The 60,948-nt window shown below is 38.2% G+C and overlaps 3 protein-coding genes and 1 non-coding gene across 6 annotated transcripts; all 4 read right to left on the minus strand.

The window, feature by feature from the left end:
• Window positions 1-10,114: 10,114 nt before the first annotated feature.
• On the minus strand, window positions 10,115-24,858 carry ccdc142 (coiled-coil domain containing 142). Of its 3 annotated transcripts, XM_051658805.1 has the most exons (14): window positions 24,543-24,858; window positions 24,325-24,448; window positions 23,456-23,539; window positions 23,157-23,215; window positions 22,857-22,920; window positions 21,044-22,567; window positions 19,859-19,945; window positions 19,008-19,169; window positions 18,514-18,665; window positions 18,289-18,408; window positions 16,285-16,399; window positions 15,973-16,150; window positions 15,067-15,278; window positions 10,115-10,697 (listed from the first exon to the last, which is right to left on the minus strand). In XM_051658805.1, the coding sequence occupies exons 2-14, from the start codon at window positions 24,344-24,346 to the stop codon at window positions 10,447-10,449; spliced, it is 3,030 nt and encodes a 1,009-aa protein (XP_051514765.1). In that variant the 5' UTR covers window positions 24,347-24,448; window positions 24,543-24,858; the 3' UTR covers window positions 10,115-10,446. The 3 variants fall into 3 exon arrangements, with proteins under 3 accessions (XP_051514765.1, XP_051514766.1, XP_051514767.1); XM_051658806.1 differs by lacking the exon at window positions 24,325-24,448; XM_051658807.1 differs by lacking the exons at window positions 23,456-23,539; window positions 24,325-24,448.
• Window positions 24,859-25,719: 861 nt separating this feature from the next.
• LOC127418222 (histone RNA hairpin-binding protein-like) lies at window positions 25,720-30,396 on the minus strand. The gene is made up of 8 exons (XM_051658681.1): window positions 30,048-30,396; window positions 29,012-29,137; window positions 28,564-28,668; window positions 28,358-28,420; window positions 27,451-27,600; window positions 26,857-27,006; window positions 26,654-26,771; window positions 25,720-26,485 (listed from the first exon to the last, which is right to left on the minus strand). The coding sequence occupies exons 1-8, from the start codon at window positions 30,101-30,103 to the stop codon at window positions 26,426-26,428; spliced, it is 828 nt and encodes a 275-aa protein (XP_051514641.1). The 5' UTR covers window positions 30,104-30,396; the 3' UTR covers window positions 25,720-26,425.
• A 2,448-nt stretch (window positions 30,397-32,844) lies between these two features.
• LOC127418484 (small nucleolar RNA SNORA74) lies at window positions 32,845-33,043 on the minus strand. Its single transcript, XR_007893494.1, has one exon. It is a non-coding gene; the product is annotated as a small nucleolar RNA SNORA74 (small nucleolar RNA).
• An 8,356-nt stretch (window positions 33,044-41,399) lies between these two features.
• On the minus strand, window positions 41,400-60,197 carry fhdc2 (FH2 domain containing 2). Its single transcript, XM_051658117.1, has 12 exons — window positions 60,070-60,197; window positions 55,004-55,496; window positions 53,937-53,998; window positions 48,901-49,003; window positions 47,168-47,253; window positions 46,842-46,942; window positions 46,531-46,601; window positions 46,259-46,366; window positions 45,899-45,969; window positions 45,462-45,579; window positions 45,222-45,386; window positions 41,400-44,496 (listed from the first exon to the last, which is right to left on the minus strand). Exons 2-12 carry the CDS (start codon window positions 55,325-55,327, stop codon window positions 42,919-42,921), a joined length of 2,787 nt encoding a protein of 928 aa, XP_051514077.1. The 5' UTR covers window positions 55,328-55,496; window positions 60,070-60,197; the 3' UTR covers window positions 41,400-42,918.
• Window positions 60,198-60,948: the final 751 nt, after the last annotated feature.

Raw genomic sequence — 60,948 nt, forward strand, 5'->3', positions numbered from 1 at the left:
GAATATTCCTTTAAATTTTACCAAATGTGGGTCACATGGTATGAAGCTATTTTATTAATTTTTTTTGTCCAACAAAACAAAGATCTAAAGTACAAATAATGTAACAAGAAACGTACCTTTATTTCTTCACATACAAACACGGGTGGGACTATCTGTCCAACCAATGGAAGATGGGGCCATTTTTTTAGGACATATTTGCAATTCCATTTGGTGACACTAGTGACGCAGAAATCACACACTTCGCCTTTAGGTCAAACACCTTATACTCTTCAATACAAATACGACCTACTGTACGTCAGAACAAGAACCATTTCCTTTGCTTTGTTAGGAGAAATGCATACTTACAAAAAAAGAAACAAATCGCCTCTTCTAGCAGCTTTGGTTGTTTTAAGGGAAGCCCGATGCAGCGATGACTACATTCATCTGAGCCCAGGGCAAATAATCCTGACAAGTTTATAAAGTGCTAAGGTGAAGAGGTTATTCACTTAGTGCACTGGTCGGCTGTAATTTTAAACAACTAGCCCCCGGATTTCTGCCTGCTTTTTCTCCAACCTTCAAGGGCCTCCCTAAGCGAAAGTTTTCAGCAGGACATTACACACTAGAGCAGGCAGCAGATTGTGTGAGATTACGACAACATCCTGGAGCAGCATTGCCTCTGTAATATCTCCATGTTTGCAGTCATGGCCTGTCACCCCAGCTGACCAGTGGGGACGCCCGGTGGGCCACGGCCGTTCCTCAATCAACTTCAAGTGTTATTAAATAGTGACCCCCATGAAGAAAAGTACAATGTAATGATGGCTTAAACAAACACAATTTATCATCCTCCTCACACTGACATAACTGTACCCTACCAAAGCCAGCCAAGCAGGCACAGTTCACTCGGCTGGATGGCCAGGCTCTGACCCCAAAAGAGGCTCCCATAATCCTCTGTCCACAAAGAGCCACAATCAGCTCAACTAAGGGAATGTCTATTTTCTCAAACAGACACAAGCATTCATAGTGATTTTGTTTTTATTTATTTATTCATTATTTGAGTTATTTCAGAGTATATTATAAGAAATGTGAGGGTTAAATTATTTCCAGGCACATGAGCTTTTTTTGTTTGTTTTCCAGTAAAAATGTCTTTTTTATCAATTTACTTAAAGCTGCACTACGGAAGATGTTTTGTTTAAAAATAAACAAAAGGACATTATTAACTGAGTACATAAAACAATGTCCTTACTTTACTCCAATTCACTACGGTAAGCCTACAATAATGGTTTGTATTTTAAGCTGTCAGGTCGGATTTGGTGTGAAATCACAGGCTTATGCCGTTCATCCTTGCGTCATTACGTCATGTCGGTAAACACAGAAAAGTCACACGGTTCAGGACAGCAAAGCTGCAGTCTGGATGGATGTATGCCTGTTAACTATTTGGCAAAGTTGTTTACTTGCTATGATGCTTGGATACACTTTCTGGTAGGGTTGTTGCAGCTAAAATTAATCATAATTTTGAAACTAATGTATAAAATCATGAACACTCACATGAGATGAAGACTCCAGTCACATCAGTAACCTTATAAAAGCTGTTTTATTCTACATGGGGGAGGGGTGCCCTCATGGGGGCTGCCATTTTAGAGTCACATGACCAGCTGAATACTACTTGCTTAATCTCAGTAACTGTCTTGTTATTGGACACTTTCACTCTTGGATTAAATTAATCATGGCTGATTGTGAGTAGTGAATTTTTAATCCCGTCCGAATGTGAATGTCTTTGATTGCTGATACTGAATTTTCACAATGCTTCTTCTCATGTATTTTGACCTACAGGAACTACCGTTAAGATTGTACTTATGCGTACCAATCTCCTACCTGCCTTTCAATATGGATGTAGATTTTTTTGCCATCTAATGCAAAAAATAAGAAAATAAAATCAACAAGAAGAGCCACATCGTGGAAACTGCTAAGACTGCCCGCTGTAATATCATTTTCAGGTAAAATACCTAAATTAGACCTTAATTTATCAGCTCATTTACATAATGTTATAATTCTATAATTCACAGAAAAGTCTTGTTTTTTTCAGTGGGTTTATTATAAGCAGACACTTATAAAAAAAATAAAAAAACGAATGTGAAGATTAATTTAATAATTGTAATTAAATGTTGTTTAGAAATCAAATCCCATCCGAATAGGGCTTTAGAGGGAAAATGGAACCTCCGAAACACACTCTTTACTGATTATGCAAACACAATTACTTCCTGATGTCAAGCGGGACAAAAACCTGGGTCTCCCATGAGGCTGGAGCAACATGCTTCCGGTTGCACCACAGGAGAAGGTACAGGAGGTGCTTGTCAGTACCCCATGTGATCGTGTTGCAAGATGTCTGATGCTAGATAAACTATTGCTTGATGCATTTGTATTCATTTTGTAAAATGTTTAATTTGGCAGATGCTTCAAAAGCAACTTACAGTGCTTTCAAATGTTATATTTTATTATTATGAACGTTGCATGGCACTCGAACCCAAAACCTTAGCAGCGTTAGAGTTGTCACGATTCCATAATCATATCTTACGATACTATACCAGCTAAAGTATCACGATACCACACGATAGTGTGTTAATTCTTAACACAGTTTGTCATAGTGGTTCTTAGAAACTAGTCATTCCACTTGTTGCTCTGGAAGTGGTGAAAATAACTGGTGGATGAACTAGGAGAAGGCTCAAATGGACTAACTTGTTACCGCATCAAAACAGCGAGTTCAAACGGCAACGCTTGAAACTTTTATTCCATTATTTTGTGATTATTGGAATGTTGGTAACATAAAAATAAAGACTATTTTGAGCAGCTGTTTCATTATTATAACCGCTTCATCCCCTCTCATTACAACCACTTCAGCTTCTCTCTCTCCTTTTAAAGTGCAGCACGAATGCAGATTACACATTGGTTTGATCGCACGCTTCAGGGACGTGATCAAACCATGACCAAACCAATCTGGACTACGTTTCCCAAAAGCATCACAAGCTTAAGTTGATCGTAGAGACCATTGGCGTCAATGCTTACAATGCTTTTAGGAAACGCAGCCCTGGTCATAAGTGCAAAGTTACCGCCACCATGCATTTGTAATTGGAAAAAAAATAAACAAGTGCAACGTTACATTTTTCAGAGAAAGGGTAAATCTGTAAATGAAGCTAAGATAAAGCATTTAGGTTAAATGAAGTGGCACTAACCGATGTGTATTCTGTAGAAGCAGTGGGATGTGTCCGAAGGTGTTTAATAAGGTTGCTGGTGTTTCCTCTTTTGGCTTGAAATCTTTTTAGGCATTCACGGCATATGGGTTTTCCCGGTTTCATCAGGCAAACCCTGAAGTTCTGTGAATTGTGTTTTTTTTTAAAAAGCTTCTCAATGTCCAAAGTTTTATTTAAATCCATATTATCCATTAGGAGACACGACCGCCAAATTAAGACGCTGGGATTCAGACGTGTGTGTGTATGAAACATGGTAAAACTACACATTTTTCTTTTTTTCTCCCCAATTTGTAATGCCCAATTCCCAATGTGCTCTAAGTCCTCATGGTGGCATAGTGACTCGCCTCAATCCGGGTGGTGGAGGACGAATCTCAGTTGCCTCCAAGTCTGAGACCGTCAATCCACGAATCTTATCATGTGGCTTGTTGAGCGTGTTACCGCGGAGATGTAGCACGTGTGGAGGCCCACGCTATTCTCCACGGCATCCACGCACAACTCACCACACGCCCCACCAAGAGTGAGAACCACATTATAGTGACCACGAGGAGGTTAACCCAACGTGACTCTACCCACCCTAGCAACTGGGCCAATTTGGTTGCTTAGGAGACCTGGCTGGGGTCACTCAGCACTCCCTGGATTCGAAATCACGACTCCAGGGGTGGTAGTCAGCATTAGTGCTTGCTGAGCTACCCAGGCCCCTGGGAAAACCACACATTGAAAAATAAACAATACCATATAAGGGGCAAATTCTAAACAGCATTTTGCAATCTTAAAGGGCACTGCATTAAGGGGACATCACTCGAAAAGGCTAAATTTGTAATGTTATTGCAGACATAGGTCTGATTAAAATGAAGGTTTTAGCTAAAATAACATTTACAAACTGCACATACAACATAACTTACAGTACTACTGTATTAACGGTACTACTGTTTAAAAAATATTGTGGTATTGCCAGTATTTTGAAGCTTTAGTATCACGATACTACCGTAGCACCGGTATACTGTACAAACCTAATCAGCACCATGCTCTACCAGTTGAGCTACAGAAACTCTATACTACACTACAAAATGTAGAGGAAATATCATAGCCAAAAACGACCATCCTGGCTTCTAGACAGCCTAAGGTTTGCATAGTCCCTACATGCGATGAAGCGAACATTTGGCAAACACGCACACAATTGTTTGACTACAACTCCTCTGCTAATAATACAAACTTTGCTACTTCCACAGTGTAGCTGAAGTTTTATAACTTTACAGCCAAAATCATTGCAGGTTATAAAAAGTTTGCTTTATCAGTTAACCAATAAACACATTGTATTGGTCAGACCCATCAAACAGGTCATTCGGGAAATGATGTGCCAAGTGGATCTTTATGACTGTATTTTCCAATGTAGTATATGCTGCGGGTCAATGCTAAGCCTGAAGTTGCCTGACACTTCATTCATGGTGCTATGATTTTTTATAAACACTATTGACTTGGCCTTTATTGATTGAAGTGAATGTATCACACAAATCATTTTGCACATAATCAATAAAGAAATCTTGTGGAAAATGTATATTAAAAGACCTTTGTTTGCCTAACTGACTTTCAAACAGGGTCTATAGAAGGCTTTGCTGATTAATTGAATTAGTTTAAATTTGGGCATGGCAAGCCCATTAAACAATGCATTCTTAAATCATACACTGCCATTCATGATTGAAATGAGATTTTCAACGCAATGAGAGAGCTGTTAAATAAATCAGATATGCATTTTACACAGTAAAATAAAGGGAGCATAAGTCTTGTGAAGCAATGTCTTTCAATCTTACTGATGGGCATATGCCTGCAAGTAGGGCCAAACGTTTCTCTCGTTTAAACATTTGAAGTTTCAGACAAAAATAAAGCACACAAAATGGATCAGTGCTGGGAAAAACATAGAACTATAAAATATTTCTTTTTTTCGGTAAAATGTTTAATATTCATGCAGCTATGCGCGCTAATTTGTGCATTGGAAAAGCATGTACAAAAATATGTATACAATTAAATTAATGCAAATTATTTTAAGAAACTCTGAAATATTAAAGGTGAAGTGTGTAATTTTTTTGACATTCCAACCAATAGCAAACAGGGTGAGTTTTGGGAAGCCTGTTTGAAAACCAAGGTTATAGTGAGGCACTTACAATGGAAGTGAATGGGGCCAGTCAATAAAAGCTCAAATATACACTGTTTCAAAAGTATAGCCACAAATTATATATAAAACATTATACAATTTAACATGATTTTAGTGTGATAAAATCAGGAATCTATCTGCGTTACAGTAGGGTTTATCTGTGTAACATCGTCATGACAACGAAGTTGTAAGATTGTATATAACTTTACACAGATAAGGTTAGTAAGTGATTTTATTACACTAATGTCATGTTAACATATATATGTTTGTGTCTTGTTGCTATACTTTTGAAACAGTGTGCATTATTATGTTTATGGACTGGCCCCCTTCACTTCCATTGTAAGTACCTTATGATTTTTTCTCTTTTTTTTTTTTACTAAACGAAGTACTCTTCTAAATTATTTTCTGTAGTAATCAACATTACGCCACTAATGCTATCAATTGAGCTTAACTTATATTCAACCGGGAACATTCCTTTAAAAGCACTTGGTCAAAACTTTCTGTGAGAACAATTATTTGCTTTAATCTAGTAATTAGTGTAGAGTGGTCAAAATTGGCCGAGTGATCTTTCATTCAGTCATTTAAAAGGAAAAGTCTCGCTTCAGCGGCATGAAGGACTGTTGAAGGGGGCCACTTTTATTTTTTTTTATAACTATCAGTTGATCATTGCTGTTTAATTATGTTGGGTGGATTTTGGAGTAGATAACATGCTGTTATCTCTTGGTGAGAAGGCTAGAAAGGATATCAAAAAGATAAATCCCATGCCAGCACACACGGCTATACTGTTCAAATATTGTAATGTTCTTTTGTCTTTCAATATATTTAATCTTATGCCAAATTAACGCAGAAGAACAGACAAAAAGTGTAGAGAATGAGCTATTTGATATATTTTCATGTATCTAATCATTACAACAACATTTACACTTTAAACAGATAAAGCCAATGATGAAATTAATTACGAGAGAGAGAAAGAGCGAGAGTGAGAGAGATGGGTAGAGTAGAGGCTCATGGCAATAATAATAGCCCAGAGGGATTAAAAGATCACATGAGTCAAGAGGTGTGTTAAACGCCATAAAATGCAGAAATGATTAGGCTAGATAGACCTCGTGCAGCTCAAACCGCGTAACTGAGGAGCGTTCCCAGCATACTAGGCAAACACGTGCACTCTAGCTATAATATGGTTTTCAGTGCAGGGGTCAGTCCTGTTATGCAATACATTTTGAAGTATGTAAATTAAAAATAAATGTTTGTGTTGTGATTTAAGGAAATAATTATATTAAGAGACATAACAGACTTTCATAAATATTCTCTGGTCAAGCTCAGGGATTTTGTTTATTAATAATAGCTTGAATATTTACAAAATGGCAAGAAAATAGGCAAGATGGAATCTAACAGGATGGAAATAAAAAATGCTACTGGATGCCTAAAAGTATGGAATTAATGAGCTAAAGTCAGTTTGGGAGTTTGCTTACATGGAGTCAAATTTTATTAACTATCTTTTGAAATGTTAATTACAAAAAAACAATTTCTGTCATTTTTTCAAACAAGATGGAATGTTTTTTTTTTTTTAGACAAACCAACTAATAACACAAAATGTCACAGAATTCATAGAATCCATTGCTTAAACTGACTAACGTGTGTGCTGTTGTTTTTTTCCCAAAATTATGTCACTTCCTGGAGGATGATGTCATTAAAGAAAAGCCTTTTCTTTTTAAAGGGATATTAGGAAGACTAACAGATGGAAAGTGAAATTGAGGGCAGAGGAAAAACCTATAAATTGAATACCAATTAAAACAATATTACCAAAGAAAAACTTGTTTTGCTTGAAAAGGGTGGAAAATAAAGAATCACCTGGAATATTTCTCAATAAATTGCCAGTTTTTGTTTGAAAGCATTTGAAGTTTTCTTGATAAATTGCCTGTTTATTTTTTGTAATTTGCGAATAGTGCAAATATTTCAAATTCACCCATATTTTTATTTTATTGCGATATTATGATAAAAGAACACTAACTAATATGATTTCCATCTTTAAAACGTCTCAGTTTAAAATTTTATCCAACATATTAAGGCATATATAATGGGGACATGAAAATGTATAGTAGGACTGCTGAAAACAAAGCAAGAATACGGGATGCATGAACAATACATGAAAAATATACATTTAATGCAATTAAAATGAAAATACACTGATCAGCCACAACATAAAAAAGCACCTGCCTAATATTGTGTAGGTCCCCCTCGTGCTGCCAAAACAACACCAACCCGCATCTCAGAATAGCATTCTGAGTGGACAGAGTGGTTATCTGAGTTACCGTAGACTTTGTCAGTTTGAACCAGTCTGGCCATTCTCTGTTGACCTCTCTCATCAACAAGGCATCTCCGTCCACAGAACTGACCCTCACTGGATGTTTTTTGTTTTTGGCACCATTCGGAGTAAATTCTAGAGACTGTTGTGTGTGAAAATCCCAGGAGATCAGCAGTTACAGAAATACTCAAACCAGCCCATCTGGAACCAACAATCATCCATGCGATTATCTAATCAACCAATCGTGTGGCAGCAGTGCATAAAATCATCCAGATATGGGTCAGCAGCTTCTGTTCATGTTCACATCAACCATTATAATGAAGAAAATTTTTATCTCAGCGATTTGGACCGTGGCATGATTGTTGGTGCCAGATGGGCTGGTTTGAGTATTTCTGTAACTGCTGATCATCATCTCATCAACAAGGAAACACCTTGTTGATGAGAGAGGTCAACAGAGAATGGCCAGACTGGTTCGAACTGACAAAGTCTACGGTAACTCAGATAACTGCTCTGTACAATTGTGGTGAGAAGAATAGCAGAATGCTATTCTGAGATGCGGGTTGGTGCTGTTTTGGCAGCACGAGGGGGACCTACACAATATTAGGCAGGTGCTTTTAATGTTGTTGCTGATCAGTGTATACTCTGTTCTTATAATATCAGAACAGACAGAAAATTATAACGCATTCTATGACTCACCTGTAAAATTTTGCAGCCAGGACATCATCCATTGCAGAGTATTAGATTCGCAGTCCTTCTTTACAAATCAGCAGAAAATCGACTAATCTGTAAAAGAACATTCGTTTGTTAATGTACAAGTTTAAAACAGACAAAATAGCCTAAATGTCACCTTTCAAAAGATGCAACTGTAAACATGTTCACTGCAAACTACCGGAGCAAACTGCGAGAGAGACCAAGAGGAGTGAAAACACATGGGAAATCGGATGCTCCATTAGAAGCAGATTTATTCAATTAAGCTGGCTCACCTCTTAATTAAAGGAACTAATTATGCTATCGAAAGACTTCTTGGCTGGTGGCTTCAAAAGTGGGTTGGCTGGCACACAAACCCCCCCCCCCAAGGTGATGACCTTGTGATAACCCATGTGTTCATCAGTCAAATTACTGTCCCCAGTAATGGTAATGCCAAAGCACTGGAACACTGAGGCCAACTAATCTGTATTCAAATGACATGCCACCAGACAGTAAGGTGTGCTCTGTGGCCATAACTCAGCCGAGGTGCGGGCCGGGAAGGGGGCACATAACAATGGCCACGGGCCCCTTCCTGCCAATCACACATTATCATACATTTCCCAGGTGTGCGACGGGCCTTCTGGGGAGCAAATGATATTGGAAAAATTCATCATACGTCTCCCTCGCAGACTTAATGGTCAATTTAAATTAATTAATTGTGAGGGGCTGGGACTGGTCAGTCTGTACTGCACTCCTGCACTGAGGTAAAGCCACCCAGAGTAAGTTTGGAAGTAGGTGGCATGTAGATGTTGTACTTTGAGTACAATATTATGCTTTATATGTGTCTGGACTGGTGTTTCAAAGAGAAAAATAGTTATTTCAGTTGTATAAAGGGCTTGAGTTTGGGTTCAACACTTTAAAATAACTTTCATTATTAGTACTTACAAATATTATGACACTATGTAATGCTTAACAGATCACAGGTTATGTACATTCAGATAGAAATGTCATGCAACTAAATGAAATATAATTTATATGCATTCTTTTTTGAATGCACATGAACTACTGAGATGTTAAGCATTATAAAATGTTTGTCAATGACATATAAGGCCTAATGAATCTGAAAATTATAATGAAGTGTTGATGCATATCATATTTTCAAGTTAACACATTACTGTGAATCCTTTACACCAGAGACAGATTCACTTGGTGCATTTATCTTAAGATAATATCTTCATAGGGCTCAAGCAAAGAGTTAGTGAGTGAAGAGAAACCGAACTGAAAAAAATAAAACATATAAAATGACATATTCTCCATGAACATTTCTTTAACTAATTAGCATAAACAGTAAACTTACAGCGTTGTATACAGCTTTAATAGGTCTCGATATTCCACAGTGGGTTTTTAGTTTTATTTTATCAATAAACAGCAAATATCAACACTCAAAAAGTCCATAACAAAGTGTGCTTAAGTGTCAATCATGTTCATGGTATTTTGTCGCCACCCTTCGGTCATAAGCGGTATTGCACTCATCGTTTAAGAACAATAGACCCACATAGAAACTGATAGACCTCTATGCTAAAACGCTGGCAGACTGAACATATATATATATATATATATATATATATATATATATATATATATATATATATATATATATATATATATATATATATATATATATATATTGTTAAACTAGAATAGAATAATTAAGTACTATATGAATTAGCAATTTATTTATTTATTTTTTAAATGTGTATATCTAAAACATTTTGTTATTTTCAGTGTTTATTCAAAAAGGCATTAACAATGACACAATTGTGTATCTTGATGATACATTGCTTTTCACAGAAAATACAATTGCTACAACTGTAAAATCAGCACAGAGCTTCACATACTAGGTTACTTTATTACTGGCAAGAATGTCTGGCAAGAAATTTGCACTGTTTGTTGGCCAATTATGGTGACCATCCCGTTCTTATAAACAAACTAAACAACACAGCTGATATGAATGTAAAATCAAGGTAGTCTTTGTGAAAGTCAACAAGTAAAGACAGATATATCCTCTCTGGTCATTCTGATTAGGGTTCCGATTTTGTGAAACACTGCAGAACTGGGAGCTTCCAGCGGGATCCGCTGTGTATTCTCAGATCCAGCCATTCCTGCTGAGCTACAGCCAGGTAAGACTCAGGTGCGGTGGAGGTGAGCAGTTCAGGGGCCATGGAGCTCTCGGCTTGGGTCAGGGCCTGATGGCATGCTGCCTGTATGTCCATACTCTCCAGGTTATTTAGACTGCCTGCAGCCTGATCCATCACCTGAGAACCGTTTGGACCTAAGAGAACACAACACAGTGTCGACTCAGCACAATTACACACTACTACCTTTGATTACAAAGTGGATTGCTCCTGTAGTTTCTGATCACCCTGTCTGGTATATATTTCTACTAGCATAATTGCAATTAACTTTGCAAACATTTTGTTGCTACAGTTTTATTGTGAATGCCACAGTAGTTATATTAGCCATGTAACAAGTGACAAAGTACCAACTTTCACGATGCAGTGGTGCACTGTTTTTAATACTGTAAGACTTCACAATGTTTAGATTTCAAATGCTTGAAGCAGGCCGGATGTGCTCTGATGGAGAGCCAATTAGTTTAAACAGTCCAAGAACCACATTGTTCCTCCTTGAAATGCCTTTTTGATGCACTTTGTTAGTATACTTTCTATTACATTCAGGCTCAGAAATTTCTGTTGAGTTGTACTTGCAATGCATACTGAATCTGATAGATGACAAACCAAGTGGTGCATTACTGCCACCTAATGGTGTGGAGTTACAAACTAATTGATGACAGAAATAAAAGTTGGTGGATTTTATAACTTGGAAGTCTAGTAATTGATTGTGTAGATTTGGTACACACCAGATTAGAAGGTTTACAATGTTCTGAAAGATGCTAGCTTGGTTCCACTAGTGAGCCTGCCACCTACCTAGACAGTATTTTAAAGGGATACTTCACCCAAAAATGCCAGTTCTCTCATCATTTACTCTCCATCATGCCATTTCAGATGTGTATGACTTTCTTTCTTCTGCTGAACACAAACAAAGATTTTTAGAAGTATATCTCAGCTCTGTAGGCCCATTTCAATGCAACTGAATTGGTCAGAACTTTGAAGGTCTAAAAAAGCACATAAAGGCAGCATAAAAGGAATCCATAAGACCCCAGTAGTTAAATCCATGTCTTCAGAAGTGATATGGTAGGTATTGGTGAGAAACAGATCAATATTTCAGTCCTTTTTTACAATAAATCTCCACTTGTACATTCACATTCTTATTCTTTGGTTTTTGCTGATTGCATTCTTCGTGCATATCACCACCTACTGGGCAGGGAGGAGAATTTATATTAAAAAGGGACTTAAATATTACTCCGTTTCTCACCCAAGCCAATCATATCGCTTATGAAGACATGGATTAAACCACTGGAGAAGTAGTTTATTTTATATAGCGCCTTTCCCAAGCTCAAGGTCGCTTTACAATTAGCATATTTCATTGATACAATTAGATTGATACAAACACACACACACACACACACACACACTCACACACACACACACAAAATATATCAAGACATCAACATCAAGTATCTGTTACATCTGAGATGGTAAGCCAAAATGAGTAGAAAAAATATATGTTTTTAGTTGAGACTTGAAAGCAGTTAAAGAGGAGATATTGTGAAGATTGAGAGGTAGTAAGTTCCACAGTTTGGGAGCAACAACACAGAATGACCTACCGCCCACTGTGGCCAGTTTAAATCTAGGAAATGACAAAAGACCAAGTTCAGAGACACTGAGAGACCAAGGTGGGAGATATGGGTGAAGCAAATCAGACAAATAAATTGGGGCAAGACCAGTTAAAGCCTTAAATGTTAGGAGTATTTTGTATTTAATGCGAGATGCAACAGACAGCCAGTGGAGATCAAGCAGAAGAGGTGTAATGTGATCAGAACGCTTAGTGAAGGTGAAGAATCTTGCTGCAGCATTTTGAACATATAGTAGCCTAGCAATGCTTTTATTTTTTTAATTTTTTGGTTAAGCCAACATTGCAATAATCCATGCGTGATGTGATCAATGCATGTACTAGGGTTTCAGCATCAGCCAAGGTGAGAGAAGATCGGAGGCGTGTAATATTCCATAGATTGAAAAATGCATTTTAAATGACAATTGGAATATGAGAATGTAAAGAAAGAGTTGAGTCAAATAGGGCACCAAGATTACAGACAGTGTGGAAGGGCTTGACATGAACCCCATCAACCCCATGTCGATGCAGAGGTCCAAATTTTTACTTGAGCATTAGTTCCAATTAACAGTATTTACATTTTATTTGTATTTAGTTTGAGGAAATTCATGAACATCCATTGTTTAATGTCACTAATACATGCAGTGGGTGAAGCAGTAGGAGAAGGTGAGTCAGAGCTGGCGGTAAGGTAAATTTGAATGTCATCAGCGTAGCAGTGAAAGTTAAGGCCATTTTTACAGATGATGTGATCAAGTGGGAGTATATAGATAATGAACAGTAATGGTCCAAGGACTGAACCCTGTGGGACACCTTGTGTGAGGGAAGCAGTGGTAGATTTATACTTCTGTATAGTAATGAAATATTTTCTATCAGTGAGGTAAGAAGTAAGCCAAGTGATAGCTGAACCAGTGATGACAATTTCAGACGAGAGATAAGGATATCATGACAAACAGTGTCAAAGGCTGAGCTTAGATCAAGAAGAAATAAAATATCTGTAGACCCAGAATCCACAGACAGGAGGATGTCATTCACCACTCAGAGAAGAGCCATCTCAGTGCTGTGTGATGTGCGGAAACCAGACTGGTAAGGTTCATAAAGATTATTAGAATTAAGTAAAAATGCAGTTGAGTGGCTACTATAAGATTTTAAGATAAGAATGGCAGATTTGATATTCGCTTGTAATTATTTACATTTAAAGGGTCAAGACCAAGTTTCTTAAGAACTGGTGTGACAGCAGCTGTTTTCAACTCTACTGGGACTGTGGCAGAGGCTAGGCTACAGTTTATCAAATGCGAAATAGTATGAGATATGAGATATCCGAAACACACATTTTTAGAAGAGAGGTGGGAGCAGGGTCAAGTTGACAGGATGTAGAATTAGATTTCACAATTAGATCACTAAGAGCAGAAGGACTGGATGGAATAAAAGTGGACAGAAAGCAATTAGAGTGGGGTGGCACTGACCCAGTGTGAAGAGTATGTGAGGTATCAGTTGTGAAAGACAAATAAATAGATTTTAATTTGTCTGTGAAAAACTGAAGAAAGCCATTCACAAGCTCATCAGAGCCAGAGACAGCATGTTCAGGAGGCTTAATGAGTTTGCTTACAGTTTTAAAGAGTGCCTTAGGTCTGCATATAGAGTTATTCATTAAAGAAGACAGATATGATGAGCGTGCGGCAGTTAGAGCAGACCGATAGTTAAGCAGGTGTTCTGAGTAAGCCAAAGAGTGGACAGTATGTCCAGTTTTCCAGTACAATCTTTCATGTCAACGACCTGCAATTTTAATAGCCCTGAGCTCAGGAGTGAACCAGGGTGCAGCACGAGTTGAGGGAACCAGCCTGGTCTTGACAAGGGCATGTTTCTCAAGTGCTTTAGAAATAACATCATTATAGATAGAGCAGACCTCTGATGGACACTGAGATAATAAAGAGTCTGATAGAGGGGAGGCACATTTCAGAAACAGAGAAAGATATGGAGATTAATTTTATGCTTCCTTTTTGTTTTGGGAGCTTCAAAGTTTTAGCAACCATTCACTTGCATTGTGAGGACCTACAGAGCTGAGATATTCTTCTAAAAATCTTTGTTTGTGTTCTGCAGAAGAAAGATAGTCATACACATCTGGTATGACATGAGGGTGAGTAAATGATGAGAGAATTTTCTTTTTAGGGGGGAACTATTTCTTTAAGGCATCATAGATGCCTTTGCAACCCAAAGGCTAAGGCAGCTGCCTAATCAGTTAATGGTTTAACCAACAGCGTTTCTGTATGCATGTACGTCTTGAGGAGAGTGGTCTAAAGACGGTCTTAAAGGCACCATAGTTTCATCTCACCTCCATACATGGCCTCCAAAGGCAGAATTTTCCACCTTTCGGACACAAGTTATGCTGCCCTTCAAGACACATTGTTTTGTCCAAATTCTAAGGCAGCATCACATGTAACATTCCTAGAGAAGACAATCTCACAATGGATCGAGTCAAGATCCAAGGAAAAATTCTTCCAAGGTTGTGGATGAGTTGAGAGAAATGTTCATTATAAATATATTTCAATAGTGAACATTTTCAATAAAAAGTAGTTCAATCTAATTTAAAAGTGTCTATTTATCCAGTATTTGTGTATGCTACGTATTTATCGTTTTGTTTAGTTGAGTATTGTGTCATTAGCTTAGCTTGACGATGCTAATGTCAAACTCTATTGTAATCAATTGTGAGTCGAGTTTCAAATGCGCTTTTTGTGTGGAAAGCAAAGTTGCTACCTATGAAGATCGTTCCAAAGCAGTTGCTTATGAGGTTCCATGTAGTTTTGAATGTTGACCTAGAATGCAGAAGCCTATTTAGCAAATAGACAGCAAGGCAGCTCACTAGGGTTTCAAACAGAGCTACTGTAGTCTCATTACTTGCTACATAAAGTACTCACAGCAGTGTCTAAAGGGCTCCCAGCCACGGGAGGGCAGGTATGGTTTGGCCATAGGCTGCTGCAGCAGACACACTATAGCATTATCCACCTGATGAAAGACACGCAGTGACAACAGCTTCTGATGCAGCTCCTCTGACAGACTGTACTCCTCTGAACGAATGAGATCTCGAATCAGATCAAAGTCCTGCTTCAGCTGCAGAGCTCCCTGAATACTGGTGTAAATGAAGAATTCAAGTAAATAAACAGTGAACACGAGATCATAACAGAATGGCTGCATCCAAAAGCTAAGGCAGCTGCCTTGATGCCTCACTGCCCAGTTAGTCAATGATTTAAGAGGCATTGTTCTGTGTATGAAGGCACTTCGAAAGGACACTAGTTTCAGTCTACGTCCATATTAATCTGGATAAATTTGAAAATGGTGTTTTCGTTTCGAAATGCTCTCCGTCCACACTGTCATTTTCAAACATTTTCCAGAAGTTGCACGTCCACATTGAAACATCTGAAAACACTTAAATCCATTTATTGCGCATGCAAAAAAAATATAATAATAATAATTTAAGAAGCGTGGTCATGGCCAGGTCTAAGTGGGGGCTAGGAGGGGCAGAAACATCTGACGCCCCTGCCCTGACTGACAGCGAATCAATCAAGGGCACTCCGCCCTCCGGACTGATGACAAAACAATCAACGTTTTAATCAACGACCAAATTGCATTTGATTTTGGGATTTCAAAGGCAGTGAAGGATGCATCTATGCCACCTTCAAAAACTGACCAGACGAAGCCATCTCAGTAATCATAATGTGACGCAAAGTAGATTCAGACGTTCCTTGACGCCTTCCTCCATATACAGCCTGTGAAGGCAGCTTTGGGACACATGAACCAGTATGATAAGTCTAATATAAACCCACCTAAACTTGATTTTCTGTTTGAGGATGTGCTCCATCCAGGCCTCCATGAAGGCAGTCATGGCCTCAGTTAGCGCAGGGATACGAGCATCATCAGGCAGAGGCTGCACACTGTTCAGCACCTGACCAATCACACTCTGGGCTGCACATGCTGCATAATCACTAGGGCTACTGGGCAACTCTGAGAAAAAAATAAATAAATAGATGCACAATTTCACCAAGCAAAAGTTCGGAACAGGATTTAAAAGGACAACAAGCACAGACACAATCATATTTATAGATGTATCATTGCATTTTCATTACTTGTGTCTGTACCTGTTTTGTAATTGATCCTCCAGTGCTTGGCTGATGGCATGGTTTGTTCAAAGATCTCCACAGACATTCTCTTACAGTCCAAAGAAAACATCCTCAAGACGAGATCAGAGAATGCCTACAGTATCAGACAGACACAGTAAGTCAAACTACATACTATCTGCATGAAGATACAGCATTTTGGAAAAAGGGGTCCTTATCATGCATTTTCATTATTTTATATTTTCCTTGATTTGCACTTATAATGTTAGGGGAGATTTAGCACTAAAACTAGGGCAGGGTATATAAAAATAACGTGTTAAAAAATGTATGCAATTATTCATGTCCACGGACCGTAAAAAGGAATATTTCCACCATCGGAGCAATTCAAGCTTGAAGTACCACCTGTTTTCAGCAGGGGGCAGTAAGCGAAACTCCAGTTGTTTAGGCAATGTGCAGCTATACAGAAAACAAACCACACTCAGGCTTGCTTGACACTAGCAACAGCATAAGGTCAGAATGCTTTCTTGCATTCAAAGTACACAGCTGAAAGGAGTGCAATTCCGAAGGTAGGGAGATGTGTTTTTCTAAGTTTCAAACTACGTTTAACCTCGACACAGCAACCTAAAAACGCTGTTTATGATGCGACGCACCCAAAGTGAGAAGCTCCAAAAGTGTCCATCTGACACATATGTACATAACAAGCCTTAGAAATTATTTAAATATAAGTATTTATAATTATTTAATAATTATACTGTACTGTATATTGAATTATTGTTATAGTGTCTTAGATAATATTTCTATATGTGATTAACTGCGATTAATTAATTGCCATAACGTGATTAATATGATTTAAAATTTTAATCGATTGACAGCCCTAGAAAATATTAACTTAAAAAACGAAAATCAAACACAAGGCCCAAACTATGACGTTCAATTGCTATTTATTTAACAGATATAATAATCAACAAAACCAAAACTGAAGTAAACTTAAAAGCAAAAGATTTTAAGAATCGATTTTGGGACTTTTTAAATGAAGATTGTGAAATCTATATTTTTAAACAGCCATAACCAAAACAGTCAAAATTAAGTTTATTATGACTTTTTCCACCTCTCTGATCTTTAGAAATAAAAGTGTTGTTTTGTTGCTACTGTGCCTTTAAGACTGCTATGTAAACATTGGTCATGTGAGCATGTTTTCTCATATATTCATCTGTCTGACGTCAGCAAGTTGCTGAAAGTTTCACTTCAATAAATGCTCTTTTTGGACTTTCAGTTCTGAAATACAACATGTTTTCATAGTACATCAAACCCTTATTTTAGAAAATCAAGGAAAATTCAGTCACATGATATGACCCATTTAAAGGAATATTCTGGGTTCAAAACAAGTTAAGCTCAATCGAGAGCATTTGTAGCATAATATTGATTACTACAAAAAATTACTTTGACTCGTCCCTCCTTTTCTTTAAAAAAAAAGCAAAAATCTGGGTTCCAGTGCGGCAATGGAAGTGAATGGGGGCCAATCCGCAAATGTTAAAATACTCACTGTTTCAAAAGTATAGCCACAAGACATAAACAATATGCATTTAAACATGATTTTAGTGTGATAAAATCAATTACAAACCTTTTCCGTGTAAAGTTATAGCCAATTTTGCAACTTTGTTGCCATGACGGTGTAATGTCAACAAACCCTAAACCCCTAAAATGACGATTTAAACAACTTTACAGCTCAAATAATTCATGAGTTTTAACAGTAGAATTAATATAATTGCTTTAATAAAATTGTAAGTTTCACATTTCTGCCTTTAAACCCTTCAAACAATTGGCCCCATTCACTTCCATTGTAAGTGCCTCACTGTAACCCAAATTTTTGCTTTTTTTGAAGAAAAGGAGGGACGAGTCGAAATTAGTTTTTTGTGGTAATCAACATTATGCCACAAATGTTGTTGATTGAGCGTAACTTGAACCTGGAATATTCCTTTAAGGAAGGTTCAGCCAAAAATGTCTAACAATAACAGAATGTCTCACTTGTAGATCCATGACTGCCTGAGAGAGTGATGCTGTCTGATGAATTATCAGAGGATGAACTGAATCTCTGCTGACAGCTCCAGTCAGCTGGACCAGGCTCTCCACTGAGTCCTTGAGATCCTTCCAACAGAGAAAAACAAGAATGAGAAAATACATATCCTCCATTCGTGTATCTGCATGGACGTGAGTATACAAAAATGCATTACAGTATAAAGTCCAACGTACCTTAAGATCTCCTTGTGTGACCAACAGGAACTTGCTGAGGGACCAGGAGGCCAGAAATTGGTAAGCTTTACTCATGACCCAGAAGGTTGAGGACTGAACAGTAGCAACAGACCTACACAACAATCCCAGAAGGCTATTGGATCCACCGTCACCTGGAAAGAGACCAAGCACATTACAATAAAAGGAATAGTTCAACCAAAATGATTTGCAAATGCACATACTCAAACTTGGCATCTTTTTGGTGTCAATGACTCCAAATGGCATTAGTTCTCACATGTCTCACAACTGAAAGCGACATGCCAAGTTTAAATATGTGAAATACATTTGAAATTTCAAAGCTACACTGTAGGGGAAGATTTTCAGTGAATAACGACTTAAAATTCAGTATGTTACACAAGACCTTATTCACCTTGAGAACCTTGAATAGTATCCTAACTTTTTTCACCCAAAAGGCGATAAAAATGAAAACAGTGTCCAGATCAGAGGTTGAGTACCTGACTCCATGTCTGGGTGTTGTAGAAACTGAAGAACAGTATGGAGAGGAGGGAAAAGCTGCAGGATGTGATCCATAGTTACAGTTCTCACTGCAGATCTTTCCTGCTTAACTGCAGGAACACACTTCTCTTTCAAGCCTGAGCCCAGTGACAAACACATCACTGAAATACAACAGGATACAATCCAAATCAATTTCATTTCAATCCATCAGTGTTATAAACAATGCAGGACTTAACAATACGGGTGTCCCACTGGACTGGGGCCAATGTGAGAGAGTTTTGGGCCAGTTGATGGAACTGCCACTTACACTAAATCTAACATTTGTAGATCTTGTAAATGTGTTCTTATGCTTTGCAAACTTAAACACTTGGATTACTGATGTATTAAACATTGTTGTTGCAGATTCTGCTGATTTAAACTTATCACCAAGGTAACATTATTTAGCTGGCCAACATAGATGAAGTTTTCGAAATTGTAAGAATAACTAATTTGAAGGCATCAGTTATAATGGGTTGAAAATTACAAACCAATCAGTAATGATTTGCATTGTATGTCAGTGCACTCAAGCAAAGCTAGTTTTTTTTTGTAAAGAAATCTTAGCATTTAATGATAAATACGAATATTATTCCTGGCACACAGACATGCCAAAATAGTGAAAATGTTGGCAAGGAAAGTAGAAATCTGAACTACTGCCCTGACATGACTAGCACAAAAAAAGCATTATCATTGAGTCCTGCAATGAAAAACTTTCAAAGGACTACTCTTACTCTGTCTGAATGACTGGATCATTTAAAGAGATACCATATAGATTTAAAGAGCTAAACATCATAATCTGGTTAATAAAACTCACTTTCGTCCCACTGTGTGAAGGCAGCAGTAGACAAAATATAAGAGCAGAAATTGCTTAAACTTTCTTTACATTCTTCAGGGATGTGATCTAGGAAGATTGTGAGAAAGGAATGAGAAATAATTGTTAAAACATTTTTTCTCTAATATAAAAAGTCAAATAAAAATAAATAAATAACTGAAAAAAGTATAGACCTATAATTATTGTCATAATATAGAGCTGTTCAGTCATGAAGTCAATTTGTAGGCAAACCGGGAGGCTGATTCGCCATGGAATCCCGCAGGAATTTCCTATTGGTTTTTAGAATATGGTTTTTCAAAATTACGAGTAAAATAATATCTGTGGTGTAACTAACTTGAAGAGACTTTTATGTTTTGTTCTAGAACATGAATTACACACAGTCATACCTCAACTGTGGATTTTGAAGCTGCTGTGTCTTTTAGAAATGTATTTTGCTAACCCGTGCTAAATAAGGACTACAACCATCGTCCACTTTGTAAAGCACGTAGCTCCCATGCTCATGGTAGTTGTAGTCCTTAATTAGCATTTGTGATAGCAACATGCATTTAAAAAACAAAGTAGCGTCATGATTAACACTTGGAAGTATGACTGTGTAATTAATGCTCTAGAACAAAACGTCTCTTCAAGTCTTTTTAACCACAGGCCTGATTTTACTCACAAATTTAAAACTGCCATTATAAAAACCCATAGTAAATGTCTTCTAGGAACTCATGGCTCAAAAATGCTAATTGCCTTCTGGGGTTTTGGACCACAACCTGAACAGCTGTATTGGTTATTGACCATAGCATAAAAAGAAATATTTTGTTATCTATATCATCCATCGGCCGATAATTGTCTGCTTGGCCAATTAAAAGAATTGCAATCTTCCCCTTGTTTCAGATAAATTATATATATATAAATTGTGAATTTTTAGTAAATATAATAAATATAGCAAAATATGTATTCATTTCATTTCAACAATTTTCTGTATGTCATTAAATTGTACTTTAAACTGTATATATAATCTTATCAGTCATCTCTTGATATCTGCATTGGTCATTGAAAAATCCATAGTGGTCAACCACACATTAGCATTACATACCGTATTGAACAGAACATCTTTTCAAAACACATTTTACATGCATTTATCTGACTTTGCATACTTAGACCTTATTGCAAATCCAATACCTTCAGTATAAGAGTGTCTGAGCCATGTGACCAAAAGAAGCACCATTTCATCATTCCACTGGTTGATGCTACCCAGAGTGCTGTTGTTTGGCTGGTAATAAAAGTGTTTTACAGCTGCTTTAGCAAATTCTCTCCATAGCATTTGCTTATAATGAGTGAAGAGCTTCGCGCATGCTTCCGACTTCCTGACATCATTTGGGACCACATTGTTTGTCCTGGAGGTCATTCTGGGTCTGTTCAGTAGCCTTTCTTCTTCTTCAATGGGAATATGTGGAGCCAAAAGATTCGTTGAGGTCACCAGGGCTTGAAAGAGAGTATCGAGACACTCTCTGTCTCGAGAAATAAACGAAGAGAACAGAAGATTCGAGGACCAGAGGGTGTGAAGGGGCTTTTTGGGCAGCTCACCAGCATCAGCCTGATGTTTGAGTTGTACTGTATGTATATTAATTGTGGGTGATGTGTGACTATAGAGTTTAGGGCATTCCAAATGACCCCTCGGCTCGCTGGGGCTGTTCGCAACATAGAGGAGGTTACTTTGCTGTGAAGTCCATGTGTAAAGTTGCTCAGCTGCTTTTTGTGCTTGACTCTGAGCTACAATCATCATTAGCTGCTCAACTGGGAATGTTTTAGGACTGACACCATTCCGAAAAAAACTAGAGACAAACTGCAAACAGTCTGGCCTAAAGACAATCTGTGAGCTCCAGGGAGATGTTCTACCACTACCCCTCCTGTCTTCGACAACCTGGTTGTACAGCTCAACCGCACACAGAAGATCGACTAAAGCATCTCTAGGCACGCGATCCAACTGAGCTAAGGCTAGAGCAGAGAAAGCGGTGTAAATACAACGCTCCATTAACTGCAAGGCCTGGAAGCCCAGCACCTGGAGAGTTTGCCGCATGGAAGCAAGGGTCGCCACACAGCTGAAGAGAACTCGGCGAAGCAAGGGGTCGGAGCGAGCTTTGGCCCAGAGCATGTCCCAATGGTTAAGGTGAACTTGTAACTCCTGGCACAAGGATCTAAGGCCGAGGTTCCACATAGAGTTGGGCTGCTCCGCAACATGACCCTTGTCTGCCAAGAGCAGATGTGTCCTCTCCAACACCATGTCCAGTTGACCCACAAAACAGGTGGCTACTTGCAAGCGCTGGGCGTATTCGTGGAGAAAGATCAGCTTGGCTCGCTGCTCCATCAGGTGTTGTAGCTGGCAGTAATGCTGGCTGAGGGTTGCCATCTGAGGCTGGTGGTAAAATTCGCCCTCCACAGAGGAAGACGGACCTGTAACACAGCCAAACAGCATGCCTCCCGACGCAGGATCTTGCAGGATGTGGCACTGAGATCTGAGGCTTTGTAAAGTTTGCCCAAGGTGCTGGATACGCCTAGAGGAACAGGAAGTGATGCTGTCCATCTCAGAGTCCCAGCTGCCATCTTTGGTCTTCTGCCTCATGAGCCACATGGGGTTAAAACGGGTCCGGAACAGAGCCTCTGCCTTCTGCAGAGATTTGGTGAAAGGGCCCTGGTACCAGGAAGCTGGAAAGGAACAGGGAGACAAAATATGAAGAAATAATTTAGTTTTTAATTCAAAGAAAAAGTGTTGCCTCTAAAGTACAATAAAATAAACTGTCACTTTCCATGGATAGGTTACAAAACAGGACTTTTAACTCTTATGTATGTATGTCACAGTGTATATACATATACAGAATATATATATATATATATATATATATATATACATATATACATACACGTTTTTTTTTTTTTTAAGTAATGGGACACCATTTTATAGCCTATTCATGGAAAGGTCAAACTCAAAACCTACCATCACATTTATCATTTGAATTATATTCCTCAGGAAGTACATCTGAACAGTCACTTTGCCTTCTCTATGGAATAAAAAACATAAAACGTACCAGATGAACAACATTATATCATTATACATCCGTGATGATGCTTTGGCTCATTTCTAATTTGTATAAAGGTCTAAAACATTCACACCCACATTTAATGTGGACTTTCAACTGCTGCTGAAAAGTGATGATGAAAGTACAATTAACATAAAACCTTTATATTTGAATCAATCAACCAGTATGTATGAAAATGATATGGCATTGAGTTTTACCTGTCCATTATCAGAAAGTTGAGGATCAGGCCTGACAGCGACAGGTGTTTCTGTCTTGTCTATTTGGGTTCAGAATGAACAAAATGAATAACACAAGCTTCTACTGTACCTCTATACGTGTATGAACAAACAGACCCTAACATACTGACAATGTAATGATCAAAACAACACTGTTTTAGGTGTAGTGTTCAGAATCTAATCAACCTTGAGAATCCAGTTTACAAAGCTGATATCAGTGACATTGTGTCAGTCTCCTATTTTAACAAATTTTAAAACTGATTAAAAAGTGAGAGTGACACCTGCTTGTGTGTGTTTGTTTGGATTGTTATCAGTCTGTCCCTCTTGAGAACTTCCTGAAGAGTGAGCCATCTCCAACCTTAAACCTACCACAATCACATCATGTACATGTCATAAAACAAAATATATATATTATTTAAAGAAATAGTTCACCCAAAAATGGAAATTCTCTCATCATTTACTCACCCTCATGCCTTCCCAGATGTGTATGACTTTCTTTCTTCTGCAGAACACAAGCGAAGATTTTTAGAAGAATATTTCAGCACTGAAGGTCCATACAATGCAAGTGAATGGTGACCAAAAATGTTGAAGCTCCAAAAAGCACATAAAGGTGCATAAAAGTCATCAATAAAACTCCAGTGGTTTAATCCATGTCTTCAGAAGCAATCTAATTGGTGATGATCATGATTTCAAGCTTGATTACACTTCCTAGTGCTTGATGCATATGCAGAGCGATAGATGGTGCTAGAAAGTGTAATCGAGCTTGAAATCATTATCGACCAGGGCACTGCTGATGTCATGATTTATAGTGAAAATTAGTTATATTTTGGATTGTTCTCATCCAAAAATCTATTTGATCGCTTCTAAAGACATGGATTAAACCACTGGAGTCGTATCTTACTTCTGTGCTGCCACTATGTGCTTGTAGGAGCCTCAAAGTTTTGGTCACCATTCACTTGCATTGTATGGACCAACAGAGCTGAGATGTTTTCCTAAAAATCTTCATTTGTGTTCAGCAGAAGAAAGAAAGTCATACACATCTGGGATGACATGAGGGTGAGTAAATGATAAGATAATTTTCATTTTTGGGTGAACTATCCCTTTAAAAAATAATTTACACATAAAAGCAGTACACCCTGGTACTACCTACCATTCATTTTCGCAGATCTCATTACTATGGTAGTTGGTAGTTGTCAAACTTAGTGTGTATTGGCACTGGCAGCCATCAAATGTATATACACATGTCATATTCTTGACATGTTTTGTTAGCAACACTCATATAAGAAGAATTTAAAACACATGATTAATACCTGTCCCTCATATGTTATAACACTACAACACAAAACAAAACAGAAAATCACGAAATACCTGTTAAGAAACCAAATGAAACCGTCCTGGTCGTGATTTAATCCAGTATTTAGTTTGGAAGTCTATCCCTCTGTCTGTGTCCTCCATCATATTACACAGATGCTAACAGGCTAACTGTTGTTAACTATCCAGTATCCATGTAGTGGTGGTGCTGTTAGTCTGCTAATAATAACAGGTTAGTGACAGTCACTCATCAGTGCACATGACGGAGCCCGCAGTCGATCTCTATTACTGGAAAACACCTATTTTAAAGGGTATGTTGGTGGTTAGTTTGTTAGATAATCCTCCTCAGTTAAGAACACACTGTATACCAGATTTAGCCTAGCTGAGGAGATAAGAGCCAATGAGGAGAGAGTTCTATCTCTTGCTCAAAACCTAGTGAGCGCACTACGTAGGCAGCAGCGTTTATGGGCACCGTTAGGTGCAAATTGGGGGTCAAGTGCATTTTTAACATCATTTATCATTTAGGATGACCAAAAAGACCTCTCAAACCTGTGAAGCCCTAATATGCTGTACGTGCCTTTGAAGCCCATCAATGCTGTTTAAGTAGTCAGCTCACTAGGTTTTGACATTTGAGACAGTCAGTTTCTCTCACTTGAAGGTTTGATTTTGAAGGTGATTTTGGATCATTGGATCACCACACATTGGACAGTTTTACTCATCAGGGTTCCTTGACTTTTTCAGATTTTAGTGATTTCTGGATAAGAGCTTGTTTAATAATTTCACGCTCAAAATATCATTTGTAGAAAATAAAACAATTTTAAAAACTGAGCATCGATAAGTTTATAGGAGACTTTGGTTTATATCACTAGACATTTACATTAATTTTTAATTTTCTATTAATTTCCATTACTTTCCCAGGCGTTGAAATCACAATTTTAAAATTCCGATATTTCCAGGTTGTTTTTATGGCAATGGAAACCCTGAATCAAATTTACATAACAGATATTACTTATTCATTAAACTGGGATGATACTCAGTAGAACAATGTGACAACATATCACTCAACATATAGCTATATTGAATGATAAAACATTGAACATCTGGGATTTTTTGACAACCTGGACATACATTTCTAGGACTTCGGAAAATTTAAGACAAAGACATGAAGATTCTGCACTATTTCTAGGTCCCTAATTAAATGTGAAAGCAAATTTGAGACACTAAGCATGTTAATTCCTTTGTACAAAAGGTTTTTTCTTTTTTTATTCAATTTGATTCTAAGGTCTTGAAACATCCTTGCATCTTTGGTAATTTTGTAATACAACAGTCTTACTCCTTTCTGCTCTAACATTATGAACAAGACACTAACATGATGCAAAGCCAAATTAACACATTATACAGCATCTACTATATAACGAATGTACAATTACAATCTATGTACAATGTGAGGCACTGAAATGACAACTATTGGGTCCTTCCAACTTAATGTTTATTTTCCCAGTTAAATAGAAATGAATAACAATCAACAAAAGCAATATAAAAAAAACAACACCTAAAACCATACACTTATAACACTGGAAATTTAATAAATTTGAAGAAGGAAAAAAGAAAAGAAATTTGACTGATAAATAAAAAGTGGATGTCCACGGAGCATCAAAAGGTTTACTACCGTACAAAATTAATCAATTTAAAAATATACACATTTACATTTTATTTTGCAAAGAGCTAAAAGTAGTAAGTGGGGTAAACATTTTGTATTCAGTGATAATGACAAACATTCTCTTGAAGAAGTTGGCAAAACCTGTGTTATCAAAAAACACCATAACCTGTCAGAAGAACTGTACATTAACAATCAAAAACGAACAGTGATACGAACAGTGTATTAAAACAGTTCAGTTGCTCAGTTCTCTCGTAGAGCATCAGGATTTTGATGAAGGTGCTTACAACATTTCAGCATCCTCAATTTTCATCATCTTTTTAGGAGTTCCTGTAAACGAGTCCTGCAAAACAAGACGATTTACCTGTTAAAGAAATCCAAACAATGAAAAGAAATAGCAAAGATCCCTAAAACATTAATGAAACTTTGTTTGTTTTCCTGACACCTAAAAGGTTTAGGTCATACTGCACCCCATCCCATTTGTGAACATGCTTTAAATTAAGCAATTTACCTCTGGCAAAGACAACGATACTCCACTGGATGCTGGATTCTGTGACTCAGTCTCTGTATTCGCTGAACACTCCACATCCAACTCAAAATCCATGATTTCCCCAAGGTCAAGCTCATCTCTGTTAAAATCAGTCGGTTCATTTTCAACATTCATCTGAATAGGTTTTCAACAAAAATGTTTTTGGTGGTTATAATGAAACTCACATCTGCTGCAGCTCACTTCCCTCTTCGGCAGGGGGGTCCCACTTGTGAAGACGGACCCGCCACAGTTTAATCTGCTGATCCCAGGAGCGCCGGCTGTATTTCTTGAACTTGTTTGGAGTCTTTGGATGGATACCTGGCTGTCTCAGATGCCTAAACAGGGGTTAGAAATAGTCTTACTGAAACTTAAAGGGGTAGTTCACCCGAAAATGAAAATTCTGCCCTCATTTACTCACCCTCATGTTCTTCCAAACATGTATAACTTTCTTCCGTGCAACACAAAAGGAGATGTTAACAGGTATGTTAACAGTCTCAGTCAACATTTACTTTAATTGAATCTTCCCATACAATGAAAGTGAATGGTGACTGTGGTTGACAATGTGCCTATTAACAGCTTTTGTTCCACAGAAGAAAACCATACAGATTTGGAACAACATGAGGGTAAGTAAATGATAAAAGGTCATAACTGTCCTATTTAAAACACATCAACAATGTTTATTATTGTTGGTGTCCAAGACCTCTTATTTAATCTAAATGAAAAGATTTGATGAATATACATAGCCTTCTGTTCTTCTACCAATATGCATTCTCACTTACTTGGGCACTTCTTTTATGTATCTGTCATAGGCGAGAGTGTTTTTCCCATAGTTGATCTGTTTTTGTCTTCTCATGAGTGTGGCCTCATCTGTCTCCATGTCACCTTTAGCAGAAAAGTCTTTGGAGTCTCGTGAGTCTCTGGAGTCCGAACTGGGGGAACAAGAAATTCATGGTTTACAACCAAAGCAAAGACTGATGTCCAAAGGAGACAAATGTTTCACACAAACCGATAGTGTCGCCCCAACCTCATGCCAAAGGTTGAGGCCAATGCATATTAACCTTGGGTAGGAAAACATAACAAAACTTCACAAATCACCTTTAATTAAAGGAATAGTTCACCTGAATATGAAAATTCTCGGTACTTACCATCATGCCATGCCAGATGCGTATTCCCTTTTTTCTTCTGCAGAACACAAAGATTTTTAGAAGAATTTCAGCTCTGTAGGTCCATACAATGTACGTGAATGGTGACCAAAACTTTGAAGCTCAAGAAGTATAAAAGTAATCCATACGACTGCAGTGGTTTAATCCATGTCTTCTAAAGCAATCTTCTAAAGTATACAAGCTTGAAATCATGATGACCAAGGAGACTGCTGATGTCAAGATTTATAATGACAAAGGAGGAATTTTGGTCTGTTCTTACTCCAAACCGATTGGATTGCTTCAGAAGACATGGGTTAAGCCACTGGAGTCATATGGATTACCTTTATGCTGCCTTTCACCATTCACTTGCATTGTATAAACCTACAGAGCTGAGATATTCTTTTAAAAATCTTCTTTTGTGTTCCGCAGAAGAAAGTCATACACATCCGTGAAGGCATGAGGGTGAGAAATTGAGAGAATTTTCATTTTTGGGTGAACTATTCCTTTAATCACAGAAAGAATAACATGGTTTTTAATCACAAACCTTCCAGACGAGGTTTTTCTATCTCTCTGAGGAAAGTCTGCAGCGAGAATCCTTCTTCTATAGCTGAAAAATGTGGGTACCTCTGATTAAAAATGTATCATGGTGATCAATTATGCCTGTAAAATTATATTTGCCAAGAAACACAACACTGTAAATATATTAGAGTTTAAATCACATCCTGTAGCCAAAATCGAGAGGCAACTGACCGATGCATGTCGCAACGGACACTTCTACGCATTTCCTCTGCCTCCACCTCATCGCCCCAGTTCTTTATCCTGGACACAGGTCCTTCACTCTCAGGGGTTGTAAAACTGCATGAAAAAAATTACATTATAACAAACATCTGCTGATCTTTTTTTTTTAAATCATCATTAAACATAACTGTTAATGCATGTGATGAGATTAGATTTCATTCAAATAGCAAAGAGCTTAGAATTCATGTTGCTCTTCTGGACTTTCAAGAGTTTAGATATACAAGTACTCTGAATACACGTTATTATATTTAAGATACAAGCTATTCCAAATAAATGTCAGCCACAGTACTTCAGAACAATTCCAGTTGAATCTCTTGAGGAATACAAATGATTTGAAATGCAGTTCAAAACACTATTTAAATCATAGAATAAATAATGAATGAAAAAGGGGAAACTTTACATGTCTGGTCTGCGTGAGCTCTGTGATCTTTGGTCTTTGCCAGACTCTTCATCACCATGTGATCTTCTCAAACTACCATCTGCTCCGCGTTTCCTACAATGGGACCATCTTGAAGGGTCTTTGTTCCTGTAAGACATGTTGACATGCATTTGAAACACCAAAGTATGTAATCTTACACTTAACGTTTTACATGCAATTGTACAAGAAAATGAGCACATGCATTAGAAATGAGCAAGTACACTGATAGCTGTGCAATGCTCAAGCTAATCGTTTTAATAGGCAATTGGCCAAAACAGTGATCTCATTCACTTCTTTATAAAAACCTCCAACAAGAAATCATCATTTCTCCAAAACAACCAAACATGACTTACAACTAAATTAAACTTTAATCGTTTTAAAGAGCAACAACAACAACAAAAATGTTGTCAACACTCAGGACTGCTCATTTAGTGCAAGACCCTTAAAATCGCAAAACAGGTTGTATATTTGAAATCATTGATGTGTAATGCAGTTTTAGGAACTAAAAAGAACATTTACTATGGCACAAGGTATATGGAAAAAATTCTAGACACTCTTATAGCGCTTATAATGCCATGTTCTGAACACAATACAGAAGACTGGCGGGAGAAACACACCTCAGTTCCCAGCTGCATCACAAGTCTGTCAATCTGAGAACTGAATATACAGTAAAAAGCTAACTGAGCGAGGTAATGTAGTTTGTAGAAGTACTAAGTAAAGTCTAGACACTCTTATAGCGCTTATAATGTCATGTTCCGAACAACAGAATACAAAGGACTGGCGGGAGAACTTTTACAGCACAGTCATTAGCTGCATATGTCTGTTACAGTTATAAAATAAGACTACACAGTTATAAAACAGACTTGATTTAAGGAAGAGACAACACACATCACAATAGACTAAAAAGGTGCACTAGCAGACAATACTAGTTGTTTTGCTATGCTAGGTGCACCAAAGTCTGAAAAACATGAGAACGAACATACATACAACTGTCACTATACCTTTTATTGATTCTTACCCGCTTTCCTCAGTCTTGTAATCATTTTCGTGTCTGTATGTTTGGTGTTTGGACATTTCTAAAGGTGAAAAAATGTGTAACCACACGAACGAGCAGCTCCCGGGTTTGGATTAAATCGCGCCAACGTCCCACAGTGTACGTCAACAGCGAGATCACATGACAGCTTGGGCGGTGCTCATGACGTCCTCCATTAGAGATCCGCCCATATGTGCTGATTTGCAAACTATACGCTTGAGACAATTTGTGTTAGTCTATGACGTATAGATCTTATAAACTGTGCTAGCGCGTATTATGACGTATCCGCTTCTTTCTTCTTCTGTTGAAGAGCTTAAAGGCGGGAATACAAACTAGCAAGCTTGAAGCCTCAAACCCTCCATTAAAAAAATTTAATGGTTTAAACCTCATTATTTACTATAGCAAATCATTTGGACAATGAAAAATTCATCATTGCTTTTTGTTGTTATTGTGTCAATTCAAACATTCAGGTGACAGAGTATGTTTAATTTCCATACACTTAGAGTAGATCCTCCTCAAATAATAAACGCATGTTAAAAAAAAAAATAAAAAACTTGAAATGTTAAACTAATTTAATTAGCCTACATTTTGTGATAATGTGATCTACATGTCTAAATGCATATGGACATTCTCTTCAAGATTTGTCTAATTCAGCAACACCCATAACATAACAGTAGCATAAAAGTTAGCATTTTTCCTTGCAGTCTACCAAGACAAACATTTTCAGGAGAATGGGGCCATGTTCCTGCATGACAATGCCCCGAAATGTCCACAAAGCGAGGTCCATAAAGAAACTATTTACGGAGCCTGGCATGAAAGAACTTGACTGGCCCGCCCAAATCCCAGACCTGAACACCTTTGGGATAAAAACGGAACAAGAATGTTTCCAAATATTTAAGATTGAAGAGACCAAATGTACAAGGTTTCTTATCTGCCATCTGAAAATTAGGGGGTACCAACATCTAGTAGGCAACTTTCTCAGAAGAGTGGATAAGCTATTTAATGGCTTTTCAGCACTGTTTATACATTAAATATATGCAAATATGGGGCCTGGGTAGCTCAGCGAGTACTGACGCTGACTACCAGCCCTGCAGTTGCGAGTTCAAATCCAGGGTGTGCGGAGTGACTCCAGCCAGGCCTTCAAAGCAACCAAATTGACCCGGTTGCTAGGGAGGGTAGAATCACATGAGGTAACCTCCTCGTGTTCACGATTAGTGGTTCTTGCTCTCAATGGGGCACGTGGAGAGTAGCATGAACCTCCACAAGCTGCGAGTTTCCATGGGGTCATACACAGCGGGCCACGTCATAAGACGGGTGGATTGACTGTCTCAGAACTGGAGGCAACCGAGACTTGTCCTCCACCACCCCGAGGACCTACTAAGTAGTGGGAATTGGGCATGCCAAAATGTAACACCATTGTAGTCAATTGTATAAAATATGCCTTTCATGATAAATGAACCCTTTTCATAGACTGTGATGGTACATTTCCTTAAGTGTAAATCTAGCAAACTTCAGGTTTTAGTATTTGCCATCAATTCTCTTCTGAATAATCCATTTCTCTATTTTTTTTTTTTCCTTCATTTGGAAACTTGGGGAAGTGACATTTTTATTTTGCTGTTGAATCAAATGGGGAAGCAGAATTTGCAGTGGTCTTCCATACATCACTTTCAGTGGGGCACCACTGGATCAACCAACAGTGGATCATATACAAATTAAAGTTGATTACAACTCTGGGAAACTCACCTACACACACTAAACTGGACCCCAAGAAACATCAAATTACAGTTGTTTTAGATTTGTCCGCTCATAGAAATAAAAGAAACAGTGAAATTTCCATTTTTACTTGCAAATCTTAGAATGGCATTACATTGTTTATGTCCATCACATGGATATACATATTCATACTATGTTCAAGTTTTATACATAGTGCTCAATTCAAACTTGAGGGGAACTTGCACTTGAATGCATGACTTCTGACTCATGTACACTGGGATCAAACCACTTAACACTAATCTACAGTTCCACAATTCAGTTCACATTGTTCCCCTTGCATGAGTACAGTCTTTGTAAATGTTTAATAAAAATATTCATTCACATTATGCTATTGTATACAGAACAAAGCTTCCAGAGCTCAACCAACGTCACAATTTGAAATGCTTCCCACATTATGAATACTTCATGTAACACTCAGCAAGAACCGTTGCTGTTTGAATGCTCCTCATACATCTTTCCTATTACAGAAACAAAAGGGATGTTAAACAAGTAATTTGACATTATTCAGTGTTAAGTGAACTGTAGCAGGCTTTATAGTCAGATTTTTGTAGACCGTGCCAACAAAAACCTGTGCCAACCCTGCATTTGCTATTCCAAGATAAACAGGCATCACAACAGAGGAATGCTTCTGCCATGATGGTATCAACTTGGATTACAACGTTGAAGTGCTAACGTTACCTGCGCTAGGACAACGTCACTGGACCCTTCAACACCTCGTTCCTTAGATGAAATGGGACAAATTAGAAAAAACTAGTTGTCATCAAGTAGGTCACTACAGTAATGTGACTGCGATCAGTAATATTTGTCTCTCCACATTATATGTAAGTATGATGTGTTAGGGTTCATCACACCACAATCGTTAAGTCTTTATGAAACAAAAATCCTTACATCAGAAAACAAATTCTTACCATAGAGATATAGTGATCACAAGTCCCTGAGATGCATTGGGCCTGCTGCAGAACACAAAGTATTTAACTAAATGCATTTCAAATAAAACACATTTTATTTGATTGTTCACCCCAAGACTAGGGCTGCCCCATTTTGTGAGCACAGTCCACTCTCAGAAGGCATGGAACGACCAGTGCAGAACATCAGGATTCACTAAAACAGCAAAAGCTGATGAAGCACAAACGGCAGTGCCTTTCTCTTCCAGCAGAGTAACACTAGCTCAGGCACGGAAAAGGCCTGCACAGCTGACTTCCGCTGGACTTGGAGCAAAACATAAAAGATAGCCAACTTGCATCACGTACCAGTTACAGTAGTGGTGGATTCTTAAACTGAAGTAAGTGCAATCCTACTCAGCCACCTAGAAGTGAAAAAAGTAAATGCAGTGTTGCTTTCATCAAGCGCACATGGTGAAACCAACACACAAGTACTACAGGATCTAGAAAAGCGTCACGGGACGCAACATATTTAGTTTTGTATTTGGTTAAAACACAATGAAACTTCACAAATTATATACAAGTGTGCGAATTTACCTTGTAATGGCCAGCTCTCGCTGTCATTTTCCTGTGTTCTGATATCACGCTTCCACAGTCCCATTGTAAAATAAAGAGACTGTGAACAGGAGCGCGGCGGTATTTATAGATGACACGGCACCGCACCGTCGAAGAAGAGCGAGGAGGAAGTCGCTTGGTGTTGTGACGTCAGATTCGCGAACGAATTGTTCTTTTGAACCGATTCATTTCAATGATTCGGCCAAAGGAAACGAGGTTAATGCTATTTTAAATAACACATTTTATTCAATTTTACAAATATTTACAGATGGTTCTAAGGAACCTGTCAGTCAAAAGTTTGGAATAGGTTTATGTATTCCGAAAATTAAAACACAAATTAGTTTGAAATTGCCCGATGAGTAATCTGTGTACACTGCAGAGTTAACAGCTATAATAATAGGACTACAGTGGGTTGAACAAGTCAGACCAAACAAAGTACTAATATGCTCAGATTCTTCTTCAGCTTTAATCAGTATAATACATGCAAGATCAGACAGAGTAGATTTATTAATGGAAGTATATTTATCGTTATACAGACTGAAAGAGGCTGGAATAGTGGTGTATTTTTGTTGGGTACCAGCACATGTTGGGGTATCTGGTAATGAAGTTGCTGATAAACTAGCAAAAAAAAAAAAAAAAGCACTAGACAAGAGGGAGGTGGGTGTTAAAGTACCTATGGGGAAAAAGGAGGCAAAATCGATTTTAAAGAAAATGTTAATGAATAAGTGGCAAATTAGATGGGACAGTAGTAACACAGGGAGATGGTGTTAAAGTATTACACAGACAGTAGGGATGATAAATTGCCAGGGAGGAAATGGAAAAGAAGTATTGCTGTCTAGATTAAGACCGGGACACACAGGGTTGAAATCAACACTGGCACTTATGGGTTTGCATGAAAATGGATTATGTGATGTGTATGGAGTATCTGAAAATGTATGTCATGTGCTTTTTATGGATAGTAAATATTATATATATCATGATATATTATTTGGTCACTTTAAAAACGTGGAGGACATAGTGAAGGATGAGGATTGTAGAGTCGAGGAGGGCGGGGCCGGGCTGGGATGACGCATGCCCGGTCCCCAATCAGCCTGATGGGGCGCGCGAGGGATAAAGGCGGCCGGGGACGACAGTTCGAGAGAGAGAGAATTACAGGCAGCTGTACTGTGTGTTTATGGTTGTGTGTTTTTGCTTGTTTTTTAAATTATTATTTAAGTTGTCAAGCCGGTTCTCGCCTCCTCCTTTACACTGAACACCCTTACACTGGTGCCGAAACCCGGGAAGGAGGAGGGATTCCCGTCGCAGAGTCCTCGACACTGCCGTCCACCCAGGGGAGCACCGTTGCCATCCGACGGGGGACGGAGTAGCCCGACCACCCAGACGCGGGGAACAGCTGGCGTCTGCGAGGCGAGTGGGGACGGGACTCCCCGACCGCCTGGAGCGAGGGAGCCGCTGCCGGGGGCGGAGGAGTGCCCTGCCGTCCCCCGGGGACACAGAGGGGTCGAAAGAAGACCGCCGTCTGCGGGGGGAGGGAAGCGACTCCCCGACCGCCTGGAGTGGTAGGGCCGATGCCAGGGGCGGAGGAGTGTCCCCACGGGACGCCGGGAACGCGGAGGGGCGTTCTGTCCACTGGGGGTCGGAGGTCTGACTCCGGTCCGCCCGGGGAGGAGCGGCTGCTGTCCTCCTGAGAGGGTGGAGGAGTGATCAAGGACCACGCGACGGCGCATCAGAGAACCGGTGAGTTTCTTTTTCTCTCTCTCCTCTCTCTCTCTCTGTCCCTCCGTGTTGGCCTTTCCCTCGCCTGTTTTGTTTTTGTTGTTGTTGTTCTTCCCCTCCTGTCTCCTCCCAGGTCGAGGAAGGCAGGGATGACCCGCCGGCAGTCGGGGCGCAAGGCACACCCCCCCGGAGAGGAAAGGGGGGATGTACGTCATGCCGGGGGCTCCCCGGCCTGAGGCAACGCCAGGAGGAGTGTAGAGCCGAGGAGGTCGGGGCCGGGCTGGAATGACGCACGCCCGGTCCCCAATCAGCCTGATGAGGCGCGCGAGGGATAAAGGCGGCCGGGGACGACAGTTCGAGAGAGAATTACAGGCAGCTGTACTGTGTGTTTATGGTTGTGTGTTTTTGGTTAAGTTGTTTATTAAATCATTATTTAAGTTGTCAAGCCGGTTCTCGCCTCCTCCTTTCCATTGAACCCCCTTACAAGGATATTTTAGGAAAAGGTTTAATGGACAGACAGGTATACAGAGCACTAATTAAATTTATATATATCTCAGGTCTAGGGTCTAGAATATAATGTGTGGATGGAAATACTCTACCTAATCTGGAGCATGAAGAACTAATTGTGAATGTTAGAGGAGCTGAACATGCAGTGCTAGCATGAGCATGCGCTCTGATTGGAGTATGAAACATCCATACAGATTTTAAACTTCAGACTCATCACCCATCCAGTACAGTAGGTGGCAATAATCCTCCTAAAGAGTTGATCGCCATTAAACAAGAAGACGATTCGGCCAAAACGATTCACTAAGTGTTAGATCGCTCTACAAAGAGATATTCATTACTTTATTGTATGTTTAAGCATAAAACTGTAAAACACAAAGCACACTGTTTTTTTTCTCCACTTTTTGTCCCTAGTTTGGAATGCCCAATTCCTAATGCACTCTAAGTCCTCGTGGTGGTGTAGTGACTCGCCACAATCCGGGTGGCGGAGGGCGAATCAGTTGCTTCCGCGTCTGAGACCATCAACCTGCGCATCGAATTCGTGAACTCCAGCGGTGGTTGTCAGCATCTTTATGCATCTTTACGGATGTGGTGGAGTCAACATGTCGACAGTTGAGGAATGTGTGCTTTTGTGTTTGCTGAAAAGATGACAGAAAAATATGTTTCTATAATCTAACTTGTTCGACAAGACTCTCCTCAAATTGCTGCTCCGCCATGATAGTTGTTGATTGAAAAAAAGAAATTTTAGCATTTTAGCGCCCCTTGCGGCAACTCTGGGAATACAGGGCATTCTTGCGTTAGGTCAAAGGTGTAGATTTGGCTTGAATATGGGGGGGGGGGTTGCAGCGTGAAGCATCTACATGTTTCCTTTGATCATGGTATATTGGGGGGGTTGTACTTGCTTGTTTTGATTACTGGGGGTTACCAATACAAATACCACAAGCATGTAAGTGAATGTGCCTGACGAAATGGAAAAAGGAAAGGGTTGTAGTTCTCATCTAGCAACTTGTTAGCAACATACTATAAAGAAAAAAACAAAACACAGCTGCTTTAAAATTCATGTTTGGGGTATGCTTGTGTAATTTATGTTATAGAACAAAACATCTGAAAGTAATTCCGAAAGAACAAATTTCCCTGATGGCACATGTACATCACCCAGATGTCTATATGATGTGTGTATTTACATCTGAAAGACATTTTTTGGTTGTTTGCTCGCAAGTTGTCAAAATTTATCTCCGGTGTAAATGGGTTGTTTTGGTTCGTTGGAGAGTTAACTGCATCTCTAACTTTGCAATAATGAAAACACAGAGATTTGGACGATACCTTTTTTAAAGGTCAATGTCAATATTATAATGTTTATAATATTATAATGTTATATTATTTAAATACATCCACTCAATTGCGAGTCAGGTGATACCTTTTTAAAGGTTTTTGTCATTATAATATTCTTAAACATTGTTTTTAATGTTGAATGACGACAGCAGACTTCTTCAGATCATTTGAGTCAGTTTTCAGTTTTCGGCCAATTTTATTAAACAAATTTTCTTTAACAACAGAGGATCGGCACATTACAACAGATCTTTCACACTTTCAGAAATTAGAATGTATGCATTTTTTAAACAATTTTATAAATATATATATGAAGTCAAAGAATAATCTCTAATATTCTGGGTCTAATTTGGGTGGGTCCAGACCCACCCCGGCCCACCCTTGGCTATGCCACTGTTTAGAAGTCCTGTGGGTTTAGGAGCTACTTTTAGCCTTAAAATGCTTTGATGAAAATTGTATGAGTCCTAAAATTAGGAGTGACATGCCCCTAATTTTTAAGAGTTGCTCCTAAATTCCCGTTTTTGGAGCTACTTTTAGCCTTAAGATTTTTTTGTGGATACGGGCCCTGGTCTTTTTAAGATGTTTAGCAGATATTAATTAGAATATAATGTTTTCCAGATGAAAAGATCTAAAACAGACATCTTGTAGATGTGTGATATGATCTGGGTTTGGAGCGCTGAAAGTTCTGTAGAAAGGTGAATCACAGCTGCACTTTGGTTGGGTTTCCATTAAAAACATATAAAAGCCAAAGGCTTTTTAATTGCTTACACCAAAAGAGGTGCCTTGGATTATTTCTGTATACTATCTGAAAGTAATGTCAACCACAGACCTTACTTGAATCACAAATCTAAAACTGCTGCTATAAAAAAAAAAAACCCATTGGAAATGTTTGGACCACAACCTGATAACAGCTCTATTGTTGTTACAATGCATTTTGGAGTTATTAACAAGACAGCAATTCTTATAACCTAATCGTGAGGTAAATAGCAATTTTACAACACAAATTAAATGAAAAATGCCAGTCAGGGGACTTCTGGGAAGAGTACGTGTGATTGACTCAGTTGGTGAACCGGTTCATTGAAACGAACCGTTCGAACGAACCGATTCGCTAAAATGAATCGGACTTCCTAGTGTCCCGCCCCTCCCGAGGATTTCAAGGACATTAGTGAAATTTGTAATCTTTGAGATTATTCAGTAGATGGCGCTAAACATCTGTATTAGTGGTTATTAGTCCTGTTTGAAAGGATGGGCAACACACAGTGGATAACAGTAACATTATTAAACGTTTACACAGAAAGCAAATCATTTCGTTTGGTAGAGAAATGTATTACATGAAATATTGCACTTAGTTCTCATGGGAAAACACCATGGCTCTGTTCAGAATGGAATACTAGAGTACTTTTAACTGCATACTATTAATGTGCAGAATACTATATGCTGTCTACTATGCATATAAAATAGTATGTGAAACAGTACACAATGCAACAAATATTTCAAACAGTAGGATGCTACAATGCTGTCAACACATGTACTCATTAATGTTGTATGTTTAATTGAGCAATTGGTGTCCAGGTGTATTTAAAATAATAATAATAATAATAATAATAATAATATATAGCATTTTTAATCATGTTTTGAGTAAAAATGCCTTAACTTTTGACAATAAGATCAAATAGCGAGCCAAGAAAGAGATATTAAGAATGTGGCCGTAATTACTTCTGGTTCATTGATTACACAACTAAGTGCTATGTATTATAGGATAGGTCATACAGGTCTCCCATGGAACCCAGAAAATAAGCATGCAGTGCACAATATGCATACTGCAGAAATAGGTAGTATGCTGTCCGCATGTGAATTCTACGTGAAGGATACTTGACATTTTAATTTCCAGACATGAATCAACCAGTTTGACCTAACTAAACACTATTTTGCATTTTGCAAGCACATTCTATGAATTGAATTGGACTACAACAGACTATGACTAAATTAAATTTGAGTTGAGAAAACTTCACGTCTCTTGAGGCAGTATCACTTTTCCCACAGCATAATGATGTCATTCACATGGTTCATCAAATCAGCAACACAATGAATGACATCTGGGTGCATGGATACACAGACAGCACCAGTTTATTGCTTTTCCCAAGAGTTCTGGCGTCATTATGTGCTATAAAAGAACCTTTCCCACTGAGACCCCCAGACTAGCATCTTCCCCCATCCCCTCTCCCACTGTTCTGTTGCGGGTTCTTGACCATGGCCAAAGCATCACCATGGCAACGTTTACAAGTTGGGAGTGACTGTGTCAAGATATGGGGATGAGGGTATAGGGGCCTTTGAGTGCAACCAAAGGGCATTAAACAATGAGCTGTTAATGAAGACAGCAAAATAGGAGGCCGTTTCAGGATGTTGAAAATTGAGCCAGTCTGGTTAATTTGCCCACACTGATCCCACCAGTTTGGCAAAGCCACTGATGGAATGATTATGATAAAAAATCAGACTGTATCATTGGTATACATGCTGATAAGTGACAGTGTAAAGTCTCAAGACCACTGTTGTAGCAGAAGGCACAACATAAAACAAACTTGGTGTACCTCTTAAAGAAATTGTTCACCCCAAAAATTTAAAATTCTCTCATCACTCAGATCCCATCCCAGATGTGTATGACTTTCTTTCTTCTGCAGAAACATATCTCAGTTCTGTAGGTTCATGCAATGCAAGTGAATGGTGACCAAATCTTTGAAGCTCCAAAAAGCACATAAAGGCATCATAGAAGTAATCCATACGACTCCAGTGGTTCAATCCATATTTTCTAAAGCGATCTAACTGATTTCGGGTGAGAACAAACCAAAATATAACAACATTTTCACTGAACATCTTGCCATTGCAGCCTCTAGGCATGATCATGTATGCCTAGAGACTACAATGGCAAGATGTACAGTGAAAAAGAGGTACATTTTGGTCTGTTCTCACCCAAAATTGGATCATTTCAGAAGACATGGATTAAACCACTGGAGTCGTATGGATTACTTCTATGCTGCCTTTATGTTCTTCAAAGTTTTGGTCACCATTCACTTGCATTGTATGGACCTACAGAGCTGAGATATTCTTCTAAAAATCTTCATTTATGTTCTGCAGAAGAAAGTCATACACATTTGGGATGGCATGAGGGTGAGTAAATGAGAGAATTTAAATTTTTGGGTACAAACATAAAACAGCATTCACAACCCAATTTATTTTAGCAATATGACATTTTAGTGCAAAACTGGATATTCAATTACAAAAAAAAAAAAAATGCAGGACAGGAATTGATGATTGTGAAAAGCAGATGTTTAATATCAGAATGGATCTGAATGAGAGTTGTCAGTGGATTGTGTCTCCTAAAACACAACTGGTAACCACTTTTGGGGAAATGTTTTCTCTGGGATGTGGAGGCTGAAAATTGGTAACCCAGTGACTAATGATAATGCTTCTTTTTCCAAATCTGTTATTATTTACTTTCATTTCTGTAACCTTTATTATATTAACTGGCGCTTAATATCTGCATTAACTATTGGCACAACTTTAGAAAGGTTGCATTGCATACAACAGTAGCCTAAAACAATGCCTAATAAGCCATTTGGCAATTGGTAAACATTAACCAATAGCAAGCACAGCCTGTTACAATATACAAGGAAAGTAGTTTCTGAAGCAGAGCGAGTTAATACATTTTAATGAAAGATGGCTAAAACAACCAGCTTTTTTCTTTGTAATAATGTGCACAGATGAATCATTCACAAAAATGCCAGGAACATGTAATATGTAAAACAGGGTCAACTTTGATTTCATATCGACTTTAAAAGGAATATTCCAGGTTCAATAAAGTTAAGCTCAATCGACAGCACTTGTGGCATAATGTTGATTGCCACAAAAAATAATGTCAACTCGTCCCTCCATTTCTTAAAAGAAAGCAGCAGCAAAAACTGAGGTTACAATGAAGCTCTTCCAATGGAAGTGAATGGGTCCAATTTTTGGAGGGTTTAAAAAGGCAGAAATTTGAAGCGTATAATTTTATAGAAGCACTTGCATTAAATTTTCTGTTTAAACTTGTGTATTATTTGAGCTGTAAAGTTATTTAAATCCTCATTTTTCCAGCAGACTACAGTTCTCTAGGCAGATAAATTTGTTATTTGGCATCAGCTGTCATAAATTGCAACAAAGTTGTAAAATTGGATATAACTTCACACATTAAAAGGTTAGTAAGCGATTTTAAATCACATTAAAATCATGTTAGCATTCGTATTGCTTACATCTTGTGGCTATTCTTTTGAAACCGTAAGTATTTTAACATTTACGGATAGGCCCCATTCACTTCCATAGTAAGTGTAACCCAGATTTGTGCTTTAAAAAAAAAAAAAAAAGTCACTTTTGTGGTAATCAACATTATGCCACAAATGCTATCGATAATATTCCTTTAAAATGACTTAAGACAGAATATCTTTCATTCGTATCAAATAAAAACCAACTTGCAGAAGGGGCAATCAATTAATTCATGCTTTATTTCAAATTCTCCTTATTTACAAATACAAATATTACAAAGGGCAACTATGTTTTCAATTCTGTTAATTTAAACACAACACACATAAAAAGTACAGCAGATAACCTCTGAGATGATTTCTGTCAGCATTAAATCTCATTCATCTTTAAAGTGCATCAAAGTGAGGGAACCTAACGTACAGATGAAGGCGTAATGCATTTGCTTCACCATATTTGCTTTGGGATCTTGAGTACATTTTATTTGATCACATGGTAAATTTAAGCTCACTATTTCGTACCTAACTGTAAAATACACAGTCAATTTGACCTAAACCACATCAGGGCAATTTAAGATCAATCAGACCGCAGAGGGCTGAATTACACAAGAGTTCAGTTTTCAGTAATTTACTATGGGCTCTATTTGCTTTGATGTTGAATAAAATGTCTCATGATAGAAAGGTAACATTCTAGCAAAAACATGGCAAAGCAAATTCTTTAAGTAAGATATAAAACTGGGTTTTTGTAATAAGGTTCTGGGAGGAATTATGTTAAATGTCCCTTCTGAGGTGCGCTGTTACCTGCACAGGGCACACTAGTGTTCAGAGGTAGAGTATACAGCTAGAAACAGTGCTAAGCCTGTCCTGATAGTTTCAACTTTAAAGAGAATCAAAGTCTTGAAAAGGGAGGCTAAAACCAAGACCTGAATGAGAGGAGAACTCTGAAAAGTAGCGGTCATTCTGTCCGGGATCCATTACAGTATACTGTCCATTCTGAACAGACACAATGAATAGCTTCTTTATTTAGTGGCATTTTAGAGGGAGAAGCAGTTCGAGTTGACAGTTTACACAAAAACCTTGGCGTCCACCAACGGAAGTCTACTTGTTTTCATATATCATATATTCAAGGAATTGTTCACTGGAAGATTAACATTGACATCATTTACTCACCCTGATGTCATTCCAAACCCATATGACTTACTTTCTTCCGTGGAACACAAAAGGAGAAATTCTGAATTGTGTACTGGTCACTCTTTTCCATGGAATTATAATGAATGGGAAAGTTATCAAGCTTCAAAAAGGGTGCAAAAGTCAGTGAGTGGAACGGGTCAGTCCGTTTCATGAATAAATCACTCAACACACTTTTTTTGTGAACCAGATCAACCGTTTCATTGAAAAGATCAGACTCCGAAGAATGATTCGCCATGTTTGGTTTGTATGGCTTCAGAAGACTCGGAATATAGCGCAAGACATATACTGGCAATGATGCTCTTGCGTCCTTTTTGGAAAGCTTTAATTCTCACTCATTGTAACTGCATGGAAAAAGTGATCAGTCACATCAGATTCTTCTAAATGTATTTTGCGTTCAACAGAATAAAGACCGACATACAGTTTTGGAACAACATGATAGCGAGTAAATGACCGAATCGTAATGTTTTGATGAACCAATCCTTTAATTTAGGCGCTTAAGCATGTGACAACCATTAAAGGTCACCTGGCCGCTTCTCGAAGAGTTCAAGTATCAACCAAATATTATCTCCACGTGGGTTGGGCAGCAGGTCTGGGAATTTTAGTACCTGGGATTCGGGAACCCAGGCTCTTGGTGAAGGCAGACTCCGGACTCTTTGCAGCCTTGGCTGCAGTGATGATGGCCGTGCGGATCGTCTTGGCGGTCGTAGCAGCGGTTGGACTATGTATAGCGTGGGGTGTCTGGGAGTCTGAATTGGGCGCTAGCCGCTTGGACACGCGTAACGGCGATCCACGAACAAACGGCTCACGACATTTGTCCTTGTCCTGGTTCACAGTCTCAGAAGCATTACGCTTTTGTTTAGTTTCAGACTGGGCATTCAACTTCTGCCCTGCGCTGGCGTTATGTTTGAGTTCGTTTTGGACACCGTTAAATCGCGTGATTAGCGATGAGCGTACATATGTGGAACTTGTAGGGGAAAGACGTGATATGTGACTAGCTGACAAACCATCGACAGGAGTTGGCTCCGCCTTAGTGCGTACCCTTGGAATGCCACTACTATTCGAAGGCCCTCCATGAGGTACCAGTCCTCTTTTAGTTGGTCCTCGAGTGGGTGTTTTTATAGTACGCAAATCATTAGCATGTGGCAAGCTAGCGCCATCTCTCTCCTTGGCTTCCCGCTCTTTTTTCCATTTAGAGCAGTGATTGGCTGCAGGGCGCGTTACAGTTGCCGAAATGCTCTCGTACGAGCGGAGGCCCCTCACTAGGGTGTGGCACTCAAGTGTCTCGCCAACTCGTGGGTAAACATGACTTCTATCTGGACTAGAGGGCTCAAGTTCACGGGCAAGTGGCGGACTAGGGTCAACAGGGCAAAAAGTATTCAACCAAGTCTCTCCTACCAGACTTGTGGCGGTTTCAGCGTCTGTCTCTGGCGTTACTCCCATTACAGATGGAGCCTCTTTGCCATTTACACGATCCTGCTTCTCAACGCCCTCCGAAGCATCTGTCGCTATCTGCGTCAGCCTTTCACAGGCACCTTGAACCTGTTTCTCAACTTTCAAAACATTGTTAGAGGATAGTCCTGTGAGCGGCAAGACATTCGCTGCCCCCTGCTGATGTGACGTGATACTCGTTTCTCCTAAAGCAACAAAAGTGGTATCACTGAGGACTGTCCTTGTATTCAACGTAGAATGGTTTTTCATACTGTTTGGTGTAACCATTGTGCCTCGTTGAAGGCCACACGTTGAATCGGTGCTTGACAAACACTGACCCACTCTTAGTCCTTTGTTTATTCCTTGTTCAGTTTGTACAGCGTCATTCTTGCGTAGTGAGTGTCTTCTAAGCTCTGATTCTCCACTAAATCCTTCGGGACTGAGAGCATGAAGGGTTCCACTCTCTGAGTTGGGGTGCTGCTTGTCAGATTTCATATTTCTCTCAACAGAGCAGAGGATGTACTGCGAGTGTCTGCGCAGACTGCGACGGGTCCCTGTGTAACTTAAGCTCCTCTGTAGGGCGCGATCCAGGTCGTCCAGTTGGCGCTCCACTTCCAGTCCGGTGCAGAGGGCAAGGGAACGACGCTTTTCCACGTTCTCACGCTCACGTGCCACACGCCGCTGCTCTTGTAGCTCCCTCTCTGTATTCTCCTGAGTGGAAAACAAATCATTTGTCAGTTTATTGGCAGGCTATTTAATTTTAACAGTTCAAAAGACACATGCAACATAACCATGATGGTTTAACATGCAACATGTATTTACATTGCTAGTACCGCAGTTATTAGCAATCAGTTAATTAGAATGTACGAGGTGGTGCATATTTATAATATTCGTGATGATTTTAAAAAGTTAAATATGTAACATTCTGAATATTGCAATATTCATTTTTCAGTTTCCCTAGAGAGCATGCCACTGGACTAATTTGCAATAATTTCCTGTCTTACAACTTGTGTCAAGATGCAAGATGTTTTAATAGCGTCTCAATGTGGCAAAAATGCTGTTAGAATTGGGAAGTCTGATCATTTTAACGATTTTAATGAATTGTTTCAAAACTCTGATTTGATGATTAATTTGCATTATTACACAAAAAGATTAATGGAAGTCAAATTTCATATATTAAGAGATATATATATATATATATATATATACACACACACACACACACACACACACACACACACACACACACACTACACTATGTTGTATTGGTGCATAAAAAATACAAAATCTTCCTTGTGTTCATTTTGCTTCTTTCAGACAATTCAGATCAAATACAGAAACTTCAAGATATACCATATATGGAATATTGTCAAAATATCAAGATATAGACTTTTATAGCTATTTTGTATTAAAAATACACAAGGTAGCATGCTCACCCGCACAGCTCTTTGGAATCGCTGACAGAAGCACTGGAAGATACGACAGGCCTCCTCTAGTTTGAAGGAATTTTCGTCTTCACAGAAGAACTCCACGAGGGCTTTACTAGCACTCTGTAAGATTTCCACCTCATCGGCAGCTTCCTTCAGCCTCACCTCTGCCACCTAAACAAAGAAATTATGAACTTACATATTGAATTTTCACATCAATTGTTTGAATCTAAATTGAAGGGTGCATACCTCCAGAAAAGTTCTCGTCTGTTGCTCGATTTCAGTGTCTGTCTGAGCTCTGATTTGGAGTTCAGCGACTCTGCTATGCAATCGCGATAGATCCTCTGCAACAGATTCTTCTGATAACCTAACCAGAAAAATATAAGTGATTGTTGATCCTGACAACTTTTTTTCCATATGAATAATTTTTTTTTGCTTAATCCAATTGGAATAAAATTCGTTTTTGTTACGATTCTTTATCGTCACAATGCAAAACAATTTAATGGTCTTAAATATAACCTTTATTTTCTTTTAGCAAAATAGGTTTAATTTTTTCTTGTCATTTTGGGGTGAAATGTGACTCCAGCATGTTCTTGACAGGTTTCGTGAGATTAATTTATAGATATTCTGCTAGACTGAGAGTTTGGAGAATTATAACTTTATCAATGGCTTGTTTGTATGCTGACCTTGAAGCTGGAGCAACATGACTCAAGCGGCTGGGAAACATCAGCAAGTCTTTATCCTTCTTCACCGCCTCCTGTAGTGACAAATCAAGACACTCTTGTTGATTTTGATCAAGTCACTCTTATTCTGTTCCACTTCACTTAGTTCAATTCAAATTATAATGGTCTTATGTTTAGTTCTTTGTATACTGTGCAGTATGCAGTGCACTAGCATTCCATTCCGAACACCCTGAAAGAATTTCTTCCTTAACAGCCACTGTTTGCTTGCCTTCAAACTGAGTAATGTAATTACGTGAATGAAGCAATGAAAGTGAAGCTACTGTGACATGATGTTTGAAAGATGTGATTACCGAAGGCACTTACCATGGCAACAAAATGCAAGAGGTTCATGCCTGGTTTGTTGGCTTTGGTGTCGGCCAGTTTGAGTAAAGAGGAAATCCTGAATCCAGCAGCATTCCCAGCGTAACCTCCCTGTGGAGACAAGATAACTCGATATTACTACAAAAAGGTGCAGATTTCTTTCGAATGATCCTTATCAAAAATGGCATAATAAAAAGGCTTTTAAACATCTCGTTTTGAGTTCCACAGAATGACATGATTTTAACCTTTAACAAAAATGAATGCAAAACACTTACAGCATTCATATAGTTTCCTGCCTTGAGCACCAGTCGCAGGATGGAGTGAAGCTCGGGGCAGCTCAGCAACTCTACACAAACAACACATGAACATCAACCACATCAATTACACGTTCCATCAGGTTCCACTTATTCCATTAATCATTAGATCCAAAATTCCATAAAAGGCCCCCTTGAAAAAAAAAACATCTCTGATACTTTGTTGCGTACATGTGAAATTGATTTAGGAGGGAAGCTAAAGGTTTCAGAGCTGCAACAGTCCCAAACAAACCTACCGAAAGCAAGACCGCTGCACCCCCCTGACTATTTACCTCGAGCTGCCTCCCCCAGACATCTGGCTGCCACACAGAGAGAGGTTACGGCAGGGTCAAACTCCTGCTGGAGGATCATGGCATCCAGTAGCATACGAAAGCTGGTGGGGTCACATGATGATGATAACGAGAGAGGAAGAGCTGATTAATTAACAGTCAGCAAAAGATATCGTGATATGTTTATGTAGGAGGGCATGAGCTGATGAGCTCAGATGGTTTAAGACATATGAGGAGAACATTCACTATGGTAAAAGGTTAAAAAGAGAAAATGGTTTGGTTTTTGGAAAAGGGAATGAATAGATGAGCATATAGTCATGAATTCTTACCTTGGTAACTCCACCAACAACAGCATGAAAAGATCTGGTTCTGCCAGTAAACTACGGTCACCACTGAACTTTTTCAATCTAGCCTCCTGGACAAAAGAAAATACAAACACTTATTTAAAAAGTTATATTCAGAATGGATTTCTAGAAATGCGATTCTTATTGGATTTACTGCCCTCAGCAGCCCGATACCAGATGATGAGAACATTTCAAATTTTACCGGAATAGATTCTTGCTAATAGTGTTTACACAAGACTTTTTAATTCAATTCATATAAATACCACTAATTACAACAAAAGCCTTAAGTAGACATAATACAGTAAGAGTTATTGATTCATTTCAAAACTCATTGACTTGCGGTTCTGTAAGTTTTTTTATTCATTAAAAGCTGGATAAGCATCATTCATTCGGGAGGTAGCACAATGTTTTTCTGGTGTAGATAAAAAAAAAAAGTACTGGCTCATAAGAGTCATTTGTTCGGGAATTAGACTCCAGTCACGCTGAATTTTTTTGAGCTGTTGATTCAAAAATCCAGACACATAAAATTAGTAATTTGTTTGAGAATTGGGCTACACTGGTGTGCTGTATTTTTGCACTGTAGATTCAAAAGAACTGGCTCATAAGAGTCATTTGTTCAGGAATCAGACTGCAGGCAAGCTGTATTTTATGAGCTGTTTTTTTGTTTTGTTTTTTGAGTAGATTCAAACGAAACAACTCTGAGCCATTCGTTCGGGAATCAGGCTACACTGGTCACGCTGAATGTTTCGTTCCGTTCCGTTATAACCCAAAATAACCCACTCAAGTATGAAAAAAGTCATTTGTTCCGGATTTGGGCTATGCTGGTGCACTGTACGTTTTGCACAGCTAATTTAATAGCGGTACTGCAATGCCGCTGAATGGTAGAACAGGAAACATTGTCAGAGTATTTTAGCACAATGTCTTGTCTGTATCGGCAGAAGAATGCACATTCATGAACTTGGTTGTTTTTTTGTTGTTTTTTTTTTTTTTTTAAACGGAGCTGGTTTTAAATAAGAACCAGTTCTCTATAATTTGTTAAAAATATAAAAACATGGACAAAACGCAACACCATGATGCTAGGGTGTTGTGGGAAGTTGCTATAGCATAGGTATGCGGTTCCTAAGGTTTTTAAGTGGTTTTTAGCGCATTGCTATATGGTTGCAAGGTTGTTCTGGGTGGATGTTTACTGGCCCAAGTCATAAGAGCCCACCCCCAAGTCTATGACATTCTGGTCTCTACACATGGCTACGGTCCCTCCATTTTTTTCACCAGTTTTAATCGCAAATTGTAAGTGTGATTGCTTAGAAAAGTAATAACACACCTCTCCACAACGAGCAGTATGCTTTCGGGTATCATTCGTGTCTGTAACACAAACGGTACGAGCCGAGTTATGCACAAAAGTTTAATAATTAGGGTTGGGGGTTTGTTCAAATCCTTCACCTTAATTATGAGCATGTGGAATAGTGATGCATGCCTTAGCAAACCTTTCAAAACTAATAACATTTCAAGTATCAAGTCCAACAAGATTTTTCCAACAGAGTGGAAAGCATTACATTCCTAAAAATAAGAAAGTGTAATTTGAGATTGTGCGGAGTAAATTCCAACAAGTGACATCATGTCGAAATGTGCATTCTCTCTAATATGAAACAGATTGAATCGGGAAATGACAGATATGTCAGTTTTTGTGGAAGTATTGCATGTGAGAGAGGACACGATACCTCTTCATTATCAGGCAGCAGCTTGCAGAGTTCTGTCAGTTTCTCGGCTCCGTATCGCTCTCCGGCCCCCTGCCTCACATCCTCCACGATCTCGTTGGCCGCACTGAAAGAAGAGAGAACAGAGTCCCGTGAAAATGTCTTCATAAAACAGTTTCTCTGTCCCATGTAGTAAAAACCTTTGATTAAATTTTAGGTTCGACTTTTTGCTCTGATCCCCCAGACAACTTTGTAATCTCAACTAAATAAGAAAAATACCAACTTAAGGAATAGTCTGGGTTCACTACAAGTTCTACAAGCTACGTCAATAGCATCTATGAACTAAACTAAAAAAAAAAAAAAAAATAATGCATTTACAATATAAATCAATGGAGCAAGTGTACTGAAGGATTTACAAGCAGAAATATAAAGTGAAAAAAAGCATAATGTTTTGTTCTTGTGACTATACTTTGATACTGTATATTTTTTTGTGCAACTCCTTGCCCCATCGACATCTATTGAAAGTGCATTACTATATAAGTGATTTTTGCTTGTTTCCACAAACTGCAGAAGGAGTGAGTAAAATAAAATTTAAAAAAAAGTTGTAATTTTTCCTGTGTTGGTCCTTTCTGATCACAGACAAACTTACGTATTCAAAGCTTATTGAAATGTCCAGTTGAAAAGGGAAGATACAAGAATAGGACTATAGTATCTGGCCCTCTTGGCATCATAGGCTCTTCTTGTTGTCAATATAGTTGTCACTTTACTCCTTAAAAGCTACAAGAAAAGTATCCTCATGTGTTAAGCACATGGTCAGTTCTTTTGCTGGTCTAAAAATAGGTGTGCAAGACCATACTGGTTTATGTTTTTTGTTTTTAATGGCCTATAATTGTTAATGTTAGTAAAGGGTCATGCTTGTTCACCTTAGAGTTCAAAATGAAATAATGAAACGGTACAAGGGCTCACACAACAAAGTCCTGCTTTGGCCACAGCAGAGTATAATTCATACTCGCACATCAAAAGTGTGCCCTTCTGTGAGGTTACATAAATGGGGAAGACTGTGGGAGGATTTCTCTGTAATTCCTCCACAAGTTGTGACATATCAGTCTCACAGAAGAGCTTTTCAAACTGATATGGGCACTGCTTTACTCAAATGATTACTCTGAATGCAGGTGCTGACATGAAAACGCAGGCCTTTTTGTATAAAACAAGACCAGCGCATTCAAAGAGACAAATAATGATTTATGGCTTATGATTTCCTGTCTGAGCCGAGTCTGAACTCTTAACGCTGGATTACATTTCCTTGAAATTGGACGGATCAAATTACTGTTGATATTCAGAAGGCTTTAAGCTCACATTTTTGTTGAGAAGCACTCAGGGTCCACAAGTTACAATTTTTAGCTCTTATAAAGCACAACTTAAGTGTCACAATAAACATGTACAGTACATATGAACTAGCAAGCACAGAAAACTTAATTTAGATTTACTACAGAATTCAGAAACATACGATATATTTGATTTATGACAAAGAACATTTTAAAATGGTTTAACAGTTTAAAATCTTCAATTAACAGATCAGTAGTTTATGAACATTCATATTTAAATAGCTAAATGAACATATTAAACTATTGGTATTTGAATGTATTCTTATAACTCATGTTATATATACACATTATATATCATATTTATTAATTATTATTTTATTTTATTTTTAGATATCTGTATGCTGCAATTTACACATCCTTGTAAGGTGAAGGCTATTCTAATAAATATTAATTACAGCATAGTATGTGACATTCATCAGGTAGGTATACAAGCTGAAAGGTAGATTTTGTGAAGGTTTGAATATTAATGAATATTAATCAAGTTGCTTAAAATAATATTTTGGATTCAACACAAGTTTAGCGTAATCGACAGCATTTACGGCATAATGTTAATTATCACAAAACATAATTTAGACTCGTCCCTCCTTAAAAAAAGAAATAAAAAAAAGAAACAAATCAAGGTTACAGTGAGGCACTTACAATGGAAGTGAATGGGGCCAATTTATGGAGGGTTTAAAAAGGCAAAAATGTGAAGATAAAAAACAAAAAGCACTTACAGTTGTGCTCAAAAGTTTGCATACCCTTGGAGAATTGGTAATCTATGTACCATTTTTAAAGAAAACATGAGTGAGCAGGCAAAACACATTTCTTATGGGATTCATATTCAACTGTAGGTTATAACAGAATGGCACAATCATAAAACAAAACATGGCAACAAAGAAAAAAATGAAATGACCCCTGTTCAAAAGTCTTCATACCCTTAGTTCTTAATACTGTGTATTGCCCCCTTTAGCATCAATGACAGTGTGCAGTCTTTTGTAATAGTTGTCTATGAGGCCCCAAATTCTTGCAAGTGGTATAGCTGCCCATTCGTCTTGGCAAAATGCCTCCAGGTCATGCAAAGTCTTTGGTCATCTTGCATGAACCGCACGTTTGAGATCTCCCCAGAGTGGCTCGATGATATTAAGGTCAGGAGACTGTGATGGCCACTCCAGAACCTTCACCTTTTTCTGCTGTAACCACTGGAGGGTCAACTTGGCCTTGTGCTTAGGGTCATTGTCGTGCTGGAAAGTCCAAGAGCGTCCCATGCACAGCTTTCGTGCAGAATAATGCAAATTGTCTGCCAGTATTTCCTGATAACATGCTGCATTCATCTTGCCATCAATTTTCACAAGATTCCCCGTGCCTTTAGAGCTCACACACCCCCAAAACATCAGTGAGCCACCACCATGCTTCACAGTGGGGATGGTATTCTTTTCACTATAGGCCTTGTTGACCGCTCTCCAAACATAGCACTTATGGTTGTGACCATAAAGCTCTATTTTGGTCTCGTCACTCCAAATTACAGTGTGCCAGAAGCTGTGAGGTGTGTCAAGGTGTTGTCAGGCATATTGTAACCGGGCTTTTTTGTGGCATTGGTGCAGTAAAGGCTTCTTTCTGGCAAATCGACCATGCAGCTCATTTTTGTTCAAGTATCGTCGTATTGTGCTCCTAGAAACAACCACACCGTCTTTTTCCAGAGCAGCCTGTATTTCTCCTGAGGTTACCTGTGGGTTTTTCTTTGTATCCCGAACAATTCTTCTGGCAGTTGTGGCTGAAATCTTTCTTGGTCTACCCGACCTTGGCTTGGTATCAAGAGATCCCCGAATTTTCCACTTCTTAAGTGATTGAACATTACTGACTGGCGTTTTCAAGGCTTTGGATATCTTTTTATATCCTTTTCCATCTTTATAAAGTTCCATTACCTTGTTACGCAGGTCTTTTGACAGTTCTTTTCTGCTCCCTATGGCTTAGTATCTAGCCTGCTCAGTGCATCCACGTGAGAGCTAATAAACTCATTGACTATATATATATATATATATATATATATATATATATACATATACACAGACACTAATTGCAATTTAAAAAGCCACAGGTGTGGGAAATTAACCTTTAATTGCCATTTAAACCTGTGTGTGTCACCTTGTGTGTCTGTAACAAGGCCAAACATTCAAGGGTATGTAAACTTTTGATCAGGGCCATTTGGGTGATTTCTGTTATCATTATGATTTAAAAAGGAGCCAAACAACTATGTGATAATAAATGGCTTAATATGATCACTATCCTTAAATAAAAGTCAGTTTTTTTGCATGATCAGTCATTTTCAAAATCAATGCCAAACTTTTGAGCACAACTGTATATGAATTCTTCTGTTAAATCTAATGTATTATTTGAGCTGTAAAGTTTTTTGACTCATCGCTTACCAGGATTAAAGGGTTTACAGCATTACGACGTCATTGAAATGAAATTGTAAAATTGTATATAACTTTACAGAGAAAAGGTTTGTAAGTGATTTTATCACACTACAAACAAAACATTGTTTGCGTTTTGCGGCTATACTTTTGAAACAGTTTTGACCCCATTCACTTCTATTTATCACACTGTAAATGCTTCATTGTAACAGAGTACTGACAAGTCTAAATGAATTTTGTGGTAATTAACATTATGCCACAAATGCTTTCTACTGAGGTTAACTTGTATTGAAACTGGAATATTCCTTTAAATGGATGCTTGTAATGCATGACCCAGCATTAACATAATACGTGTTAATTTCGCATCATGTTACACAGTAGTAAACTTTTCCACAAAAGCACCCAATTGTAGGGTCAAACATAATTTGCATATCAATCTACACTATAGGTGAGCAGTGCAACGGGACAAACTCAAGACTGTTACAATCAACACTGAAAGTCCAACACAACAGTCGCTCATACTTGCCCAAATAATTCTCCACATTTGCCCAAAATTAATTTGCATATGTGGGTGAAATCTTCACACTGTAGAGCCCTGATTCAATGTCTGTTGCAAATTTCAAATTAACATGTTGCTGCAGAGATCAAGGCTCCTCATGTTTCAGTTGGGTGCAAAGCAGGTGCGACCTTTAGTAGTGACCTTTGACCACCTTTACTGACTGTCAAAAACAGCTGTTTTGATTGGACCGAAGTCTCAACACTTGTCATCTGCCCTCAGACGACTTTTCATTCACACATCTACTACTCTGATGGCGACAAACAACGACTCAGAAATAAACACACCCTGCAGCTACTGCCCATCTAAAGTGTTAAGAAGACTTCCTTTATATTCAACACCTTCATTTCCTGTTTCTAACAAATGGAACTATATGACTGCACTCACCTGTAAAGTTTGACCTCAGATGCCCCGAGTAGCAATTGCTAAAACTAGTGGTCAACTGAAAGGAGTCAATGGTCAGTGCAGATACCGATATCTAGAGAGCAGGATGGCGTATATAATACTTATAATACTGTACAATTCAATTAAAAAGATTGTAAAAAAAAAAAAAAAAAAAATGTACAAATATTTACTCAAGTAACAATTTTTTAAAAAAATTTTGCATTACAGATTGGTAGATTTTGGAAACAATGCAGATAAACTTAAAATGACCAAATATCGGCTGATTAATCGGCATGGCCGATATATCTGTCTATTTTTAGTTAAACTAAACCAATAACTTACATTTTCAACTGCCGTAGAAATATTCCAACATTCATGCTGCGCTTTGAGTCGAGCAGTGTAACCTGCAAAGAACAATTGGTAATCAGCACTTAAATCTGAAAAAATTGCAATAGTGACCTAAATATGGTCTATACTTAAAGGGATAGTTCACCCAAAAATGGCATCCCAGATGTGTGTGACTTTCTTTCTTCTGCAGAACACAAATGAAGATTTTTAGAAGAATATTTCAGCTCTGTAGGTCCTTACAATGCAAGTGAATGGGTGCCAAAGTTTTGAAGCTCCAAAATCCACATAAGGGCAAAATAAAAGTCATCCATAAGACTTCAGTGGTTCAGTCCATGTCTTCAGAGGCGATATAATAGGTGTGGGTGAGAGACAGATACATTATTAAGTCTTTATTTATCTTTTAATTCTCATCCCTGCCCAGTAGGGGCCGATGTGCACAAAGAATGTGAATCACCAAAAACAGAAGATGAAGAATGTGAAAGTGAAGTGGAGATTGACTGAGCAGGGAGGAGAAATTATAGTCAAAAAAATAAAAAAAAAAAAGACATAAATATTGATCTGTTTCTCAACTACACATATCATATCATTTCTGAAGACATGGATTTAACCACCAGAGTTGTCTGGAGTACTTTTATATTGTCCTTATGTGGATTTTGGCACTCATTCACTTGCATTGTATGGACCTACAGAGATTAAATATTCTTCTAAAAATCTTCATTTGTGTTCAGCAGATAAAACAAAGTCATACACATCTTGGAAGGCATGAGAGAACTTTCATTTTTGGGTGAACTAACCCTTTAACCTCTTTCTCTTAAATGAAACATGCTTTGTTTACAATTAATTTAATGTCATACAGTGTCCTAATTACATGCAGTTTTAGCTTAATCAAAAAGATGAGGTAAATGAGAAAAATACTCAGTAAGACCCAAAAAGGCTTTTGAAAGAGCTTACATTTCAATATATTCTACTTTCAATGGCGTTTTCAAACCTTATTAGGATTTACCAAAGCACTGCAGTGTTTTTTCTTTGTGGTAAATAACGCAATATGAATTTGAGCTTACTTTGTCAATGCTAGTTTCTTGGGGAGACCTGCAGCACAGCAAACTTCGGCGAAAGCTGTTGGTCCTGTCTGGATTGCCGCCTTCTTTCTGCCCAAAGAGCTCATCCAGAGAATTCAGGTCGATACGGAAGTCATCGTCCTCATTCAAGGAGCCACTCCACACACTATTACGGCCCTCTACGCGCTCTTTCGGTATCCGCTCCCAGTTGAGGTTGCGAAGCCTTTGTTTGCGGCCAGAGTCCATGCGGGTCAGGCCACAGGCAGGGGCAGGAGGGGGTGGTGGTGGCGGTGGAGGAGGGATTGGTGGGACGGGGATGGCAGCCATGACTCTCACTTCCTGTTCCTGAGTGCCAGAACTGTTAAGGTACGTTCCATGAAAAGTCCAACAATTCTAATGGAAATTATGTGAATAACCACAGATGCAAAGTCCAGAAGGCAGCACTGTCTGCTCGCACTAGTTTGAGACTGCCTGCCGTTACATTTCTGATGTATATCTGAAGGGGGAAAACAAGATTGTTAGAATGATGTGGGAAGCAATAGAAGCAAATACAACAGATAGGGAGTTAACATGACATTTCTAGTTAGGAAAGAATACATGGAATATTTGTAGTTTTGGAACAGTTTTTTTTATTTGTCAAACTGAAGACTAGAGATAGTTGACAGCAAATGAGATTTTTAAAAACAACTAAATTACAAGAAAGTAAATAAATACATAAATTCATAAAAATAAAAATAATAAAATAACAATACAAAATAAAAAGTATTAATTTATATTATATATGAGATTTTGTTTCTCACATAGGAAAAATATGACACCATATTGATCATTGACAAAGAGGTTGTATGAGGCGAGAAATCTTTTAAAAATCAATTTCAAAACATGTCAAGTTCATAGAAATGTAATATTTGCGTCAATATGGTTTCATAAATAAATTTAAAAAATAAATAAAATAATACTGCATTTTCTACAAAAAAAATCTAGACTTAATTTCATGTGGTGTAACCATCAAGTAAAAGGTATTAAAATACATTCCTTGCATCTTGAATATGACTGTACACACAACAATCTTTAAACGTTAATTTCCAAAAAGTTTCCTACATATTTTAAGGTAACTTTTTTAATTTACAAATATTATGAATTTGAGTCAAAAATATTGAGATGTTTTCTCAGGGTTACACCTTATGTCCTGACCAAACTTTCCCTTTCCATAAAAATGTCAAAATATCAGATTTTTTAAAAAACTTTAGATACAGTCTTGAGGATTTAAAGGGATCCTCTCAGTTTTTGTTTGTTTTTTTCCCCCACACGACAACAAAATGACTACCTACATATTGGTTACACCACATGACTTTGATTTGGTGGATCAAAGCATCACAACATTGATCCATATAGCACAGCACAAACAGAAAACTACCCTCTTCAAACAGCTATATATTTCCTTTACAAATATTTGTATTTTTAACAATCCATCTGTCACACTGCAGAAATATTAAAGAGATAGTTCACCCAAAAATGAAAATTCTCTCATCATTTACTGGCCATCCAAGATGTGTATGACTTACTTTCTTCTGCAGAACACACACTAAGATTTTTTGAAGAATATTTCAGCTCTGAAGGTCCATACAATGCAAGTGAATGGGTGCCCAAATTTTGACACTCCAAAAAATCATAAAGGTAATCCATATGACCCCAGTGGTTAAATCCATATCTTCTGAAGTGATTTTATAGGTGTGGGTGAAAAACGGCAATATCCATTTATGCTTGAAATTCTTCCTCCTGCCCAGTAGTGGGCGTATTCATGCAGAATGTGAATCACCAAAAACACAAGAAGAATGTGAAAGTGCAGCCTGACTGAGCAGGAAGGAGAATTTATAATAAAAATGAACTTAAATATTGCTCTGTTTCTCACCCACACCTATCAAATTGTTTCTGGAGACATTGATTTAACCACTGGAGTCTTAAGGATTACTTTTATGCTGATTTGTGTGATTTTTGGAGATTAAAATATTTGGCACCCATTCACTTGCATTGTATGGACCAAAAGAGCTGAGAAATTCTTCTATACATCTTTATTTGTGTTCAGCTGAAGAAAAAGTAATATGCATCTGGGATGGCATAAGGGTGAGTAAATGATGAGATAAAGGAATAGTTCACCCAAAAATGAAAATTAATTGTTAACCTAACATACAGTTGAAGTCAGAAGTTTACATATACATTAGCCAAATACATTTAAACTCAGTTTTTTCACAGTTCCTGACATTTAATCGTAGAAAACATTCTCTGTCTTTGGTCAGTTAGGATCACTACTTTATATTAAGAATGTGAAATGTCAGAATAATAGTAGGGAGAATGACTTATTTCAGCTTTTATTTCTTTCATCACATTCCCAGTGGTTCAGAAGTTTACAGACACTTTGTTAGTATTTGGTAGCTTTGCCTTTAAATTGTTTAACTTGGGTCAAACATTTTGGGTAGCCTTCCACAAGCTTCTCACAATAAGTTGCTGGAATTTTGGCCCATTCCTCCAGACAGAACTGGTGTAACTGAGTCAGGTTTGTTGGCCTCCTTGCTTGCACACGCTTTTTCAGTTCTGCCCACAAATTCTTTATCGGATTGAGGTCAGGGCTTTGTGATGGCCACTCCAAAACCTTGACTTTATCCTTAAGCCATTTTGCCACAACATTGGAGGTACGCTTGAGGTCATTGTCCATTTGGAAGACCCATTTGCGACCAAGCTTTAACTTCCTGGCTGATGTCTTGAGATGTTGCTTCAATATATCTACATAATTTTCCTTCCTCATGATGCCATCTATTTTGTGAAGTGCACCAGTCCCACCTGCAGTAAAGCACCCCCACAACATGATGCTGCCACCCCCATGCATCACGGTTGGGATGGTGTTCTTCGGCTTGCAAGCCTCACCCTTTTTCCTCCAAACATAATGATGGTCATTATGGCCATTTTGAAAATCTATTGATAAAAGTTAATGGATATAGTACTTGTCAATTAGATATCAGTTTCAGTTGATTCTCAAACTCACAAATCCAAAACAAAACATTGTACATCTACTGTTAGCTGTTCATTTAGAGTAATCCTGACCATCCAAGGCCTTAAATCATCTCCAGACTGGATGTTTATCACCCTGTTTTCACAAACTTCTGCTATCATCAAACACTGGTAATAAGATGACATCATGCAATTCATCCTCACCTGCGTGCTTTAAGCACAAGCGCTCCGATCAACACACAATGAGGTTGTAACGCAACCAAAGTTGCCCTATGGGCTCAGGCACTTGGCAGCTCTTGTCCCCCAATTAACATGAGGGTGTCTATGATGAGTATGAGCTTCACTCTCTACTTGTGCTGCTGCCAGTGAACTTGAAGCTCTTTACAGTTTGACCTCAGGTTAATCTTTCAGAAGGTTTCAAGGTGTGGAGAGTTCACAGCACGTGAGAGAGCTCAACCTCTTCTTTTGAGAAACTCTTGACACATGTGCTCAGTGCATCTCCCCACTCTACATGGTGTTCCTACCTGCAGTCCAGTTTTCTAATTAATGTGAATGAGGCCACAGGACAATGACAGAAAAGAGAAAAAGTAGAGCCGACACAGATTCAGGGTTACTGGCAAAGCAAATAAGAGTTTCCACAGTACAAAACTTGAACATGCTGTAACTGGAATTGATGTTGAGCACATATTTATGCTTTTAAATCTGGGGACCACCATAGGCATTGAGGGGGCACATATCTCCCCAGTATTCAGACTAGCGGTCCATCAAGTTTTTCCAATGGCAGATTCTTAAAAAGGATAGTTCACCTAAAAATGAAAATTCTGTCATCATTTACTCACCCCCATCTCTTTCTTCTGTGGAACATAAAAGAAGATATTTTGAAAAATGTCTGTGGGTTTTTTTTTTTTTTTTTGTCCATTCAATGTAAGTCAATAGGGTCCAATGTTGTTTTGGACCCCATTGACTTTCATTGTATGGAGAAAAAAAAAAAAACTGTTTTAGCATTTTACAAAATATCTTTTGTGCTCCACAGAAGAAAGAAATGCAGACAGGTTTAGAGCAACATGGGGGTGATGACAATTTTAGGGTGAACTGTCCCTTTAAAAATTTACATTGAGTTGACAGCTAATGAGACATATTCGCGACTTTAAATGAGCACTTGTTACACAACACTCGAAAATAGTTTAAACCATAAAATGTGACAAAGCAGTCGGTGTATTTGGAAACTTTCACAATGAGCTCACTGACAATGCCGATAATCTCAAAAAGCCCAAACATTTGCGAGTATTGCCAAGTAAAGGGCCGTTCACACAGGACGCGTTTTGCGTTCAAAGACGGAACGCAACGGAATGAAACGCAACGCACTGAGTAGCGAGACGCGTTTTTAAAAGCTACATTTTAAAATGTATCGCTCGAGGCGCGACAACAGCCCGTCTGAAGCATGTAAACATAAAAAAATAAAATAAAAATAAATAAAAAAAACAGCGCTGAAGCGTCCTGTATAGAAGGGTCTCTTTTTTATTATCTTCAATGCCACCTGAGCGCGACATATCAACCCCTTAAAAAAACGAAACATCTGCAAAAGACCAAAACGGTCAAAAATAAATACAAATCAAAACGTCAAGACAGAAGACGCATTAATGACCCATTGTGACCGTCTTACAGAAATTAATTTTATTTTTAGTCAGGTTAATGACTTTTGAGTGGCCTTTCTTACTCAAAAGTCAGTAACCGGAATTAAAAATAAGATATCTTTGGAAACGTAAAATGTGTACCTGCAGCAAACTTTTCGTAACAAAATTATTTGCTTTGTGGGAAGTCTATTATTTCGGAGCATGTAGGAAAAACACACCCTCCACTTCTTCAAACATTCGGTGGCGAGTGCGCGTAAAATATCCTCAAAACACAATTTTTGGGCCAGATAAAATGGCAAATGGTTCCAGTTAAAATGGAAATACAATGATATGAGTAAACTGAAAAGCAACTCAAGTCAATATTAATGATCACCAGAATAAGCAGCAGACAGGGTTAAATAATCACAAATATAAAAAAAAAGTACTTACGTTTTGTTTCGAATCATTACGCATGTAATCCAATTTAGATTATAAAAAAATTCCCGTCTGCTGCGAGTAATTCTCACGCGTGTTTATGAGTAGACAATTATTCCAAACAGTCCTATCATATAACTCAATGCACTGGAAAAAAAAAAACTCCCAAACATTTGGTGCGCTCTCTTGTCTTGCACATGCGCAAAAACACCTGATGCGCTCATTGGGTATCCCCAAGCGAATTTACCAATCCTACTACTGCGAAGACTTGGTTCATGAATATTAATTACGCATCGTGACGTTCGTCTAAATGGCAGCTGAAAAGCATTACGAATCCTAGGCTGAGTCGGAATGGCATACTACCCATACTACTCTTACTACTTCTACCACATGTGTCTATGGCAGAAATAGTACGAGTAGTATGGTTATGTCATTGAGACCCAACCCTACTATGTCGCATCATTATGAATATTAATCATGTGCCGTAACTGGACGCTCTAGGAAAGTTAACAGGCAACGTCAACGCGACCTAATTAATATTCATGAAGCCTTCGTCGTAGTAGGATTCCTATTTCGTTTCCTGGATTCACAGAGTTTAGAAAACACAGAATAAAGTATGTATTAATAACAAAGTAAAATAAGTATCATACAAAATATTGAATTGGATTTTTTTAGGCCAAACATGTCTTGAGGCATCTTTACACAGGAGAGTTAATCCTGTACTGTGCCTGCTTAAAATTCTGTGTATAATAACAATGCAGCATAAAATCCAGTCTAAATGAAGCCGGCTCTAACCCACCTCAGAGCAGTCTTAAACTTTGTTTTTGTCATGATAGAGCTTATATTTCATAATTTAGTTTCATAAGGTATAAATTGTATTTTCATGTATTTAAA

Source organism: Myxocyprinus asiaticus, chromosome 27 (genome assembly GCF_019703515.2).
Source record: "Myxocyprinus asiaticus isolate MX2 ecotype Aquarium Trade chromosome 27, UBuf_Myxa_2, whole genome shotgun sequence".
NCBI lineage: Eukaryota > Metazoa > Chordata > Actinopteri > Cypriniformes > Catostomidae > Myxocyprinus > Myxocyprinus asiaticus.

Excerpts from the sequence above, each read along its gene's own strand:
- ccdc142 (XM_051658805.1), bottom strand. The coding sequence starts at position 24,346 with ATGAGATCTGCGAAAATGAATG. Across the intron at positions 19,170-19,858 it reads CTTCACACAGTGGGACGAAA|TGATGTGTTTGTCACTGGGC; the intron begins GTGAGTTTTATT and ends GTTGTATTTCAG. Across the intron at positions 15,279-15,972 it reads AAACAGAAAATCAAGTTTAG|TATTCAGGGAGCTCTGCAGC; the intron begins GTGGGTTTATAT and ends CATTTACACCAG.
- LOC127418222 (XM_051658681.1), bottom strand. The coding sequence starts at position 30,103 with ATGTCCAAACACCAAACATACAGACACGAAAATGATTACAAGACTGAG. Across the intron at positions 27,007-27,450 it reads TACATAAAAGAAGTGCCCAA|GCATCTGAGACAGCCAGGTA; the intron begins GTAAGTGAGAAT and ends ACCCCTGTTTAG. Across the intron at positions 26,486-26,653 it reads TATCGTTGTCTTTGCCAGAG|GACTCGTTTACAGGAACTCC; the intron begins GTAAATTGCTTA and ends CTTGTTTTGCAG.
- fhdc2 (XM_051658117.1), bottom strand. The coding sequence starts at position 55,327 with ATGGCTGCCATCCCCGTCCCACCAATCCCTCCTCCACCGCCACCACCA. Across the intron at positions 45,580-45,898 it reads CATGTTGCTCCAGCTTCAAG|GTTATCAGAAGAATCTGTTG; the intron begins GTCAGCATACAA and ends TTTTCTGGTTAG. Across the intron at positions 45,387-45,461 it reads AGACGAGAACTTTTCTGGAG|GTGGCAGAGGTGAGGCTGAA; the intron begins GTATGCACCCTT and ends TTCTTTGTTTAG.